A 72,089-nucleotide genomic window follows, 5' to 3' on the forward strand; every position below is an offset into this window, starting at 1 on the left:
AGTTAAGAACTTGAAAAAGTTTTAACTTAGCTAAAACACAATTCAACCCCCCCCTTCTTGTGTTTTCACACCTTCAATTGGTATCAGAGCACCTGGTCTGTTACTTTCACTTAATTTGGAAGTGCAAGGGGACTGGACTACTCTCGTTTTGTGAGAGGAACCAGTATAAACTGCTTGTGTGATTTCTCTCTCTCTCTCTCTTGTTATTATTTGTGTTATTTATCCGCTGCTAACGTAGTTGAGTTAAGAACTTGAAAAAGTTTTAACTTAGCTAAAACACAATTCAACCCCCCCCCCCCTTCTTGTGTTTTCACACCTTCAATTGGTATCAGAGCACCTGGTCTGTTACTTTCACTTAACAGTGAGACAGTAAAGATCTTGTGAGAACACTATGTCTGGAGGAGACGATAGTAGTACTAGAACAACCGGTGAAGCCGGTGAGGCCAGTGGTGCTGGTGGTGGTCCTAGAAATGCTTTTGGTTTTGACTACTTAAGTAATGAATCACATGAACATAGTGGCAACAGAAAAGCCCCTATATTCAATGGTGATGCTTCATTATTTGAGTGGTGGAAAGAAAGATTGTATAGCAATATTACTGCTATTGATCATGAGTTGTGGGATTTGGTTGAGTTGGGAGTAACTTTTGAAAACTTAAATGAACATGGAAGGTTGTCCATTGAGCATAGAAAGTTACTCACACCAGCTAACTTAAAAACCTACACTAAGCATCATAGAGTAAAGGACATTGTTGTTGGTGCTATTAGACATGAAGATTATGTCAGAATAGAGGATAAGTCTACTGCCAAATCTATCTTTGATTCTATGTGTGCTACCTATGATGGTAATGAAAAAGTTCAAGAGGCCAAAGCTAGTCTTCTGATAAGGCAATATGAACTATTCACTATGCAACAAGATGAAAACATTGAGACTATGTTTACAAGGTTTCAAATCCTTGTATCTGGTCTTAAAGCTCTTAAGAGAAGTTATTCCACCTATGACCATGTTCAGAAGATTCTGAGAAGTCTTCCTATTGCTTGGAGACCCAAGGTCACTGCAATAGAGGAAGCTCAAAATCTCAAAACTCTGAGTCTTGAAGCTCTGATAAGCAATCTCAGAAGCCATGAGATGGTTCAGGATGCTGACTCAGAAACTAAGAAGAAGTCCAAGTCAGTGGCTTTACAGTCAACTAGGACTACTTATAAGGCTCTTAAGACTCAGCTTCTTGATATTGAAGAAGAATCTTCTGCTGATGGTCAAGAGGATGAGATGAATGAGGATGAGTTTGCCTTATTCACCAAGTTTCAGCAATGGAACAGATTTAACAAAAGAAATTTCAGAGGTAACAGCTCCAGAAATTTTGTCAGCAAAAAGGATGATCAGAAGAACTGCTTCAACTGTAAGAAGCCAGGACACTTTATTGCTGACTGTCCAGAAATGTCTGCTAAAGACAAAAGCAAAAGATACAGCTCAAAGAAGCAACAATTCAAGAGTAAATTGAGAAAGAGTCTGATGGCTACCTTTGAAGAGCTATCATCTGAGGAAGAAGTTGAGGAAGAAGAAGAAGCAAATCTAGCCCTGATGGCCTCAACTGACTCAGATGTAGACTCAGACGATGAATCAGAATCAGATTCAGAAGTAACTGATGAGGTATTTTCTGACTGCTCTAAATCTCAACTAATAACTGCACTTAACAAGGTCATTGAGAAACATCTCAGAGTGTTAAGTAAACAAAAAGTTTTACAAGAAAAGCTTAACACTCTGACTGAACAAGCAGAACATTTTCAAGGTCTATATCAAGAAACTCTGAATAGAGTAAATGACTTTGAAAAGGGTTGTGCTGTTTGTCACAAACCTATTGATGAGCAGGAAATAACTCTTCAACAGTTTGTGCATCTCAACCTTGGGAAGAGCAAAGCTGCTAATATAATTTATAATGTTTTGAGACATAGAGGAGAAGGACTTGGCTATGAATATGGTAGAACATATTCAAAGCTGAAGACCTTTGCCAAAAAGGTTGGAAAATCTTGGGTTTATTATGTTGTTCCACCAAGTGAAGAGGGAAAGAATCCTGGCATTTGTGAAAATGACATTGATGATCTGAGTGATTTAGAAGCTGACAGCTCAGAGGAACCTAGTTCCTCAGGATCTGGAAAGAAAAGTTCAGAAGATAGAAGTTGTTCAGAACCTGATAACATTAGTTCAGATGTTCTGAAAGCTCCAACATCTGAGACCTCAAATTCTGGATCCAAAGGAACTTCAGTACCTGAAGCTAGTCAATCTAAGAGATCAGATGTTTTTAAAAGAAAAAATTCAAACTCCAAATCTCAGATGAAGTACAAGACTCAGATTATTTATGATTCTAGAGTCAGTAGATATAATCAATCAGAACATAGGATTGATGATAAATACAAACCCTGGAATCACAAACAATCCAAATCTTGGAAAAATAACAGATTTCAAACAAAGAAAAGATTTCAAAAAGGTTATTATTCCAAACCAAGATCTTTCTCTAACACTAGACAACATAGTAAGCATTTGTGGACTAACAAGCGTGGACCCAGAAGATGGGTACCAAAAGCTGAAATTATGTACCATTCAGATTTACCAACTAGGAAAGGATATGTCCTACCTAGAGTGTGGAAACAAGTCTTATGCAAAGGAAGAAGGGCTTATGTCCTAGACCAATGGTTGACAAGTTCTCAAGTTAACAATCAGAACTTGGAAAATGAAGAGGAAGAATACTGGGATGACTTTATCATTAACCTTGATGAAGAGTTCTATCGCAATGATTAAAGTTGTTTCTCATACAGCCTACCACTCAAAGAAGTATCATGAATCACTCATGGTATTTGGATAGTGGATGTTCAAGGCATATGACTGGTGACAAACAACTATTTTCTAAGCTGACTATGAAAGAAGGAGGATCTGTTGGCTTTGGAGGTAATCAAAAAGGAAAGATAATAGGTACAGGTACAGTAGGTAATTCTTCCCTATCTATTCATGATGTTTGGTTAGTTGATGGACTCAAACATAACCTATTGAGCATAAGTCAATTTTGCGACAATGGTTATGTAGTTGTCTTTAATAAGGAATCATGTACTGTGTCTAAACAATCTGATAACTCCATGATATTCAAAGGTCTGAGAAAGAACAATGTTTATAAAATTAATCTTTCTGATTTGAATGAACAAAAAGTGATGTGTCTTTTGACCTTGAGTGAAGAAAAATGGATCTGGCATAAGAGGTTAGGCCATGCTAACTGGAGGTTAATCTCTAAGCTTAGTAAGCTTGACCTTGTCAGAGGTTTACCTAAAATCAAATATCACTCAAACACACTTTGTGGTTCTTGTCAAAAAGGAAAGATTACAAAATCATCTTTTAAACCTAAGAACATTGTCTCTACCTCAAGACCATTGGAACTTCTTCACATTGATCTTTTTGGGCCAGTTCACACTGCCTCTATCAATGGAAAGAAGTATGGATTAGTAATTGTTGATGATTACAGTAGATGGACTTGGGTAAAATTCCTAAGAACAAAAGATGAAGCTTATGATGAGTTTAGAATCTTCTGCAAACAAATTCAAAATGAAAAAGGCTACACTATTTTAAAAGTTAGAAGTGATCATGGTGGAGAATTTGAAAACGAACCTTTTGAAAACTTTTGTGAAAAATATGGCATCCTGCATGAATTCTCTTCTCCTAGAACTCCTCAACAAAATGGGGTTGTTGAAAGGAAGAATAGAACTCTGCAAGAAATGGCCAGAACCATGATGCATGAAACAAATGTAGCAAAGTTTTTATGGGCAGAAGCTGTAAACACAGCATGTTATGTTCAAAATAGAATCTATATCAGATCTAAGTTGAACAAAACTGCTTATGAATTGTTCAAAGGAAGAAAACCTGATATTTCTTATTTTCATCAGTTTGGATGTACGTGTTACATCTTAAATAACAAAGTCCATCTAAAGAAATTTGATGCTAGAGGTTATAAGGGTATTTTTATAGGATACTCTGAACGCTCAAAAGCATACAGACTGTATATTTCTGAAACACATACTGTGGAAGAAACTATGCATGTCAAATTTGATGACAAAGAGCCTGACCAAGTGTCAGAGCTTGTGGAAGGTTTGTCTAGATTTCAGGTATCAGAGGATCAATATTCAGATATTCCAAACTACTCAGAACATCCATTCTCTGAAGAACCTCTGAATACAACAGTTCCTACAGACTCTGAACAACAAAGAACTGAAGCAACTGCTGAACCTGATGTTGATGAGTCTGAAGATGATGAGCCCCCAAGAAATACTTTCAAATACAAATAATCACATCCAGAGGAACTGATATTAGGCAACAAGGATAGTCCAAGGAAGACAAGATCTCAACTGAGAAATGAGGAATCATTAGTTGGTCTTATCTCTATGATGGAACCTTCAAAGATTGATGAAGCTCTGAAAGATGATGCTTGGATTGTAGCAATGCAAGAAGAGCTGAATCAATTTCAAAGGAATGATGTGTGGACTCTAGTGCCTAAGCCTTCACACAAGAACATTATTGGAACAAAATGGGTATTCAGAAACAAGCTGAATGAACAAGGTGAAGTGGTAAGAAACAAGGCTAGATTGGTTGCACAAGGTTATAGTCAACAAGAGGGGATTGACTATACTGAAACCTTTGCACCAGTTGCTAGACTTGAAGCAATCAGGTTACTTCTATCTTATGCTGTTAATCATGGAATAACCTTGTATCAGATGGATGTTAAAAGTGCCTTCTTAAATGGTTTTATTTCTGAAGAAGTGTATGTTAAGCAACCTCCTGGTTTTGAAGATGTCTCAAACCCAGAACATGTTTTTAAATTGAAGAAATCACTGTATGGTCTGAAACAAGCTCCAAGAGCTTGGTATGATAGACTCAGTAATTTCCTTCTTGAAAAGGGTTTTGAAAAAGGAAAGGTTGACTGCACACTCTTTAGAAAAACAACCAAAGAAGACATTTTAATCATTCAAATTTATGTTGATGATATTATTTTTGGTTCAACTAATGCTTCCTTGTGCAAGAACTTTTCTAAGATAATGCAGGATGAATTTGAAATGAGCATGATGGGAGAATTGAAATTCTTTCTTGGAATTCAAATCAATCAGAAGAAGGAAGGAACTTATGTTCATCAATCAAAATATACCAAGGAACTTCTGAAGAAGTTCAATCTAGATGACTGCAAGATAATGAACACTCCCATGCACTCAACTACCAACATGAGCAAGTCAGATGATGAAGGAAAAGTAGATCAAAAAGTCTACAGAGGTATGATTGGTTCCTTACTCTATCTGACAGCCTCTAGACCAGATATTTTATTCAGTGTATGCTTATGTGCAAGATTCCAGTCAGATCCTAGAGAATATCATCTTACAGCTGTAAAGAGAATCTTTAGGTATCTGAAAGGAACAACTAATCTTGGACTTCTCTATAAGAAATCCAATGATTATGTGCTAAATGGATTCTGTGATGCTGACTATGCTGGAGATAAAATTGAAAGAAAATCCACAAGTGGCAATTGTCAATTTGTTGGTGAAAACCTTATCTCCTGGGCTAGTAAGAGACAAACTACTATAGCTTTGTCTACAGCAGAAGCAGAATACATTTCAGCAGCTAAGTGTTGTACACAACTACTCTGGTTAAAATATCAGTTAGAAGATTATCAGGTAAGCAGTAACAATATTCCTTTATATTGTGACAATACTGCAGCCATTCATTTATCTAAAAATCCTATCCTACACTCTAGAGCCAAACATATTGAAATTAAACACCATTTTATCAGAGATTATGTTCAGAGAGGCATTATAGATATTAAGTTTGTTGATACTGAAAATCAATGGGCTGACATATTTACTAAAGCCTTACCTGTTGAAAGATTTGATTTTATAAAGAAACATCTGAACATGTTTTCAATCTCTGAATGAAAATTTTTTTTGGGCCTTTAAAGTGTAAGAAGTTATGTATAGCAGAACTTATGATTCAGATCATCTGAAACACAAGCTCTGAAGTACCTAACTCTGATAGAGAATTTTAAATAACTCAGAGGCTCTGAACTATTTAAGTGGGAAACGTTTAGTATTCACTGCTGAACAGTTGTCCATTAAAATAGCAGTTACCGAGTAAATTTCTGCACGTGGTCTACGTGTGTCAGGTAGTGGGTGGTTAATGATGATTTTCGGTATTCAACTTTCTGTCAATTAGCGTAACTTCCCAAATTTGCTATTTTCATGTTAACTGTACTCATTTAAATAAACTTACACAATACACTTGCACACTATTCACTTTCACAACCTACACTTTCATATTCTCTCTAAACCTCCAACACACTTTCTTTCTCTCTCGTTAGTTTTCCAAACCCTACCCTAATCTCCAACAATGGCCGAACCTTCGTCATCTTCTTCAACAAAGATTCCACCGTTTATGTTCAAGAATCTTCAGATTGTTGGGAACGAGATGGAATTTCCAGAATCTGAACTCTGCTTTCTGTCTGAGAAGATTGTGGACTTTGATAGTCTTTCTGCAAACGGTTTTGAAGTTAAGCAGTACTTTACATCACAAAGATGGGATAAGTACTTCGACATGCTTAACGGTCCTATCTACCCAGACTTGCTTAAGAAATTTTGGATGAAAGCAAGAGTGTTTGATAAACATGAAGCAAAGAAGGAAGAGATTGCTGCTATTGAGAGGAATCCTAGTCTGAAGGGTAAAACTAGGAAGGAAATGGGCTTGCTGGAATTTACAGGTGTTCAGATTAGGTCTAACATCTGTGGGATGAATATGGCTTTCTCACCAATTCATTTCAATGCTCTTCTTGGTCTACCTAACTCTGGGATAGAGTTAGATGCTTTTGAAAAGGATACCAGATATAGAGATGATCTTCTGCATCTCATCTGCACTGACTTCAAGCTGAAAGGGAAAGTCAAAGGATTGACTGACGAGTGCAGAGTTTTGTTCAAGATAATCCTTGCTTCTATCAGTCCAAGAGTTGGAGGGACTGATACAATCTCCTGGACGCATCGTCATTTGTTATATTTCCTTCTGACAAGGAAGAGAGTTAATCTTGGAGATTACTTTTTTGAACGGATTTGTGAAGCAATTTTTGCAAGTAAGTCTCAGAGGAAAACTACTATAGTTTATCCCAGGTTGTTGTCAGATCTTCTATATCAAGGTCACGTGGTTCAGAACTTGCAGAAGTTCCACCCAGAATTGGTTCAGAAGAAGTTTTATCCAGAGATTCTGAATGCTAGTTTTCTGTCCAAGATGCGTCTGATTGCATCTAAGCCTGTTGCTCCTCCACAAGAGTTCTCTGTTAGGCTTGAAGATCGTCTGTACATAGAAGGCTACCCAGTTATATCTGAAGCTGATGCTGAGCATGTAATTCAGGACTACTTAGAAGTGCTCAGAAAAGAGGGTTTTATTGTTGATAGGAGTATGGTTCCAAAGGCTCCTGCAAACCAGTATAACCCTTCTAGGAAGCAAAAGAGAAAGGCTGAAGCTCAAGATGATCTACCTAAGCCAGATCTTTTGGCTCAAAAGAAAGTTAAAGTTGAACGATCTATGGCTGAGCAAAGGACTAAGAGAAAACATGAAGAATCTACTGCCAAGGCTACTGAAGAAGCTTCAAAAGAGCCTGCTGTTGTTGAGGTAGACAGTTCATCTGAAGAATCTGAGTCAGAAGATGAGACTGAATCTGATGAAGAGACTCTGGCTGCACGTTTGAAGAAAAGACCTGCTCCTACCCCTAAAGATAAAGGTAAGTCTACTAAGTACATCTTTAATGAAAATGAGATTGGAATAGGTTACACCAAACCTCTCAGAACTGTTTTACCAACCTCTGGTATTCCAACCTCTGACAACCCTTTGTCTGAACTAGAGAAACATCTTAGTCCAGACCCTCTTAATAATCAAACCTTCACCCAGAAACCTTCATCACCTCCTAAACCTAAATCACCTCAACCTCAACCACAAAAAGAAACACCTATCATATCACCATCTGAACCTGAATCACTTATTCCTAACCCTGAACAAGCTTCAACCACAAAACAACCATCTCCAATTAAACCTGCTGAACCATCATCCCAACTTAAATCTCCTGAACCATCCCCTGAACACATTTATCCTGAATCAACCTCTGACATCTCATCATCTGAATCAACCCCTGAACCTCAACCTCAACCAAGTGCTAAATATGCTTCTCCTGAGCGTATTCATACTTGTGCCCCAAGCCTTCAGAGGCAGAAGTTGTCATTATTGACAATCCTGCTAATGAATCAACCAACTTCTCTACCATTCCCAATCCTTCATCCTCATCATCTAACCCTTTTAGTAATCTATCCACTCAGTTTCATGATGACTTGGTTAGATTATCTATGTTAAAGGACAGGTTTCTAGTTTGTCCTTCTGATGTGGATTTGGAAGTTTCAAGCATTAAGGCAAGGATTTGCAATGCTTTGGATGGTGCTGCTGAGAAGATTAAGGCTGTAGTTGGAAGCAGAGACTTGGATGTGATAAGCTTCATGAGGGAAAGTCTGGTCAGGGCTGAATTGAAAAGGTTAACCATGTTTAATCATGCTGAATCTGAACGTGCTAAGCTGGAAGCACTTGCTGCTGCTGAACAACGTCTGAACGCTTTCAAAGTCATCTGGATAGACTCCAAGATGTTTCAGAGTCTTGAAGCTCAGAGGTCTGAGTCTGAAAGGCTGGAAGAAGCTGCTGCAAGAGTTGCCCAGTTGGCAAATGAGTTGCAACCCGAGGACTTTTCAGAGGATGATGTGCTGGCTTCTCAGAATCAAGAGGATGTGCTGATGATTGACTATCCAGAGGAAGGTGAACCCTCTGATAAAGGCAAGGCACCTTTGGTTGAAGAACAAGTGCCTTTGGTTGAAGATCCAGCTCCTATGGTTATTGATCAGTTGCAGATCTTTCAAGAAGCTCTGAGGGAGCAACAAGAAGGTCTGGAAAGGCAAAGAGCTGCTCACCAAACATTGGAAACCAAGGTGGATGGTTTAGTTTCCAATGTGGGATCCTTGAACGACAAATTTGACCAACTCTTAGCTTTCCTTAAGAAACCCTAGGATTCTATGCACTTATTTTAAGTTGTTTTTTGTTTTAAGATGTGTTTTTTGTTTGTTTTCTTGATTATCCTCTGCACAATTTTCTTTTCGTCTGGTTTATATATTTCATGTTATTGTGTTTATGTTTTGCTTATACTAATTTTTTTTCATAAATAAGAACATAAGAACACACGATGCTTTTAAACGAAAATTTTTATTAATGATCTAACAATGTTGAGTACATTGGTAAAAAGAAAAAGAAAAAGACAACCTAATCCTAATCAGATGGATAAAACTCAGAAGAAATCTCTGATTTCTCCTCAGCATCATCTGATGAAATTTCTATGGGATCTGGGTTTTGCTCTTCTTCTTCTTCTTCTTGTTCTTCTTCTGGAACATAGCCAGCCAAGAACTCAACATAGTCAGCATCATCTTCATTCTCTTCAGCTTCAGAATCTGATGAGATGATTATTATCTCAGCATCTTGTGGTTTCTTGTTTTCTTTATTTTTCTCCTCTTCTTCGCGTTTTTCGTCTTCTTTCCTTCTCTTAAACTCTGCGATGCGTAAACTAAATCTTTTCATTATTCCTAATCTCTCTTGTTTCACTTGTTTATTCTCGTTTTTACGTGAAGCAGGAATGTTAACTCGTTCACCTTTTTATAACCCTTTGAGCGCGTTGGTTTTTGCTTTTGAAATTAATTCACCTTTGTAACAACCACTCTTCTTTTTTGACTGTCTTGGTTATATAAATTTTTTTTACTTTTTGATAATGACAAAAGGGGGAGTAGTTACGCATTAATTGATAAGTGATAAGTTCAAAAACTGAAACCACACTTTTATCTCGCTTTTATCCGTTAAGTTAAAAGTCGTTACTTTTAAGTTGTTTTACGTATTTCAAGGTGGAGACTAAGTTAGTTGAAACCGAAATAAATTTCATAAGTAAGGATAAGTTAAGAGTGCAATTTTAACTTAGCCTTATGAGACTTAGGGGGAGAGCTTGCAAACCTCTCACTCTGAAGAAAAATATGAAATTTGTTTTATTTCAAATTATCTTAATCTTATACTAAATTAAAATATCATGGATATAACCTAAAGTTTTGGCTTTAAGGAGTATCAATCTTAGGGGGAGCTTGCAAACCTCATAAACCTAAGAGAAACATGATAAGTTAATTTAACAACAATTGTCAATTAATACTTATGTTTGTCATCATCAAAAAGGGGGAGATTGTTGGAACAAAATTGATTTAAAAATGTTTGCCCCTAAATCTATAAAGGTTTTGATGATAACAAAGTATTAATAAACAATTGGAAGGACTAAAAATTTATTTTAAGTGCGCAGATATAAGCATCATATAAGCTCTGAGTGAACCTCAGAGGATGTGAATTCAGAAGTTCACAAGCGCTCAGAAGATGTTAGACTTCAGAAGTTACAACGTTCAGAGAATGAAGTCTTCAGAACTTCTTGACTGACTACTAAGCTTCATCAAAGTCTGAAGATCTCTTTGAAAGCTGTGAAGATTCCCTTTGCTAGTCAACTCTTCTACCAATGAAGAAAAGGACCTTTCAAGCCTGATCAGTTCAGCTACTCTCGTTTTGTCTGTTCTAACTTGAGAACGTGGGTTTTCAGCTTTGTTAGCTGAATAAGGAAAGTCCACTCTGCAGTAGTCAAAGTAACTGAAACTCTTTCTTAGTTTTGGATACAACCAAACTGCATCAAGACAGACTGCTTGAAGACAAAAGATTATCAACTCCAACGGCTCCTTTTGCAACGACTCTTTTCTAGTGGTATATATACTAGAAGATTCAGCTACAACAAAAATCTATTTTTTTTTAAGGATTGAACGTACGCTGAACAAACTCTGAACTTTGTGATATACAAGCTCTGAACCGCTGTTAAGTGTTTTTGCACTTTAGTCTAATACTCTTTGTATTGGCTCTCATTAGGTTCTGTTAAGAGCATTTGTATATTGTTATATACTTTACTATTACTTGAGAAACTTAAGCTTGTGTGCTTAAGTGTGAAGTCTTAAGCTTGTGTGCTTGAGCATTGTTGAGAAGTCTCTTGCTTGTGTGCTTGAGCAGGTGTAATCTTGTGTGATTATAGTGAACTCCCTTGGAAGTGCAAGGGGACTGGACTACTCTCGTTTTGTGAGAGGAACCAGTATAAACTGCTTGTGTGATTTCTCTCTCTCTCTCTTGTTATTATTTGTGTTATTTATCCGCTGCTAACGTAGTTGAGTTAAGAACTTGAAAAAGTTTTAACTTAGCTAAAACACAATTCAACCCCCCCCCTTCTTGTGTTTTCACACCTTCAAAAACTTCTTCTTCTTGTACCAAAAAAAAAAAAATATGAAAAAATTATTTTAAAATTTATGCATTTAATATTTTAAATATTTATATTATTAAATACAAAAAATTTATATTTAATTACTTTCAAATATGTCAGGGCCGACCTAAGGGTAAAACAACTCAAGCAGGAATTTTAAGTCTGTGGAAGAAAAAAAATTAGTACTATGAAAAAAAAGTTCCTTATAACATAAGTTTATTAGTTTATAATAGGAAAATACATCGGAGAAAACAAATTATAAAGATGAGACAACAACTTCACAACTCTTCTAAAATTCAAACAACTATTTTTATCTTCACTTTAGACCTCGTTTAGTGCCTGAAATATGTCAATAGGATACATGTTGGAAAGATAATTACTTTAAAAATCTTATAATTACTTAAAAAGTTGAGATGCATGCAAAATCAAGAATCGCAAGACCGGAGATCTTAATCCATGGTTTGCTAGATGGCCAACACTATCTAAAAGTTGGGTCAAATATTGAAGTTCAAATGTCAATTTAATAGCAAGTTGTGTTAATCCAATACATTATCACTTATGGTAGATGGCTTAATTAGTTTTTAAGTTGAAAAATCCAAATTCAATTCCTTTTTAGTAGATAAATTCATTAGACAGGTCAAGGGGAAGTTAAATCCCTATCATTAACAAGCCTAATTAGCAATTAACAAAATAAAGGTGTAACAAAGATCCCGTGAATTGTCTTGGAGCAGTTGATGAAATGACAAAATGGGGTTAGAAAGTCAGAATTTTGAACCCACCCCTTTATTCTTTCTTTTGAAGTGAATAGTAGTATTAGTATTTTAATGACTGTATTGTCTGTATTCAAGTTCAATTTTTCAACTTTGTGAGTTTGTGTTCTATTCAATTTGTGACTCTATATCTTTTAAAATTATTTTACAGATTTGTTTTCTATTAAGAATTTATGATAATACATTAATATTGTTGATAACAAAAAAAAAAATGTGTGTTAAGGATCATTTGCTATTATCACAAGGTTGAGCAATAAATGACAGATATTTGAAAGGATTTGCTCGAAAGATTGAAAGTTGTGATGCCCTCTATGCAGAAATGTGGGGAATGTACATTTGCATATAAAACATTTTTGGCGTGAAGGAAACATATGTGCGCTGATTGGTTGACTAATTTAGTGTAACCATGAGCTCTTTCAATGTTCATGTTATAGAAATTTCTCTTTCAGCACTTCAAAGTTCTATCTTTGATGACATCTTCGAAACTGCATGCCTAGAAGAATTCGTTTAATTTTGTAATTTTTTGTTAGACTTTACCCTCTTTTTTTTTACCAAGAAAAAAATATTGTGTTGCTAATTAACTTCAAAAGAAAAATAAAGATCATGTTGCTAACATTATTTTATAGTTTTTGATAATATACATGAAATAAGCAAATGTTTCCCTCGTGATGGTAGAACGTAAGGGTGCTCAAACTAATATGATTCAAATAAAACTGCAATTAAATAATTTTTTTTCTTTTCTGTATGACGCAGTTACTGCAAATAAATAAATAAATAACTTGCATAAAATTAATAGTTATTGTACGTGTTTGAACGTCTTTTTATGAAAATAGTTTGAATCATTTTTTAACTCTTAATTGTTACCTTAAATTAATTGAGCAATCTAATCCCCCGTCATATTTAAGAATGATTTTTTAAAACTAAAATAAATAGCATACATATATTTTAGGCTTAAATGTAGTTTTGGCCCCCCAAGTTTCATAATTGCTTGATTTTGACCCCCCACGTTTCAATTGCTTGATTTTAACCCCCTAAGTTTCACAATTGCTTGATTTTAGCCCTTCAAGTTTCAATTGCTCGATTTTGGCCCCTCAAATTTACCCCTTTTGCATTTGCTAGCCCCCCGTTGAATATTTTGATTAAAAATTGGTTATGTAGCATTTTAAAATTAAATAAGTATTTAAAAATAAATAAATTACAAATTGTTTTTTAAAACTAAATTAGAAAATATTTTTCTTATTATATGTAGTTTGTAAAATAATTTTGTTATATAAAAAAGTAAAAAAAACATTTTATGAACTATTTTTTTAAAACTTTGTAAACTTTTTTTTAAATAAAAAATAATTATTAAACCTTTTATTAAAAAACAATTTTTAATACATTTTTATAAAAGCAAATATTATTATTTTTTAATTTTTTTAATTAAAACATATTTTTAATTTTTTTTAAAATGTCACATAAGTAATTTTTAGTCAAAAAAGTCAACGGGGGCTAGCAAATGCAAAATGGGGTAAACTTGGGGGGTCAAAATCGAGCAATTGAAACTTGGAGGGCTAAAATCAAGCAATTGTGAAACTTAGAGGGTTAAAATCATGCAATTAAAATGTGGGGGGCCAAAATCAAGCAATTGTGAAACTTAGGGGGCCAAAACTGCATTTAACCCTATATTTTAATACTCTTTTATTTTTTATTAGTATTATATATTATATTATAAGTTATATATGTTTTTTAATACTTTTAATTTTTTAATATTTTTTAATAGTTTAACTTAACCTCCATTTGAATATTGAAAAATAAATCCAAAATAAACCTCCTTAATTTTGACCAAACCAAATCAATTTTTTAAAATTAGTTCTCTAAAACTATTTTTTTTAAAATGTAATATATATTAATAAAGAGAAAAGTGAAATACAAAAGATGAGGTCAAGCCAAACCCTAAAAAACTAACGAAATCTATAACTAGGAAGGCCAAGTCTATTCCTAGTAAGCTACTCTCTAATACAAATAGGAGGTGAAGTCCACCAAGTGTATTCATTCACAGCCAAACCTAAAGAAGAGAGCTTATCCGCGCAGCGATTACCCTCCCTATAAATATGAGATATCAAAAAATTCATCTGGCTAGCTTTAACCAAACAGTTCTTCCATCTGATTTTTAGTTGTCAAGGCACAACGCTAGGCAGGGACGGACCTGTTCAAGGTGAAGTCCGGTCCAAATTTTTCTAAAAATAAAAAATAAAAATTTTATAAATAATTTTAAGTCTTTTTTTATACATATTCGTACAAATATTAATGTAAATATTAGTTTAGAGTTTATTATTGATAACTGTAAGTCTCTCGTATACATATTAGTTTAAGTATTAGTGCAAATATTAGTTCATAGTCTATTATTGATGATTTCAAGTTTTTGATTATACATGAATTATTATTTTAAGTTATATAGTTTAATTTTATAATCATATGTATAAAAAATTGGGTAAAATTGAATTTATAGAATTAGGTAAAAATATAGTGGACCACTAGTTGAATTTATAGAATTGGGTAAAATTAGCAATTGAACTAATTGAATTTATAGAATTGAGTAAAATTAGCAATTGAACTAGCATATAAATATGACATGACATAAAAAAAGTTTAATTAATACTTAATTTTTTCAAATAAGATAATACTGTAAAATTGGAATAAAAATTAAATACAGGTAAAATTGGAATAAAAATTAATAAGATATAAGCTGATTGAATTAAACAAGTGATATGCATTTAACATATCTTTTACTAGTAAAAGGAAGGTTGAGTTGCTCAAAAGCAAGCATTGTGATGATGTGGCATGCTTTAGAAAGCTTCTCATATCTATTTAAAATTTGTCCCATAATTTATTTTGTGTGTCCATTCATCCTCCAAAATAATTATCTATATGTTACAATAATAATGGCTCCCAATAATAATGAAAGAAAAAAAAGAAAAAAAAGATCAAATTACAAAAGAACAATGAATAGATATATGCTCTTTCATATTTTACACTACCAAACATAAAATATAAATCATGCATGCGTAAATATGATTTGCAATTTGTAAAATTTTACTTTAAATAAATAAACCAAATAAAAAAATTACTCCTCAAAAAAATTCCATGCTTGACAAAATAAATAAATAAATTTTATGAAAAAAAAATACTTTAGTTATATTGTTTATTAATTAATTACTATTGTGCTATTATTTAAAAAAAAAATTAACTTTGTCACACCAACTTTTAAACTACCATTCTTTCGTATTCCTTAACTCTTATTCTTTAACTATGACAAATAAATTTATCAAACAATACTTTAAAAGGAAGATTGAATTGTTCACAAGCAAGCATTGTGATGATGTGACACTCTATAAGAAAAGTTTACAATCTCTATTAAAACCTTTTCATATTTTTTCATATAATAGAGTTACTCTAATAATAAATAATAAATAATAATAATATATTAAAAAAAAACTAACACAATTTATTGTTGTTGAATTGAGACAAAAATGAATTGCAAGCAATGAAAGGTGGAATGGTGCATCATGTTATTATTTTAATTGCATTGCAATATATTATTAAAATATATATTGTATGTTACAATTCCCTATTAATGCAATTGAAAACAAAGAATTCTTGGAGACACTAATATTGAATATGTTAATTTAGCTAATTATCAAACACAAGCTCTATATAAAGTTAACCCAAAAGCTAATTATCATCACCACCATATCAGGAAGTCTACCTTCTATGTTTTAACAAAATTTTAATTTATCTATCTCATAGCAAAAACTCTATGGTTTCTTTGTCTAACATCTCCATGAGAAAAAGTTATGCTTCTTCACCTTCCATATGTTAAAGTTACACATTATAGTGTCTTGAATTGATTTAAAAACTATTGTGTGCATATATATAGTTACATCATAAGTATATTGGTTTTTGTCCTTGGTAGGTAATGGTGTCTAACCTCTTAGAGTATCAGGTATGTCTACATTTGATTGATTAAGAAATTGATATACATATATGTGATAGCTGCCTATTAATATGTTTGTAAATTGGAATTTTTCTATTACTCTTAGTTTAGAACATCTCTAATCATTTTTTATATTTCTTTTTTAGGTTGGATATTTTTTTAAATATCAACCGGTGTTTTGTTCGATGATTAATTAAACTTTGAGTTGAATCGATTAATATGAATATGACTATTTTTTCATGTGAAGGAGGAGAACAGGATAAAACATACTTCTATTTTTGCTTACGTTGCATCCTATGAATGTTTGTAAACCTATGAAATGGCACCTCATGTGAGGATGTGTATTTAACTCTGATGGCAGTTTGTAAACCATCATTTTTTTTTAATTGATATAATGTTTGTAATTAGACAACTTTCTTTTTTCATTTATTATTTTATTAGTCTAATATTTTAGCTTATTTGTTTCTTATTTTCTTTTTCATTTATTATTTTATATAAGGTAAAAGATTTGTATAAAAAATTGTTGATTAATGTGAATATAATTAATTTTTTTCATGTGAATAAGTTGAAGAGGATAAAAGAGACTTCTATTTATTGATTTTGAAGTCCCTTAAAATTTATATAGATCGAGGGTATATTGATGTTGGAGGCATTCAATTAAAAGAAGACAATCCAAATAATTTAGAAATATAAATATGTGTCTCATTTTTAAATACTATATTGTCTACAATGTGTAGGTAATCTACTTGATCTCAATCAAGAGAAATATAGAAACAATAACAAAGTAGAAATTAAAATAAGTTTTTTTTTTTTTGTAGTTGATACTCAAGTCATGTGTTTCTTATAATTGTAATACATGCAAGAAGTATATTGATTCAACTTGACTTAGAGGTTGTCCAAATATATAATCTTCATGCATTTATCGTATAACACTTGCCTAAATCTGGATGGTTCAATATGAATATATATGAATTTTAATAGATGGTCCTATTTTAATCTACGCATGACATCTTATTCTTACAACCATAAAATGAATCGATAAAAAGAATTGTGCTAAAAACATGTTAGTTTAGAAATTGTGCTAAATACTTTTTCCTCCCACTTAGAATTGTACTAAAAACTTTCTAAATTAAATTAAAAAAAAGACAAAAATTATTAAATAAAAATTGTTGATGCTCATTTGTCAAAATAAATTTTAGAAATTATTAAAACCGTAGATGTTAAAATATATTTACATATATTTAGAAAATATAATCACACATATATTTAAACATATTTACACACAACTAAAATTCACCAATAATTCAAAAATTATTAATTTAATTTACGTAATAATATAACTTTTTGGATAAATTAATTACATATTCTAAAAGAATGTTTACGTTACGGCTGAAAATAAAATAGTGGAATATTTATAAGAATAAGATGACATTTTTTTAAGCAAATAAGAAAATGACACATGTTAAATCTTAAATTCATCTATAAGACTTTCTTTACCTTAACTAAATAACTAAACCTAAATTCAAATATATAAAATCTTCGTCCAAAGTTATATATTGACAACAACAAATATTCAAGTTTATATAATATAATAAGAAAAATAAAATAAATGTTCAAGAAAATATTAAATAAGAGGGACAAAAACTAACAATAATTTTGAAGAGACACAAATCTAACCAAGAAAAAGAAAAACAAACCAAAAACAAAAGGACCAAGCAAAAAAAAATGTGAACCAAACAATAGACTAAAAAATTGGGACTAATAAAGTTGGAATAAAATTTCAGCAAGTGAATAAGTGAGAATAAACTCCAAGAGAACGAGAGATGAGTAAGTAGATAAGCTATTTGAAACCTTAAATTGCATAAAACGTAGTAAGCAAATACGCTGTTTGAGACATAATTTTCAAAAAATGAGATAACGTGGAACAAATAGTCAAAGCCACCATATATGAATCATATTCTATAATCAAACCTTATTTTAACATTTCTCATGAGCAATATTGTCTACAAGTATAATTAGGTATGCCTCCAACTCTTATTGAAAATAATAAAATAAGGGATACATCAAAAATAAAAAAACAAAGTGACATTTGACTATAAAATTGCAACTCATATAAAGAAAACTAAAATCTTATATGATTACACTAATAAAATAAAAAATAATACATCCTTTCAAACTTATGAAATATTATAAGAGATGTATTACATTAAAATATGAACAAACTACGATATAAATTAATAAAAAATCTAATATTTCTAAACAATTTTTTTTTTTACCCATATACTAATATTAATCATATTTTAAAATAATATCTATTATTTAAATATATGTGATTATAGTTATCACAATTATTATTTTTTATTTATAAAAATATTTTAATTATATATTTTAATCAAACCCGTGCAACGCACGGGGTTACCCCTAGTATTCAATAAATTAGTAGTTCTTTTTTTTTTTCGAATAGAAATTTTGTGGCTTTTTAGATATAGTTTGTTGGTTTATTTTTTTGAATAAATATTTTCCGGTTTTTTTTATATACATGTTGTATTAGTAGTAATTTCACATATTGTTTGTTGTTTAACTGAAATTATTATTGGGATGAAAAAAAATTATAATGCCTAAATTTTTAGCCCCACTAGAAATTTATAGCTGGGTCCGCCCCTAACGCTAGGTGACTTAATAGACAAGGAAACTAACATAGAATCACTCTCAATCCACAACTGATTCCATTGTCTATCAAGGCTCTGTTTGGTAACACAGATAAGCTAGCTTATAGCTTATTATATGAGCTTATAAGCTTGTTTCAAAAAATTAGAGGTGTTTGGTAACAAGCTTTTTGTACTAGCTTATAGCTTTTTTTCAGATGCTATTTCAAGTAGCATTTGAGCTTATAGCTTATAGCTTTTTACACTTTATTCCATTTTTACCCTTTAATTTAATAACTACCCACTCTAAAAAATAAACTACCCACTATCAATTATGTAATTTTATATTTAATAACCACTTTAAAAGCTAATTTTACCAAACACTTTAATTTCAATAAGCTAGCTTTTTAGCTATCAGCTATAAGCTAGCTTTTCAGCTATCAGCTAGCTTATCAGCTATCAGCTAGCTTATCAGCTATCAGCTAGCTTATAGCTTATTTTTACCAAACAGACCCCAAATGCACATTCAATAACAAGAATGACTCATATTAGCTCAACAAAAAGAGCATTGTTGATATCTAAATTCAATGCAAATCAGCCAACGGATTCACCTCTATAGTTTCTAAAAATACCTACACAAGCAGCTGAGTCAGGATTCCCTAAAGATACTCCGCAAAAATTGTATTTTAGATCAGACAAAAATTGATCTAAATTACACCGCAAAAACTCCAATAAGATACAGAAAGTATTAAATATAAATTTTGAAAAGTACAAATACAAATAAAATTAGTTTATTTAGTAAAAAAATATACAAATAAAATTAGTAAAAGGGACATTTTTTCTCCAAAAAAGTTAAAATTGAAAGTGAAATGAGAAAGTAATTACTAGTCATTTGTACTATCCAAACAAGTCTTTGACCATTGACTTCAATGCCATCACCTTCTTCCTTATGTTCAGAGACAAGTCCAAGTCTTTAGTCAAATCTTCACCTTCAACCTTATTCTTCTTCTTATTCCATTCACAAAATTTCTCTTTATCTAGTACCAATTTTTTCTAACCCAATTCACAAACCAAACTCAAATTTTCCTTCTCTTTCTCATTTTCATTTTCACACCTCCCTTTATTCTGCAACACCCTCTTCTCCATTTTCAATTTCCCTTCAAAATTCAGAAACTTTACACTGATTTTTCATCTGGGTTTTCTCCATTCGTGTTTAAATTCAATTGGGGTGTTCTTAAATTTCCATCCAAACCCTAAAGTTTCCATCTTTACAAAAATTCATTTTCACAGGTAACAAGCAAAAAAAAAAAAAAAATCATGGGTGCAACTGCAATATCAGGAACAAGTGATACATTGGGTGAATCTAATGCAATTGAATTAACAGGAAAAATCATGGTGGTAGCTATAATTTTTCTGTTCATGGTTGTTATGTTTGTTCTAATACTTCATCTTTATGCTAAGTGGTTTTGGTGGCGTTTTGAGGAAAGAACTGTTCCTCAACCACAAAACCGCCGCCGTCGTCGACGGCGGTTTGTTTTTGCTCCTGGTCAAGATCCTGTTGTCTATGGAACTCACCAAATTGGTCTTGAAGCTTCAATTCTTAAATCTTTGCCTGTTTTGGTTTTCAAACCTGAAGATTTCAAAGATGGTTTAGAATGTGCTGTTTGTCTTTGTGATATTGTTGAAGGAGAAAAAACAAGACTTTTACCAAAATGCAATCATGGGTTTCATTTAGATTGTATTGATATGTGGTTTCAATCTCATTCTACTTGTCCTCTTTGTAGGAATTTAGTTTCTGTTGAATCCTCAAATGGTGAAGAGAAAGAGATGAATGTGTTAGTTTCATCAGAAAATGGTGAAAATTTGAGTCCTATGAATGGTTTAGAGTCTTCAAATTTTCCTACAAATGTTTTGGTTTGGGGGAATCATCAAACACAAGTTAATTCTTTTAGTGTTTGTTTGGATGAAGGAAGTTCTCAACAACAATCTTATTCAACATCATCATCATCATCATGTTCTTTAGATGGTGAAAATGTTAACAATAGTAGATGTAATGGAAATGGAATGTTGGTGATTGATATACCACAAAATGAGTTTAGTTCTTCCTCTTTGTCATCTTTTGATAGTAGATGTGTTGAAGATGAAATGAAATCACCAATGTCATCAAGGTTGAGATCATTTAAGAGGCTTTTAAGTAGGGACAAAAAGTTAAGTCCTTCAAGTCCTAGTTCTATGGATGTTGAACAAGGCTCGAGCTAGCAGAGACTTCTAAAACCGTTATATTGCAGTCACAATTGCGGGATTTCTAAAACTGTTATATTGCGGTCGCAATTGCAGTTGGGGACTGTAATTTAAGAGTTATGCTACTTTCCTTCCAATACTTGTGCACATAATGATGGTTAAGGATTGATGCTATATATGATGTCTTGTTATTTATTCAATTTAATTTTTTGTTAATATATGTGCTAGCACATTAAGTGAATCATTTGAAGTGATTATATTGTATAAATGACAGGTTATTTAGTTTATTCAGAAGATGAGATTTGTAGTGTTATTGTTAACATTTTGAATTTTACTTGCAATTAGTTTGACTACTTTTATGGATGAAATGGAATGGAATTTTACTTGCAATTAGATTCAATTTTTTTTCCTAGTTTCAGATGGGATCATTATTGATTGTGGCAAGAGATAAAGTTCAGATATGATGTTGATTGTGCTCCTAAAAATGAATAGAATTTGAGAAAGATTAGGCTTTGTTTAGAATTTGAGAAAGCATGCAAAGGCATTACAATAGTCAATAGTGGCTGAAATTTCAATTAGGTTAGCACCACAACCACTAACAATCATCTGTCGTACATCCTAAATCATTTTAAAAGAATAAAAATAAAATATAAAGAAAGTTTGGGGGACTCCAAACTCAAAGATAAAACAAAGGAAGAAACAAAGAGCACTCATTACATGGCCATTACATGGTGTAGAGTGAATATTCATTACATGAGTTTAAATATGTAGTAGTTTTGTCCATAAGTACCTCAAATGGTAGCTACTAGTACCAGAGATATTATTGGAGTGGTCGGGATTCGAATCCCGGATTCCACATTTCTCCATATTAATTGTCTGAGTGTCTAGTCATTAGGCTAGTTGACCAAAAAAAAAATATGTAGTAGTTTTATTTTTATTTTTTTAAGTTTTGGGTTTGATTTAATTCAACCTATAAAATAAAATTGTAAGTGATGATTGGTTCTATTTATAAACTCATATTCAAGCATCATTTTATCTGATATTTTTAAATTTAAATATTTGGTTTAAAAAATTTTGTCATTGAAGAAATTATCGGGTCGAATCGCGGATGAGGTCGCTTCTTTTAAAATGTTTTGTGACACTGTTTAAAATTGTGCAAGATAGACAATCAACCACATCGTCTTTAGGATAAAACAGCTCAGTTCAAACTGATACTAAATAATTACTGCAGTGAAGAAATTGGTAAAGAATTACACCCTCTATGACTAATATGGCCACTCTGATATGGTATCAAACCACTCAAATATGGCACATCGACCACCCTAAAATAATCAGAAAAGAACAAGCACACACAATAAAAATGTATGCACTTATAACATACAGAAAACTTATAATTGAATATTGGGTCTAACTCATCCTTACAAAATCGGCTTGTAAGGTGAGGATTGTCTCTACTTTATAAATACATATGTCATCTTCCAACCGATGTGGAATTTGTTAACATCCCCGCTCACATCCAACGCTATCGGGCTTGAGGCGCGAATATAAATGGTGGATTGTCCGGTCAGTAGTTGACATCAGTCCAGTGGATCGTGGAGAGGCTCTGATACCATCTTATAATTGAGTAAGCACTAATTATTAAAAATAATTGAATTATTTTTTCAATTTCAGATATTAAAAAATTAATACATCAAGAGTTATAACGTTTTTTCCTGTGGAATTTATTGATTTTTTTTTTCTTTCTAAATTCACATTATACACATTAATTTTCAACACTTGTGTTCATTTCTTACTAAATTTCAAACAACTTTCCACCAAATTTCAACCTTGTTCCAACATAATGAATAATGTGATTTTGAATAAACACTTTTTTAGTACATGATACCTTTACCTTAAAACACGGATTAGAAAATAAATGAATAACTTAGTAGCCAATTTCAACATCAATACAGCAGATAAGCTAATGTTTAAGGTAGGAGTTCACCCTCTATTGTTTAGATTCCCCTTTCTCAACTCTCAAACTCAAGGGACCCAAATCCGACAAAAATGTTTTCTTACAAATAATCTTTTATTCTCAAATATAATCTCTCAAAAAATTATATAACTAATATTTATAGCTACCTTGATATCTAGATTCTCTTAATTTATAAAAAAAATATGAGTGGTTAAGTCTCATATAGACAGTAAAAAAAATATTAGATTTATAAAAAAGGTGACTCATTCACCTAAGGTTCCGTTTGGCCCTACTTTTTTTATACTTTTTTTCTTTTTCTCAAAAGTAGTAAACAAGTAAAAAATTGTGTTTGGCCAAACTTCTCCTTATTTTCTACTTCTGTACTTTATTTCTATGATTCTTTTAAGGAGAAATATGATCAAATACAATTCTCTACTTTTCTATTTCTTTCAAGGAGAAGTAGAAAAGTAGAAAATAAGTAGGTCCAAACGGGGCCTAATTTCTTAAGATTTTTTATGAAGATGTGACATCTTCCTCTTGTGATCTTGGAACATTTGACCCGATTTTTCTCTTACCCAACGCATTTACCGGCTTGTTTTAATATATTGATTATTATTTTTTTAAGGGTCATGCTAAACAGTGCCCCCGGGGCACTAGTTAAGCATACTAAAAAAAGAAAGAAAGAATAAAATTAATGATGAGAGATAATAATTTTTTACATCTTTAAGGTATTGAATTCACAATTTCCACGATAAAATTTCCACTTTGATATCCTTAACCAGTGCCCCGGGGGCATTGTTTAGCATTTTTTTTTTTAATAATACTCTCTAATTATATTATTTGCATCCTCATGATTCAATATCTTCAACTTTATATTTTTACGATAAAAGTGAAGAATATTTTAGTAAAGGAGAATGTTAACTTGTGCCCTTAAGACACATGTTAAGAAAACAAAAATAGAAATTATTAAATACTAATTTGTGTATTTTAACTTTTGAAACATTAAATTTCTTGTATCATTAAATGTTGAATTTCTCTTTTAATATATCTTAACATAACGAGACACTTTAGTAAAATAATTTTCTCTCTTAGTTCGGTTTCCTAGACAATGGCAGGCACATGTCCATTTTTTTTGTTAATAATGTTGTCTTTTCTTTTTCACACATCCCTTGGTTATTGACTATTGCTACCCAATATAGTACTACCTTTAGTTTTTTCCTCCTAACCTTGACCCTTTAGGTGATTCACACTGACATTGTGGATCAAAATCATATGGCTTAAATTTTATATCTATCTTTTAAAAAATTACTGTATTTATCATTTTTTTAAAAATTTGGAGAAGGGGAATTTAAAATTGAAGTAATTGACTAATCATTAATTGGTTCAGTGGTGATTGGCGTTGAACTTGGTAGGAATGACTGCGGTTCAATCCCCCGCAACTGCGATCGGGAGAAGGATGAAACTACTTGATGTCATAACTAACCCCTGAATCAGATTCAACTGGTGGTGAAAGCCAAAAAAATAAAATAAAATTGAAGTAATTGGATTTTTTTAATACAAGATTTGAGTCATTAGATTTGCCCCTTCTGTACAAAGTACAGGCAAAACATTATAGTATGTGATTTGCAGGTCACATGTAGTAGACAAGTAAAGCAAATTGGAGTCTCTTGCCTTCATAATGCCTAATTTTTGTCAAAGCCTCAATGCCTTATTGTGTGCTTCCACTTTACCTAAAGTAATCAAAACTTGTAAGATCTTAACCTCTAAGAAACCCCTTTCCATGTAAATTTTACTATATACCTAATGGCGAATAGATTCTGTCTCATGAAAATTTTCTCCATTCGAATTTAGACCATTCATATTTTTTTGTTTGGAGGTTATTCAATGATAAAAAAATTGAAAAGTCGAGATCACAATTGGAGCCCCTCCAGTGGAGTTGACACCAAAGACTGAGACTATTGCAGCAACGTGATAGGAATGACACACGGTTAAAAATTGAAAATTCGAATCAAATATTATAAAAAAAATAAATAAATAAGTCGAACCAAACATATGCTAGATGTTAATTACTTAGTCTGATTTTGTTTTTCCTTAATCAAATACTACCAAATACAAATCATATTCAAAGTAAAAAAAGTACAAAATCATTCTTCTTGCTAGGGTCTTTTCTATTGCATTAGTCAGCAAAAATCTCTCAACACAGCCAATGCACAAGACCCCATTCTTTTAGCCAAAGATTAACCAGAATTTGCACTAACAGACGTGAACTCCGGATATGACACTGACACTAATACGTAGATACTGATAATTTAAGAAAATAAAATGATCGAATGTAACGAAATGTGTCAGTATCTTGTCCGTGTCAGACAATGATACGTGTCGCCTTCAATCTAAAGCGTTCAGTGTTACATAAATAGTGATACAAAGATTCAACTAACCAGATAAAGGGGACCATAGTTTCGAACAGGATGCGAACTATTTTGTTCATCTAGAGTCATATAAGGTATCTCATTCTCTTCTATCTTTGTAGGTTTAAACAAACTTGTCATTAGAGGTCCAGAAAATGGACGCTTCGGCTGTTTTCCATGATCATAACCTTTGTAGGAGTTATGAACTGGACCAGAAACATGACCATGTTTTTTCTCAGAAACTTTTGATTTAGGATTGTTGTTGGACTTAGATGTTTCTTGAACCTTGTTTTTCTTATCAAATTTCAACCATGAAGTCAATAAACTTTTCCATGATTTCTTTCTTTTGGTCTCTTTCTCTGATCCTGGTTTTTTAGATCCTTCTTCAGGGTACACTGATGAATTCTTTAGCTTTGATTCATGTCCATGTTCCTTTGCTTCCTCCAAAAACTAGTGAAAGACAAAACAAAAAAATATATAGTGAGAACTATGTCCATGTTTCGCGCGTGTTTAGATAAGCGGTGAGTTTGACAGAATCACAATGTGCCAAAGTGGATTCCGTCAAAAACTACATTTTATAGCTTCAACAAAATCACAGTGATTTCGCCAAAGTCAGTGGCAATCCAAACTCGCACGAAACTTTCACATTGTAGAATCACACAAAACTAAATACTTATACAAATTACAAACCCTGTAATTCTGACAAACTCACCGTAAATCAAAACATGCATTAACTACGATAAAAACCAACAATTGAAAAAAATTAGTACCATGGAAAAGTCTTGATGCAGATCAAATCCATAATCATCAAAATGGCTTGGTTGTGCTGAAGATTTGTTCATGATTATCAACAAAAACCATAAACTTGAGAAGAATAAAATTTCCAAGCTATGAAGACCTCAAGAGAAACTCTTGTTTGGTATGATATGGTACTTCAACTACACAAAAGAATAATGTCTGATTGTAAAAAACAGCATTAAAATGAGAAATAATAGCTTCTAAACTTTTACAGCAAATTAATACACATGAGATTTGGAATTTACTATGTTGAATGTACAAAAGGGAAACTTCAACAACTCTTCAAAAGATATCAATATCACATGGTGAGATATGGAAATGACAGGAACTATAAAAGGTATTGCAATTTTGAACTTTTCATTCACTTTTTTCTTATGAAAGAAGAAATTGCCTGAATATATGAAGGTGCATTAATACAGTGATGATTTGTCTTATATAACACAGTAGATCAAAATTAAAGATTCTCTGTATCAGATCAAATTACTTGAGTAATATATATTGCCAATAAAAATACTAACAAAATTGAATCATTCGGGAGAACCCGAATTCAATTTATGAGATGAATAATTTATTGGCCAGATTTTACTTATTTTGTAGCCGAACTTCAGATTATCTGCTCCTTACTTAAGAACCAGAGGGTTAACACAGAAAAAATACTAACAAAATGGTAAAAAAAATCCATGAAAATATTGTAAAAATATAAAATCAAATAAGATCAAAACAAAAAAAAATGGCAGATGAAATTCATTTGAGGAGAGTCTAGTCTCATAATAGGTTTAGAGATTCATAAAAGTTTGTAATCACCAATATCTGCGGATAAAATAAACGAGTATTTCTTGTACACGCAACCAGACAGGGTTAAAGTATTTGTACATGTACCCTACTGACTTTTAACAAAAATAACTGTACTGTTTCATTTGTACGTTACCCGTGAGGGCTGGCACATGTAAATTTTTTATCAAACGAGTAGGATAGCCGGCGGAGACTAGTGCCCGTGAATATCCATCGAGATCTCTAGACGTTTAGGGAACTAAGTTAGCCGGCAGAGACTAGTGCCCGTAAATATCCGTCGACATCTCTAGACTTTTAGGGAACTAAGTTATTTGCCAAGTAATTGGAAGAACAAAAGGTGAAGGTGAGTTGAGTCCTGAGACTCACAAGACTAAAGAAATTACTTACATATTACTCACTAACAACGTCTTCCTATCGGCAACAGAAGTTAAACTATAGCTTCTTACGAACTAGACCAACATCGAGCAACTTTTTTTTTTAGTGTATCAAGAACCTTAATTGTAGAATAAATTTTGATCATATCCTATACAAAATATCAGCAAAAACTATTCTAAATGAATGAAGTTACCTCTCAAAGAAGAACTGAAAGTTATTGAATTAATTGGAGTTAGATTATGAAAGTAACGTTTAGCAACAGAAGTGGAGAAACATTATTAATCATTATGGTGTTACAATTTCTTCCCTAATTTGGGACCGTATTTAATCAATCCGTTTTACTTTACCTTTGCTTTCTGACGCAGTTGGAAGCTCGAAGTAATAGCAAGCGCTAATCCTATAATAAAATACAGGTATCGTCACAAAAAATTCTGAAATCCACTAGATTTCTGAAATTCACCCGAATAATTTGGAATTCACCAAACTTAGAAAAATCTCTATAATTTTATTGAATGAAAATGTTGCCTAAAAGATAGTTTAAAAAAATAACACATTTAGCTAAAATAAAAATATAACAAATCTACCTAAAAATAGTAAAAGAAAATAACACATTTAGCTAAAATAAAAATATAACAAATCTAGCTAAAATCAAATCTGCACTATTTTCGTTTATGCACCACTTCATCTTCAATTTCTTTCTTTTTATGACAAAAAAAATTCCTTTTTTTTAGCCAAAAAAAGTCTTTTTTTTTTTGTTTTGATAATTATGAAGGAAAAAACAGTCTTTAGCCAAATAAATTTTTTATTCATTCATGCTCTTTTAAAAAATAATAATCCATCTCATTTAAAAAATAAAAAATTACGGCACTTCTTCTCTTCGTCTTCACATTTTCTTCTCTTCGTCCCATTTTAATGCTATCGTTTAACATTCATCATTTTCCTTCCTTCGTCTCCATCATGAGTTTTGCTTCTAGTAATCCAAAAAATGAACAAGTAAGCCACTCAGAGGGGGCGCCCGACGTGGCCATTTCGAGTATAATCCACCGGAAGAAACTTCAAACAAGTAAGCTAAAACTCCAAATAGGCAAGAAACATCGATTGTGGGTTACTTGTCTATTAATAGGTAAGGTGGCAAAAAAAAATCTCTCTTTGATAATGATCCTACTTGTCCTTGTCTCCGTCAAAGGGATCCGTCAAATTCATAATTGCTTTGAAGTTTCATCCGGACAAACAAGCTTACCTCCTTTCTGAGAAAAGTGAAGCTGCAAAGGAGGCAAAGAAGGATGAACTAGAAACAAATTTCATGGCAATCCAGAAGGCATAGTCTCCTAAATATTCGCAAGCACGAACCTTTGTTCTAGTTGCAAGACACAGCCTTTACTAATAACAGAGACTAAATACATCATATTTTAATCAAATTAAGATTTTAAATCACAGTCGCAATCTTTGATATTATAAAGAATCAGTCAAATACGATTGCTACGACCACACTCACGGTTGCCCACATTTTTGAAAAAACTCTTAATATATATATAATATATCCATTCTAGAGTGTATACTATAATGGAGTCCATAGTCAAACAGTGTTTTAACCAACCAAGACTAGAAGAAGACAAGCCTCAAAAACATTATAAGAGGAACATCATGACATGACAAGTATATCAATACCAAGAAACTGGCAACATAGACACAAAGGAGTAAAATCATATCTTTAACACAGCCTCCATGTCCAATATTTCCTATACAAATCCTGTTAGACATGACAACCTAAGCAGAACATAAAGAACTAGTACCATGAAAACCCTTTACGGATTCTTATACCCGTAAGAGATTCACAGCTGAAGCAGAGGTAATGCCATAACAACTCCAAAGATGGAGAAGAGCAAAAACATCAACCATGTTGGAAATGGTTGTTTTTTGTTTCTCCTCACAGCATTCAATCCTTCTACCTTTTTCATGTCTTCTCCGGCTGAGTCTAAATTCGTTTCTGAAACAGACCTTGAACTTTTATCCTGATGAGACTCTGATGAGGCATGCTGTTCTGAAGCAGCTTGCTCTTGCTGCAGGTTGTAATTATCAACGTACTCGGGGAACATTTTCCTGAATGTTGCACTGTATGGAAACAACAGCATTTAATTGTGGAAGACAAATCACAGAGATATTACTCAATGCTCGATTCCATCATGAATGGCTAGTGCAATATAATGGTTATACTTACTTTTTGCAATTGAAAGCAAGTGAAGATTTTGCTAGACGCTGCTTCTCGGCAGTAGTGGTGGTTACACTGCCAGTGGTTGGACTGGTGTCCATCTGTAAAAGAGAAGTCAGCCATATATATCAAAAGCTCTAAAAATAACATAACACAGCATCTGTCATGAAGTATTATCGATTGCGTAACATTTGCCATTTAAAAAAAAAATGTATTTAATGGACTCTATCAACAACTGCACTACCGTTATCAACACCTACAACTAGGGAGTCCACCAAGTTCTAAGGATGTATGCTTTTGTTTAGCTATAATATAATATGTAGAACAAAGACAAGACTAATATGGCTACTCGATCTTTAACTCCCCTTCCATCCTCACCAACCCACCCAAAAAATCGCCAAATGAGGCAATTTGCAAGAGCGATAATAACTTCTGAGCACACAATTACCATACCAGAGGGTAGAAACTAGAGTTCAATTAGAAATTTAAGAAATATGAAGAAACCATAACATACCATGAATGAAAGAAGCCCGGTAAGTATGCTGCATTCATAAATTGGAAACATCAGTACAAAACTATAAAGTAATCATCAGCACCTACTATTAATCTCAGATACATATCGCGTGAGCAAAAGAATACAAACAAATTTCAAAAGTCAGAATAAATAAAAACACAAAAGGGAGTAAACCACGGAAAAGAACTTCAAAATGTGAGCATTCTGACCTTGATACAGACCACATTGGATTCCAAGATTCAGGATGAACTGCAAAAACAGAAAACCCCGTAGAAAAATTAAACTGTAGCAATATGGGTAACTATGATAAAAATTAGTTTGTCTTCGGATAGTTTAAAGAACTTACAATCACTCATTGATAAACAGATCTTTTTCTGTGTCATGAACCTTCCATTAGGTGTTGTCATGCTACATCATAGAAAGTATGAACTTGGTTATAACAGACCAAATGAATGAAAATTAGAATGATCAAGCATACAGCAGCAAGAAGTCACCTGATTCCAGGAGGTTTATATGGATATTCTGGAGGAAACTTAATTTTTCCATAGTAATATCCACCTAAAAAGCAACCAAAAAACATAAATACAATATAAATTGAGATAGCAATAAATTGGGTGTTGGGACATGCAAAATTAAAGCACGTTATGGCTGAAGCCTAAAAACAAAATGGCATCTGGAATATTCAGCGTTAAACCTGCAAAAGGTGTTCCCTCGCTTCCTTCCAATACATAATCTGAGACATAAACACATAATAAGATCAGCAACAAGTATCAATCACTCCTTGACCAATAAATTAGAATTAAGTTGCTGACAAGACAATACAATATTTTCCTTTCTTACTGACAATATAGAAGCATTAAGGAAAGAGCGCTTAGGAGCAAAAGCAAGGTTGCTGCGTTGTGACCACTGACCAGTTAGCAGTGTTGTCGAATATCTGCCATCGCAGATATCGGTGGCGGAATTTCAACAGGGCGCCGTAGAGAAGTGGTGGTGTGGCGGATTTTGCATGGCGGCCACCACAAGGGTTACAGTCATGGTGGCGTTGCGGAAAAAGAGAAAATAAAGCGGAAAAGGTATTTTTTTCTCACAAAAAACACGGGCTAGGACGTGTAACCCGACCCAACCCAAGCTCAAAATGGGTTTAAATTCTAATAAACCCTAAAAATAGATATTTTACCAGTTTACTCTCTTCTTTCTACGCACTTCGCTTCTTAGCTCTCTGCCCTGCTCTCTTCCTCTACGCCGTGTGCAACTACTTGCGGCCACCACCACCACCCAACTGCGACCACCCGACGACCAAGCTGCAACCAGCAAACCACCACAAAGCTCTATGTTCTCTCTGTTTTCTATTTCTTATTGATGAGTATTCTGTTTCTTCGTTTTTTTCTCATTTATTTCTTTATTTGCTTTTATTTCTTCATTTTCTGGTTTGTTTTGTTTCTTCTATATTTAATTCTTTATTTTCCCTGTTTAAATTTCTTAAGTATTTTTTTTAATTGTTTATTGACACCCAGTTTTTAAATTATTATCTTAAATCAACTGAATTTGGTTCTTAGTTCTGTTTTTCAATTGTTCTTTTATTTATTTCTGTTGTTTTTATGTGCGAATATATATAATACATAAAATAAGTTTTTGTTTGTCCGACGTGCATCAGCCATTTCCCGTTAGGCCTTCCGCTATATGTTTATGGTGGATTTTGGCTCGCCGCCATTAACCACCATCCACCATCGACAACACTTCCAGTTAGTCACGGGGTCAACAACATTCATGAATACATGTACCAAAGATTCAAGATGAACCATATATGAAATGTAACTGTGAAACAAACTTACGCCACTCAAGAATATCACTTGGTGAAGGGCGAGCCACAATATGAGAAACTGGCTCCTGCAAATACAATAATAGAATTAAGCATTGTCTACTTGAAATACTCTTTAAATACCATGATCTAGGCAATTGATACAGACCCAAAAAATCTACCTTAGTAAAATACATGTAGATTGATCAATCATAAAAAACGTATTAAGAAACTATAGACGCATTGTATTAAGAACAAAAATAAATAGTGGCTAGTTAGAAAAACAAAAGATTATGTACTTACTTTACAAAGGGCTCTATACTCCTTCTGAAGACGCTTAACGCATGCTTTCTCCGCCATTCAACTAATTCAGAGCAGTATCAAGAGGCACTACACTATACTCTGTTTCTTTATTCTCAAAAGAAATTTCCTGCTAATCATTGATTAAGAACGTACACATCAATATATTGAAAATATAATTAGGACCTCATGATAAGCAACATTACAAACAAGCACCGTAACAAAAAAAGAATGGAGTAACTAAACCATAAAAGGTGGTGCAGATACACATACATGCACAACACAACGTACATAAACACAATATAAGCTGTTATCAATTCAATATATGATCCACCGCATTTTTTAGTATTCAAGAATTAGTACAAGAGCAAACCTAGAATAAGGTGGTAATAATAAGCAATCTCTGTAAAATATTATAAATCGAAACAAACTGGTACCATAATGACGGTAAAACAGAGTTATTAGAAGTAGAGAAGTAGAGAAATAGAAGGAAAGTCGGAGAGAATTCCAGAGAGTTTGATATGAAATGTTCTTGTACATTCATTCTGATTGTATGATAGTGGAATTGTGTAGTTATAGTACAACTAGATGTAATGTAACTAACTCCTAACTGAAACGCCAGCTGTTTCTAACAGAATTCTGACACACAGAAAGGATACTGTACATTCCCAATAGGAGTAACTTCTAAGTAAAATATGAATATGGTGGAGATATACGTGCACTGCTAACATTACACGAATACACACTTGTACAATATCATCATTTAAATTTTAGGATCAACCTAGGATGTTAATAGCGGCGCTATAGCGTGCTATAGCGCTATAGCATAGCGTTTTACCACCTCTCTGCTATGCTATAAGACTGCTTTCCGCTATTTAGAGAAGCGGAAATAGCGGCCGCTATTTGCAGGAAAATAGTGTTTTGTTAGCGGTGGCGTAGCGTTTTGGTAGCGCTATTTGGCCGCTTTAGCGTTTTGGAGGGAAAAAAAATTGATGAAAATCTTTATTTTGGAAATAAATCATAAGTGAGGGGTATTTTGCACTTTTCTACACATCAAAAAGCTACCAACACATCACAACACGTGATTTACTTTTCTATTTGAGTTGTTTCTTCTTTCTTTTCTCACATCACGCTCTTCTCCCCTTCTCCTTCAACGGACTCCTTCACCAAATCACCTCTTCTCCTTCAACATCTCCTTCACCAAATCGACTCCTCTGTTTCCTTTCTCCAAATCAACTGCTCTTCTCCTCTTCTTACAAGGTTTGTTCCTTTCTCAAACCTTAATGTGGTGGAGCTTAGAAGTGAAGATGAGGCAGAAGCAGATGTGGTCTCAAGGGCTTCAAAAGATTAATGGCTTGTCATTATTTTGTCTACTTTTAGAACTTGCTTATGCTTTATTTTAATGGGATGTCATTTTGAGTACTTCTAGAATTTTAATGGTATGTCATTTTGAGTACTTCTAGAATTTTAATGGGATGTCATTTCGAGTACTTCTAGAACTTCATGGAATGTTATTAGTCTTTATTTAGAACCTATTTTGATGGTAAATGACAATATTTAGTATAATTATTAAGTAAGAAAGTCCTTTTAATTTTGTGTATTTTCCTATTTTAGTATTTATGTATGTTGTTGGAATTTATGTTTAATTTGTACATGACCGCTATACCGCTATAGCGCTACCCGCTATACCGCAATAGCATTTTTGAGGTTCGGCGCTACACGCCGCTATCCGAGATTAACAACATAGGGATCAACATTATTTAGTATGAAGAATTGATACAAGAGAATTCATGAATTATGTGGCATGAAATCAAGGGAGCTGTCCTTTAACTATCTCTAATGACTAAAAGTCAATCTATTAAAACTGGTGATCTCATTTGTAAAAGGACTCAACAAGATAATTCCCTTGTTGTTTAAGATTATAACATTTGGCAACATGACTGAGCTGGTACCAACAGTCAACTCAAATGCAAAAAAGAAGACGCCAACTTAGTCAGAACCAACATAACTGCATCTGCATGTATATCTTCTTTTTTGGTGTGATAATCGTTTGTGAATTTTGAGGAGGATTAGCTATCCAGATGACTTTATAAGACCCTCCAACCAGAAACTAGAAATACCACAGAAGACATACAACAAATGATAGGTTTGTGTATGAATTATGGAATGGAATGGAATGGAAATAGAGTTTGTATTGATGAGAATAAGCAAATACAATATGAAAACAGAATGAAGAAAACAAAGTAACAAACTAGCAGAGAGATTCTACTAGCCCCAAAGCACTAAGTGCCCCAAATCACTATGAAAGTGATCCACACAAACTAACAAAATACGTGAATGAATATTCTCTTTCTACTAAGCACTATATATATAACCAATTCCTCATGCAGCACATGCACTCCTCATGCATTCTTTGCCACCTCATCGTTCCTTTCCCTCTCCTACTATAACAAAAATTATTTTTTAAGTTCATTGAATAACTGATGCATAGGTCAGACACATCAGTTACTCAACGAATCTAAAAAGTAATTTTTTTCTTATAATAGGGACATGAGGGAGTAGATTATAAAACCTAGTTAGAACAACAATCACATCTGAACATCAATAACCAACAAAGTAACAAACCACAGCAATCCAAATCCATTCATCTCTCAATATAAACCTATCTACACCGACAAATTCTTATTGTGCAGAACCTTGCCCAGTCTATACAAACATTTCACCTAAATTATAGAATTCCCTTGAAATATACCTTTCAATGTTATACCTATAACTGAAGCAATTCCACCTAAACACCATGATCCAAACAAAAATTAGGGTAAATAAAAATTGGGGATGGAGGATGGTAAATTAATTCTAGGGTAATAAGCATTTCCCATTATTTCCCACAACGAATCTCAAAATCAACAATGACCCATAAATCAAAAATTAAAAATTTACACAAACAAATAATAAAAATCAAGCCTTGGTCAAATCCCACTATAAAAAAAATCTAAAACAAAAAATCCCAAAATCAAAAAATATAACAAATCAAGCCTTGCGATTCAACGTGAAGCTGGAATTATGAAATTCGATTTCCACGCGAAATGAAAAGAAGAAGAAAGATAGAAATTTACCTGAGATCTGATTTCCCCAATTTAATCAGGTGAAGAAAAAATTGGTGGCAAAATCGTGTAATTGCGCGTAAATTATTTGCCCCTTTCCAAAACGGCGGCGTTGAATAATGAAAGAGAGAGAGAGAGAGAGAGAGAGAGAGAGAGAGAGAGAGAGAGAGAGAGAGAGAGAGAGAGAGAGAGAGAGAGAGAGAGAGAGAGTAGAGATAGAGTGAGTCTATAACTGCGTTTTCATTTTTCGTTTTGTAGAAAAAATAGAATCGATTATAGAGAGAATCGATTTTAGATCGTCGCTGTTATACACCGCCAAACAACCCTCTTTCGCAATCAAAGTGTAACCTGACTTTTTATCTAGTTGACTATTTTAACCCTTAAGTTACTTTGTAGATATTTCGGAACACATAGGAACAGTTGTACTTTTTATTCATGTTGACGTGTTATTTTAGTCATCATGACTTTTTGGTCCATTGTTTGATTTTTTGTTGGGGGCTGACAAATATTTAATTTAAAAAGTAGTAGTACAGTATAAAAAAATTATCTTTCATTTTTATAATTCATTTTTTTGAATTTTAAATATAAGTAAAAAAAACATTTTTTAAATTTATTTGATAATTGATGAATCTGAAATTATTTTTTTTTCAAGTAGCCTAGTGGTTAGATTCGCACATTTAAATACGGAAAAATGTGGAATTTGGGGTTTGAACCCCGGCCACTTCAATAATATCTCTGATAGCTACCAATTGAGCTACAGTTATAGTACAAAAATGACTTATTTCTTATATTGTATTTAAAATTGAAAAGAGAGCAAATGATAATAAGTGCGATAATGAACCATCTTCATAAAGGCATAACTATTTATTACACTCATTTAAATTCTTTAAGGGTCTGTTTGGTGCACAGGATAAGAGACAGGATAGGATAACTGTATCATATTCTGCCGCAATCCAGTGTTTGGTGATACAGCAGGATATGATAAGTTAATCCTGAAGCTTATCCTATCCTGTCTCTCTAGTTATAATTCTTATCCTGAATTTGAGCTGGGTTACCAGCAGGATAGGATAAGAAAAAAAAAATTACTGATTTATTTTATAAAATATATTTTAAAATACATAAAATAAAATTAATAAAATATAAATAATAAAATAATTAATTTTTAAATATATATGTGATTTTCTCATAGGGGTAATTTTGTAATTTATATATTCTAAAAAATTAAAATTTTACTAAAATTACAATATTTTAAAGTAAAATGATTATTAAAAAATTGACAAATAGGGATATTAATTTAAATTTTATAAAAAATTAAATATAATTCTTTTGCAATATTTGTTTTATTATTTACGTATGAGATATATCATATATTTATTTAGCTTATCTAACATGTATATATTATTGAATTATTTATTTGATCATGATTCATATAAAAAATTAAACTTGATTATTTTCTCATGATTTTTATTTAAAATTATATAAAGTTATTTGATTACTTATTTATATTTTTTATTTATAAAATTCAAAGTATTACAAAATAATTTTAAAAAAATAACAATTGTTTTACAAGAGTAATTTTGTCAATTAAATATGTTATATATCTTATCATATTATTATGAGCAAGTATGTATTAAAAACAAAATATAATAGTTATTATGTTTGTTATCCTGTGTGCACCAAACACGGGATATGATAACTGCGTATAACTGTTATCCTGCTGTTATCCTATCCTATTCTTATCCTGTTTTATATCCTATCATGTCACTATGCTATCCTGCGCACCAAACGGGCCCTAAGTGAGTAGTCTCATTCAATTTCTAATATTATTTCATACTTTCCGATTATTTAAACAATTCAACCACATTTTTTAAATATCCATACAACTCATCAAAAACTCTCAAATGAATCTCACCGGATCTACCAAGTTTTTCCACATTTACGTATATTTTACATTAATATTATATTGAGTAAATGTAGTTTAATGTCTTTTTTTTTTTTAATTCTAATTCATTACCATTCATTGCCAGCAAAGCATAAAAGATATGAACGTTGTTTCATTTTTATAAAAAGTAGTAGTACAGTATAAAAAATTTATCTTTCATTTTTATAATTCATTTTTAAAAAAATTTAAATATAAGTAACAAAAACATTTTTTAAAATTTATTGGACAATTGATGAATCTGACAAATGATTTTTTTTGTCAAGTAATCTAGTGGTTAGATTCACACATTTTAATGCGGAGAAATGTATAATCCAGGGTTCGAACTCCGGACACTCCAATAATATCTTTGGTAGCTACCAATTGAGCTACACTTATGGGACAAAAATGGTTTATTTCTTATATTGTAAGTGATTTGGCACATGCTATTAATAATAATAGTAATGAAGTTCAAGACACTACTAGCAAGATGGATGGCGATGATCAAATGGGCCACGCCCATGATATCCAAATGCAAATAAACTGATGTGGTGTGCACACGACAGTTTCTTGTATCCTTTTATTTATTTTTTAATTTTAATGATTGTGATTTCTTGGAATTGTAGGGGTGCTCAAGGATTGAATTTTCGTAGAGCACTCAATAATTTTTGCAGGAAAAACAAAGTGGATGTGGTGGCTTTGCAAGAGACTCGGTGTAGCGGCAATGTAGCTCGTGCGGCAATCAAGAAGCTTGGGTTCAAGAATTACATTGTGTCTGAAGCTCAAGGTTTCTCAGGTGGCATTTGGTTACTTTGGAACAGGCAAGATATTGAGTTTGAGGTAATACATAATAATTTTCATTTTATCCACGTTAAAGTAAAGGAAAAAGATGTTGATTCTTGGCTACTTACGGTGGTTTATGCGAGCCCTCGCGATAATGAAAGAGATACAACTCGACATCAGTTAGTGGAACTTGCAGCTAATATTCGGGTTCCTTGGCTGATGATGGGGGACTTCAATGAGATTGCAAGTCTTGATGAGAAAAAAGGAGGAGTTCAACCCGATCTCAGAAAATGTTTAAACTTTTCCAATTGGATTAATGAGTGTAGATTGATGGAGGTTACTACTATAGGAACTAAATTTACTTGGAGAGGTCCTAAGTGGAACGGGCGTGACAGAGTTTTCAAAAAACTAGATCGTGTTCTCTGCAATGTGGAGTGGAGATTAAAATATCATAAGGGTTTTGCTAAGGTCCTTCCTAGAGTTCAGTCTGATCACCATCCAATTATGGTTCTTTCGGAGGGGGAGCCCTTTAATGGAGGTAATCGTCCTTTTAGGTTTGAGGCAGCCTGGATCACTCATGAGGATTTTCATAGACTTTTGTGTGAAAAATGGGAGAGAGGCTCTGATTTGCTCAATTCTATTTCTAGTCTTACGCCCCACTTAAGAGAATGGAATCTTGAAATTTTTGGAAATATTTTCAAAAGAAAGAAGCAGCTTTTGGCAAGAATAAATGGGATTCAAAATAGTCCAAACTATGGGTATAGTAATTTCCTTGAGAACCTTGAGAAAGAGCTTCAGGAGCATCTTGCTTTAACCCTTTACCAAGAAGAGTGTCATTGGTTTCAAAAGTCTCAGAGCAAGTGGATTACAGATGGAGATCGGAACACTAAATACTATCACACCAAAACAATCATCCGAAGGCGCAAAAATAAAATTTTGTCCCTACAGGATGATTCTGGTGTGTGGGTTAGTGACCCAGATATATTGAAAAACCTTGTGCGTAATTTTTTTATAGACTTATTTAAAGAGGATACAATTATACGTGACTCCGTTGTTTCTTGGACCACTTACCCGAATGTTGTGGATGATCATCATGACAGACTTAGTGCTAATGTCCAAATCAATGAGTGCAAAAGAGCTTTATTTGATATGGGTCTGCATAAGGCTCCTGGCGAAGATGGTTACCCTGCTATCTTTTTTCAAAAGTGTTGGGATACAATAGCAGTTTCCCTGTTTAACTTTGTCAACCAAGTTTGGCTAAACCCTTCTCTTATTTCATTTATTAATAATACCCTTCTTGTGATGATTCCAAAAATTGATAAACCATAATTTGTTTCTCAGTTTAGACCTATTTCCTTATGTAATGTTATTTACAAAATAATTTCTAAAGTGATTGTTAATAGGATTAAACCGTTGCTTGATAGTATTATTTCTCCATATCAGTCTAGTTTTATCCCAGGTCGAAGCATTCACCACAACATTATTGTAGCTCAAGAAATGGTGCACGCCATGTCCAAAATGAAAGGACAAAAGGGTTTTATGTCTATAAAAATTGATCTTGAAAAAGCTTATGATCGTCTTAATTGGAACTTTGTGAAGAATTGTCTGGAGGAGTGTAAATTTCCTCCGCAAGTCATCCAACTCATCCATCATTGCATTTCTTCTCCTTCATACAAAATAATGTGGAACGGTGAAAAAACAGATACATTTTATCCATCTAGAGGAATCAGGCAAGGGGACCCTCTTTCCCCGTACCTATTTGTCATTTGTATGGATAAACTGTCTCACATGATAGCTGATCAGGTAGAAGCTAAGTATTGGATTCCTATGCGTGCAGGCAGGTATGGTCCACAAATCTCTCATTTACTTTTTGCTGATGATCTTCTTCTTTTTGCAGAAGCCTCTGTTGAACAGGCTCATTGTGTTTTGCACTGCCTGGATTTGTTTTGCCAAGCTTCTGGACAAAAGATTAATAAACATAAAACCCATGTGTACTTTTCCAAGAATGTTGATACTCAACATCGCGAGGAAATTTTACATCACACAGGTTTTAATCAGGTCAATAGTTTAGGCAGGTACCTTGGGGCTAACCTTACTCCGGGAAGGAATTCAAGAGGACATTTTAGCCATATTGTTAGCAAAATTCAGAGTAAGTTGAGTGGTTGGAAACAACAATGTTTAAGTTTTGCAGGTAGGATTACTCTATCTAAGTCTATCATCAACACAATTCCTTACTACCATATGCAGTATGGTAAGATCCCCAAAACCATTTGTGACGAGGTCGATAAAATACAGCGTGGCTTCTTATGGGGTGATTCAGAACAAGGAAGAAAAGCCCATTTGATCAGTTGGGATGTTTGTTGTCTTCCTAAAATTGATGGAGGGCTTGGATTACGGCAAACTCATAATATGAATGAAGCTTTTCTCATGAAGATTCTTTGGAACCTGATTAAAAATCCGAACAACCTTTGGTGTAGAGTTCTCCACAGTAAATATGGGCGTAATAAAGACCTCATTGCTAGTATTATTGCGCAACCTTACGACTCTCCTCTTTGGAAAGCCTTGGCAGGTATTTGGGATGATTTTCATCGTCATGTTGTGTGGCAAATTGGAGATGGTCGTAATACTAATTTCTGGTTGGACAAGTGGGCTCCCAATAAAGGTGCACTTATTAATATTAGTAATCAGACCTACACTGATACTACTCTTACAGTTAAGGATGCTCTAAACTCTTCAGGAAATTGGGACCTTGATTTCCTTATGATCAATTTACCAGCTAACGTTGTGAGTCAGGTTCTCGCTCTTCCAGCTCCTACAGATGAGGATGGTCCTGACATTATTGGGTGGAGTGGAACCAATACCCATAACTTCACAGTTCAAAGTGTTTATTCCTTGCAACATCAAAATTGTTCAAAGGTTGAGGGAGACTGGAAGACTCTTTGGAAATGGCCCGGCCCTCATCGCATCCAAACCTTCATTTGGTTGGCTGCGCATGGGCGCATCCTTACTAATTTTCGAAGAAGTAGATGGGGTAGTGGAATATCTCCTACTTGCCCGTGTTGTGGGAATGAAGACGAGACTGTCCTTCATGTGCTTCGTGACTGCATTCACGCAACTCAGGTATGGCTTCATATTGTGCCTTCTAATTTTATAACTAATTTCTTTTCTTTTGATTGTAGGGACTGGATTTTCAATAACATTAATAGGAAAGAGGTTGGGACGAGCATATATAGATGGCAGACCACCTTCATGACAACATGCTGGTATTTATGGAAGTGGAGAAATAAAACTATCTTTGAAGCTGACTTTAGAAGGCCGAATAATCCAACTGTTTTGATCCAGAGATTCATTAAGGATATTGAAGACTCCACAATGAAGTCTCTCTACAAAGGGCCTAAATTGAAGGACACTATCTACATAGGATGGAAGCGACCGGGCGAAGGATGGGTCAAACTCAACAGCGATGGTGCATGCAAGAATAAGGGAGAGGTTGCTGGTTGCGGTGGTCTTTTTCGAGATTCAGATGGTAGATGGATTAAAGGCTACACCAAGAAGATTGGAACTTGTGATGCATTACAAGCCGAGATGTGGGGTTTGTATTTGGGTTTGGACATGGCTTGGAGGGAACAATTTTCTCATCTTATAGTGGAAAGTGACTCAAAGATTTTGATTGACATGATCTCTGGCGATTTCAAGTTTAATGGGAATATCCCAATTTTAGTTCAACGTATCATGAAGCTGCTAAATATGAATTGGCATGTGCGAATCAAACATAACTGGCGCGAAGGAAATCGGAGTGCTGATTGGCTGGCTAACTCTAGCATTATGGTGGATCATTCCAATTTGATCATTTTGGAGTGTGCTCCGAGTGAGCTGCAACAAATTCTCTTTGATGATATTTCTGGAGCTTGCATGCCTAGAAATGTGAAGTTAATAGCGTAGTTTCTTTCTTTCTTGGGCTTTGCCCTCTATTGTACCAAAAAAAAAATTGAAAAGAGAGGGAGAGATAATAAGTGCAACAATGAATCATCTTCATAAGGCATAACTATTCATTGCACCCACTTGAATTCTTTAAGTGGGTAGTCTGATTCAATTTCTAATATTATTTCACAATTTTCAATTATTTAAGCAATTCGACAAAATTTTTTAAATATTCATACAACTTACCAAACACTCTCAAATGAGTCTCACTGGACCCACCAAGTTTTTCCACATTTATATTTTACATTAATATTATATTGAGTAAATGTAGTTTAATTTTATTTTTTTTTAATTCTAATTCATTGCCATTTTGCCACCAAAGCATAAAAGAACGGTGCGTATGCAGATAAACGTTGTTTTTTTATACACGTTCCTTAAATCTCAATTATCAGTTCAACATGACAAAAACACATTGAAAACAGTGTAGGAACTCTTGAAAAGCAGACGATAATGTTGCTCTAAGTGTTTCAATGTAAGTTAGTGCTTAATATTATTCTTTATAAGTAAAAATTCATTAATTTTTTGTCTTTATGGTTAAAACAGTGACATAATTCTTTGAACAACTCGAGGATGTGCATGGATGGGAATAAGCGGAGATGGTGTAGCGTTTGTTTTCTTGAGAGAATGAGATGGTTCTTAAATGTTGTGTTGTTTTGGGAAAAAATATATTTTTGCAGGTAAATGTACCTAATGCTAATAGATGGGTTTGACACATTGATTTCAATGTAAGTTACTCAGTTAAAAGTGCTTATCATTTTTCATTCATATCAATATGTTGAAAGTGGCGGTATTATTTGGAATAAATATGTTCTTTTAAAGGTGTCATTATGTGCATGGAGATTTTTAAATAACACATTATTATCAACTAACCCACAATGGGTTTTTCTTTGGTGGTTTTTGGGTGTTTCCTTAAATGGTGTTGATGAAAATGACGAAAACATTGATAAAAATGACGAGTTTCTGGATTTTAATTTTTTTTACAAATTTTGTAAAAAGAATAATAATGTCAATCCAAGCATAGAAACAATTGGAGGAGGTATCCAACGAACTGCCAACTCCCTTGATGGTTTGAGAGTAGTAGCTTGACACTCAATATCTTAATGAAAATATATTTACCAATGTTATGTACAACTACCAACAAATTATTTTTCATGGATAAATGTACGGATGAATAATGTAATCTTATAATGTGGGTTAGTTAAGATTGAATTGAGTACCCGTGAGCTTAACTCAGTTGGTAGGGACATCGCACTATATGTGCAGGAGCCCGAGTTCGAATCCGGGACACTCCACTTATTCACCTTTAAGGTGAATTTTCTAGCCACTTGACAAAAAAAAAGATTGAATTGAAAATGAACACCAGACACGACACTGACACGTTGACACCGATAATAATTTGAAAAAATAACATAATTTTTTTTTAAGCAAAAAAAATAATATAATTTAATATAATCATAAGTGTAAGTGTTGAACACCGACGCATGTTGAGACACGCCTAATTCGAGAAATATACATGCTTCATAACTAACAAATATTTTATGCATAGATAAATCTTTTCAATATATTGTAAAGAAATTTGGCAAAAATAGATTGAGTTTCACAATGCTCGAAATAATGTTTCATTGTCTTAGTAAGTATAAAAAATTTTTGCTAAGTCAGTCTTCTATTTGTTTACTAGACAAAATTTTGACAACATGGATCAATCTTAGTAACGGACATAAAATGTAAGGATTTTAAAAACTTTTTTAAAAAAAGAAAGATTGAAACTAATGTTGAAAAAACATCTAAATATAGTGACTAAAAATATATTTAACGTCATATAATCATTTTAATAGTAGGATAGGAGTATGATCAATACACCAATTACAAGTAAAAAAAGGGGGAGGGGTATGCCTTGGTTGTACTTCTCCATATACTCGGGGAACATTTTCCTAAATGTTGCACTGCATGGAAACAACAGCAATTAATTGTGGAACAAAAATCACAGAGATATTACTCAATGCTCGATTCCATCACGAATTGCTGGTGCAAATGTGCAATATAACAGTTATACTTACTTTTTGTGATTGAAAGAGAGTGAAGATTTTGCTAAACGCCGTTTCTCGGTAGTAGTGGTGGTTACACTGCCAGTGGTTGGACTGGTTTCCATCTGTAAAAGAGAAGTCTGTCATATATCAAAAGCTCTAAAAATAACATAACAGTACTCCATTCCGTCGTGATGTAGAGTTTAATTAGAAATAATATCTTCTGAGCAAACAATTACCATACAAGTACCAGATGGTATAAACTAGAGTTTAATTGGAAATTGAAGAAATATGTAACCATGACATATATACCATGAATGAAAGAAGTCCAATAAGTATGCTGCATTCATAAATTGGAAACATCGGTACAAAGATATAAAGTAATAATCAACACCTACGATCAATCTCAAATACTTTATAAATATATATTCAAGTCATCTCGCAACCGATGTGAGATTTCTTAACACAAGCCTCTCGCCCAGCCCCGTTGGGCTTAGGGCTCGAATATAAATGGTGGATGGTCCGAACATAAACCTGATAGCAGGCAGCTAGATCGTGGAGGAGGCTCTAATACCATCTTAGAATGGGGAGTTGGCCTAACTCAACCATACAAAATCGGCTTGTAAGGTGAGGATTGCCTCTACTTCTACTTTATTTTGAACAAACCTCTACTTCTACTTTATAAAAGTATATTCAGGCCATCTCGAAACCGATGTGAGACTTCTTAACATATTCCATCCCTTGAGCAAAAGATTACAACCAAATTTCAAACGTCTAAGAATAAATAAAAACACAAAAGGGAATGTGAGCATTCTGACCTTGATACAAACCACATTAGATTCCAACTTTCAGGATGATCTGCAAAAACAGAAAACCCCACAGAAAAATTAAATTGTAGTAATATATGGGTAACTATGATACAAGTTATTTTGTCTTTGGATAGATTTAAGAACTTACAATCACTCATTGATAAAAAGATCTTTTGTTGTGGTATGAACCTCCCATTAGGTGTTGTCATGCTACATCATAGAAAATAAAAAGCATGAACATAAATAGAATGTTATAATGGACCAAATGAATAAGAATTAGAATGGTCAAGTATAGTTCACCAGAAGCCACCTGATCCCAAGAGGTTTATATGGATATTCTGGAGGAAAGTTGATTATTCCATAGTAATATCCACCTAAATACAGTGCAATATAAATTGAGATAGCAATAAATTAGGTGTAATGCAAAATTAGAGAACGTTATGGCTGAAAACCAAATGGCATTTGGAATAGTCATGATGTGTCAAACCTGAAAAAGGTGTTCCCTCGCTTCCTTTCAATACATAATCTGTGGTATAAACACATAATAAGATCAACATCAAGTATCAATCCGAACAGTAAATTAAAATTAAGTTGTTGCAAACACAATACAGTTTCCTTTCTTAGTGGCAACTTAGAAGGCATTAAGGAAAGAGCGCTAGCAAAAGTAAGGTTGCTGGCTTGCTGCATTGTGACCAGTTATAAGTGGTGTCGAATATCGGCCAAGGCATCATCGATGGCAAAATTTCAATAGGTCGCCACAAAAGGCTGGCGTGGCGGATTTCTGGCCATTGTTGCTGCCACAATGAGGGTTATGGTCATGGCCGACACAATTGGTATTTTATTTATTTCTGCCATTTTTATGTATAGAATAAATATTTTTTGCTTGCCCGCCATGCTTCCACTGTTTGCCTTTACCATCCACTATATGTTTTAGGCGGATTTTTGGCTCGCCACCATAAACTGCCATCCCACCATAAACTGCCATCCCAACGACAACACTGCCAGTTAGTCACGGGTTTTACAACATTGATGAATACATGTACCGAAGATTCAACAAGTTTCTTTTTCCCCTTTTGGACATTAGAGCACAACATAAAGCCATATATGAAATGTTCAACATAAATCCATATGTGAAATGTAACAATGTGAAGCAAACTTACGCCACTCAAGAATATTACTCGGTGAAGGAGGAGCCATAACATGGGAAACTAGCTCCTGCAAATACAACAATAAAAGCATTATCTACTTGAAATACTCTTTAAATACCATGGTCTAGGCAATTTATACATACCCAAAAAATCAACCTTTGTAAAGTACACATAGATTAATCAATCATGAAAAACTTATTCAGAAATTATAGACACATTGTGTTAAGAGGAGAAAGGTAAAATATAGAGATAATGTGTTCACTGCTATTCATGCTATTCATGTTTTATCAGCCACAACATCAAATAACCAAGCCTAGATACATGCACAAATACACCCAAAAAAGAGGAGAAAAACCAGTGATCACGGAACAAACATAACTATTTAGATGTAAAACAAAATAATCTAATTAAAAACAAATCAATAAAAAACAGTTTGTAATTTATAAATCGGTTTCAAATAAGTTCCGAACTGAACTGGTTTTAGAACTAAACCATTTTTTATAAAAGTGGTTTTATGAATTGAACCATACCAAACTATTATTATAGTTAAGTTCATTGCAGTTCATGAGCAGTGAACACTTATGTGAATCAAAATAAGTAGTGGTTAGTTAGAAAAACAAAAGACTATGTACTTACTTTACGAACGGATATGGGTTGCTAAGTTGTGTTTATCTGCATCCATTCAGTTGTGCATTTCTCTTATCAGATTTCAAACAAATCAAAATCTGTTAGTGAACTGATAAGCTCCCACAAATTCATCTTTTTCAGTTTCATAGCTCCTTTATAATTTAAGGGATCCATTCAGTTTTCACTTTTCAAATTAAGTACTTCAGCTTGGTTCATATTTGTTCTTCAACTTTGTAATAATAAATTAGGTCATTTTTTAAGGTACTGTTTGGCGCTTAAAAAAGCTTAACAAGATTTATTTATTTGTTAATTCTTCCTATTATAAATGAATGAATATCACTTATGTGCACTATTAAATATTTGAACCCTCCAGATCTGATCCATATCCTAGCTCTACCAGACTACCACTACATGTGAAACTCCAATGCGAAGACAAACGAAACCCTTCTTTTGGATCTCAACAATATAAGTCGAAAGTTCTGTTTTGATGATTTTTTTTTTTAGTAAAACTTAATTTTGTTTCTTAAGAAGATTAAACAAGATTATTATTTATTTTTTGACATAAACCAAATTAACTCATTTCATTCATAACAATATATTCAATACAAGATTACATATGATCATGACAATGAAAACTAGCATATGACAATGACGCTCTAAGAAGATTAAGCAAGATTATAAAAATGCAACATTTAATACACACATATATATATATATATATATATATATATATATATATATATATATATATATATATATATATATATATAATTATTTTTTATAGGGAATGAGTTATATGATTGAAGCATCATCTGTCCAATAACTTAATACCATTATCCAAAAACTTAATATCATTATCGTGTCAACTAATTTTTTAAAAAATCAATCAAGCTATTCAAAAACATTAATTTTTTGTTTTTAACAAATCAACGATGTCAACAAAAAAAATGACTCTCCTATTATGGGCTCATTTGTATTTGACTTATTTTTTAACTTATGAAAATAATTAATGCAAATAAATAAAATTTTATGTTAATTTATAAGTTTCTATTAGTAAAAATTGTTTTTATAAGTTGTTTAAAAAACTTATAATATTACATAAAAGTTTATTTATTTATTTCGCATTAACTCAAAAATAAGTAAATTCAAATGCATTATATATATATATATATATATATATATATATATATATATATATATATATATATATATATCCTTCCTATAAAAAAAAGTGTCCACAAGTATTATTAGAGTCAATACGACTATTTGATAAACTTAAGCTATAAACTAGCTGATAGCTGTAAAACTACGGTAGTTTTTGTAATCATAAAATGACATAAAAGTACATGTATTTATGTGAGTGAGTAGTAATGACAGTCAATTATATGATGTTTTAGTGTATGATTAAAGCTAAGTTAAGAACGATAAATTCTACCTGAAGTTAGGGTGAGGACTAGTTTAGGCACACGTGACAACTTTGCGAAGCAATTGAGCCTTAAGGGTAAGGATACCTAAGTATAAGTTACTACGAAAAAGTGGATCCGACTGGGGTGAGGATACATATAAGCAGTAGAGGTAACCTAAACTAGGCTCTAACAAGTTTTTAATAGAAATAGGCGAAGAGTACTCCTGAACCTATTTTATAAAGACTAATCCTAAGAGAGGGGAACAACAAAAATTAACCACCAAGCAAGAGTAAGGGAGAAATTCGAAAACACTTAACCACCCCGCGTGAACACACACGCACCATTTTACTTTTCTAGTCATTTACTTTAATGCTATTTACTTTTACCCGCACAACTATCTCTAAACAAACAAAGCGAATGCAAAACTATATAATTCCTAAGCGAAACTAGTAATTTTGGCACAATCCCCGTGGAGAACGATAACTTATCACTTTATTACTTGCAGAACCATCATCAAGTAGTTTATTTATTATAAAAATAAAAAAATTAAAATAATAATGTTAAAATTGGAATAAAACGTAAAAAATTATAAGTCAGTAAAAAAAACTTATTACCAAACATCTTTATTTTATAAAACATGCTTATAAACTAGTATAATAAACTATTATAAGCTATGAGTGATATTTGGTAGAAAAAAATAGTCTTGTAAGAAAATTGAAGATAAATAAAATTTTAAGAATATTGCTTCTTCGGTTCTTCCACAGTGGTTGTGTTCTTCGTCCACTTTCACTCAAACGCGTATTTTTCATTTTTTTAATTTCAATTTTCACTTTTACAGTTTTAGTTTCCATCCAAACGCGCCACAACGATACAACCGAACAAGATCGCTTTCAACAACTCCTCATAATCTCCGCTAGATCGGAAAATCGCCACCGTCACCTCAACCACCACCACCACCACCGCACCGTCATGAGAGAACCCAGAGATGCAACCAAAACCGATGTCAAAACCACCAAACCCGCTACATCCACTACTTCTTTCCCTCTCATTCTCGACGTCGATGACTTCAAGGTTCGTTCGTTCATTCAATCACTCTTTCAATTCTTCAATTTCGTTTTCACAAATTTCAAAAATGTTATGCAATGCAATGAAATGGAATTCGATTATGTTAGGGAGATTTCTCGTTCGATGCTTTGTTTGGGAATTTGGTGAACGATCTTCTTCCGTCGTTCAAATTAGAAGACCTTGAAGCGGAAGGTGCTGATTCTCAACCGAATGTGAATAAATTCTCGCAAGCTACCAATCCTTTGTTTCCTGAAGTTGAAAAGCTCTTGTCTTTGTTCAAGGATTCTTCTAAGGAATTGATTGAGCTACGTAAACAGGTTTTTTTTTTGCTTCCTCTTTCAATTATCTAGAAATTTCTGTGTGAAAATTTTAATTTGGTGATTTAGGTTGATGCAATGTTGTTTACTGTAGATTGCAGAGAATAGTCGTTTGTTCAAATTCTGCTATGCTAAGTTGCTATTGTAGTGCTTCTATAGCTGCTACTCCCTCTTGTCCCTATTATAAGTAGGAAAAAAACATTTTTAGGTTCGAATATAGGTTAGATACATCAATTATTCAATAAACCTAAAGGGTGTGTTTGATTCGTAACCGGACAGAACAGTAACAAGATAATACAGGACAGGACAAAACTGTACCGGAGAGATATATGACGATAATATTTTTATATTCGAAAATAAAACGAGTATTTTCGTATTTTTTATAGTTGTACTGTGGACAAAAAGTTGTACCGTGGTTCAGTGAGGACAAAAAATTCCTATAAGAAAAAAAAAAAAATTCATTTTTAGGTTTGAATATGGACCAGATACATAAGTTATTCAATGAACCTAAAGAATGATTTTTCCCCCTTATAATAAGGACTGGAGGGAGTATTTGACAACACTTTGTAATAAATCGCAGGTTGGAGAAGATAGCTGTTTGTTTTGCAAACGCTTTAGGGCTATTTGAGAACATTGGGTTGATGTATTGATTATATTGTGTTAATGTTATTTTTGTTTTTTTGGATGGAAGATTGATGGGAGACTACATAATCTTAAGAAAGATGTTTCTGTTCAAGACACTAAGCATCGGAAGACACTAGCTGAGGTTTGTTTATGAACTATTTTGTTTGTGTTATTATATTGAAATTTGCAAGTGTTTTTGGTTTTAAATGTTATGAAATATAAAAGGAAAGAATTTTGTTACCCTCATGATGTTTGGAAACTTGTTTTCCTTTTATAATACATTGGATTGGATTGGATAGGTCTCCCATTTGAGTTTTGTTTTCTTTCTATTTCTGGGGATGAAAATTGTTAGTAACACACTTTTTATCAGTCTCGTTATTCAGTTTCCTCGTAGTTTGATCACCTTTTGAACGGACCTATAATAGAAACTTTGTTGAAAAGAGTTGTTGCTACAATTCCTCTTTAGAAGAATCGGGGCGTTCTAAAACATGTTATGTAAACAGGGATTGATATTTTGGGATTTTTGAATTGGAATGATTTTTTAAATATATGCTTCTGTTTCCTTTTCAGCTGGAGAAAGGTGTAGATGGGTTGTTTGAAAGCTTTGCGAGGTTGGATTCACGTATTTCAAGTGTTGGTCAGACAGCTGCAAAGATAGGAGATCATCTCCAGGTAGGGATTAGAGTTCTTCCACCCTTCATCTGTGTTTGATAGAGGAACTGTGATCTCACATTTACTTGTATTATGATGCTTTATTGATAAGTTGATTACTCCTTTCCTTTGTGTTTGAAATATAATCTCATTTGCAATTTTATTCTTTCTTGCCAGAGTGCAGATGCTCAGCGAGAAACTGCCAGTCAAACTATTGAGCTGATAAAAGTACAAACCAGCCAACTCATTTGGTTTATACCATCATTCATGTTGGAAAATTTACCTTTATGGTTGATTAATTTCTGCAGTACTTAATGGAGTTCAATAGCAGCCCTGGTGATCTGATGGAGCTTTCTCCTCTTTTTTCTGATGATAGCCGTGTTGCTGAGGCTGCTTCAATTGCCCAAAAATTGCGTAAGTATCAAGAGATCTTTTAAATTTTATAATGCTTTGGCCAAATTATGCCAGTGCTGAGTCAATTCTTTTAATTTCAGGGTCATTTGCTGAAGAAGATATTGGAAGACATGGTATAAATGTCCCATCTGCAGTGGGAAATGCAAATGCTAGCCGGGGATTAGAAGTTGCAGTTGCTAATTTACAGGATTACTGTAATGGTCAGTATTTTACGAAAAATCTTGTACAAATTAACTTTCCATTAAAAATGAAGAAATATAGTCCGCATGAATTTTTTATGTTTATTCAGTCAAACTGAATAATTAAGGGAACAAAGGTTATACATATTTCCTGTTAAAACTGTTATGAACTTATAATGTTGTCCATCCACAAGAATTACATTAATGACAAGGTACATGATTCAGGATCTAAGATTTTTGTGATCCTCCAAAAGATGATCAACTTTGTCAAGGTGAAATTTCATAGACAATTTGACTTATCAATGACGGTGACAGATTTCAGTACTTATTAAGTAGGCTCTTGCTATAGGGAAACTAAATAGGTTTGTTGTTGATCACACATGTATCTCTATGGTCTTTTGCATGCACTGTATTCCATACAACTTACAAAAACAAACAATACAATTTAACTTTACTAAACAACACTGAGGTAATGTTTGAAAATTTTCCCTTAAGGAGTTCATTGAGCTTGTGTTCTGCTTTTATCCATTCTCTGTGTTTTTTTTCTATTGAAATGCAAATATCTAATTTTGACGGACATGTTTGTCTATTGCCTCTGGTCTTTCTTAAATATGGTGTGATCCAAATACAAATAATATTGAGGAATGTGTGATCAAATACAAAGAATATTGAGGAATTGAATTATATAGAAAATTTTATTTACTATCCCTCTCTCTCTCTAGCCTAGATGACATATCAATAGTTAGCTCAATTGCACCTTTCCTTTATACCAAGGCCCACGGTCAGTCTTGTACCTCTCTCTGCTCTTTAAGAACATAAGAATAAATAGATCCTTTTAGAGTAACTGTCCTTTTTACATATTGGTAAGACCAAAATATTTTGCAGCAGTCCATGAATGATAAAGTCTGACTTTTAGGTTTCTCTAGCAATAAAAGTTTCATAACCCTTTAACCATTTCTGCAGAACTGGAGAATAGACTGCTTTCTCGGTTCGATGCAGCGTCGCAGAAAAGAGAATTGACCACAATGGCAGAATGTGCCAAAATTTTATCTCAGGTAATAACATTTGTTATAACTGATTACCCCTCTCCTGCCGCCTGCTACTCCATCCCTAATAATATATGTCCATTGCTTGTTATAATTTTTTTTTGTGAATTTGTCAATATTGCATAGAATTAGTGTTGTATTCATGGTTCTGCATACATATTCAAATCACATTTGTCATGGAGCACTCTTTAAATAGAACCCTGACTTTGGTTTATGATTTGTACAATGTTGTGGTTTGGAATGTCTCTCCTTTGCTTCCCATGCTTGCAGTATATGCTGCTCACTTGCTTATAATAATGGAGATAAAACAAATGCTTTTAAAAATGTATCAAATGTTTAATATTTGATTTGATAAATAAGTGCATCTATTTAACTAAATTGCTGTCTGCAATACAGTTCAACAGGGGCACAAGTGCCATGCAACATTATGTGGCAACACGTCCAATGTTTATTGACGTGGAAGTAATGAATGCAGACACGAGGCTGGTTCTTGGTGACCAGGCTGCACAAACTAGCCCTAATAATGTTGCTCGTGGGCTTTCCTCCTTGTACAAAGAAATCACAGGTTCGAAGGATACTTTCTTCTCTTAGTGAAGCGATTATTTTCGTGAAAGAATCAGCAATGACAGGTAATTTGTTGCAGATACTGTTCGTAAAGAGGCTGCAACAATCACTGCTGTATTCCCTTCACCGAGTGAAGTTATGTCAATTTTAGTTCAGGTACCATAAAATGATCCTCACTGAGTATTGTGACTTTGAATAGGTAGTTTCATTTGGTGCTTTCATAAAAATGAACTTGTAATTTTTTATTGTTATTCTGGATGCAGCGAGTTTTAGAGCAGCGAGTCACCGCCATTTTGGACAAACTATTAGTTAAACCATCTCTTGTAAATTTACCTTCCATGGAGGAAGGTGGGCTCCTATTCGTGAGTATAATTAACCATCTGACTTCATTACTATCATCCAAGTGCTAGTTTAGACCGCAGGCTGATCTCTATGTAATTTGCATTTGGTTTGAGGCTGCAGTATCTTCGAATGCTAGCAGTGGCGTATGAGAAGACCCAAGAACTTGCCAGAGATCTCCGAACTGTAGGATGCGGTGATTTGGATGTTGAGGGTAATGAATTGACTTTGAATGTGCCTGATTTTGATGAACTCATCTCTAAAAGGAATAGTGGTTTAGAACATAGATGCAAATGGTACTAGAAGGAATCATTTATCTTCCCATTAGACGTATTTTATGACAATACTTGAGTATTCAAAAAAGGTTTTGTTTTTGTAGTGATACAATGATTCTGGCTTTTTTTCCTTTTGCATCCTTACAAAAACCAAAAACATGAATTAGAACCAAAGTTTTGAGATAAAAAATAAAAAGCCAAAAAGACCAAGATTATGGACGGAGGGAGTAGTTACTAATATGATTATAAAAACTGATTATCATTTTTAATCTCAGTTTCACACTTAACAGCTTGCTCTGGCAATAAATTTATTTTTATCAAGTATTTTTAATGGTAAAACATAGAAGTTTAATTATTATATTAGCTCAATGGAAAATATTATATTTAATCTGCGGATCCCAAAAGCTCTATTCTTGCCTCATTTTAACTTTTTTAGTTTTATATTCTCTCACCATCTCATAAATTAGCACCGATGTTTGACATGTTTTATTCTGTACATTTCAGGCCTGACAGAGTCCCTGTTTTCAAATCACAAGGATGAATATCCTGAATATGAGCAGGCAGCTCTTAGACAATTATATAAAGTGAAGGTATGCAATTGTGTAAAATTTTCCCTCGTTCCAAATTGGATTTGGTTTCAAAAACCTTTATGTGGATAAGTGCAATGCAGATGGAAGAATTACGTGCTGAAAGTCAGATTTCTGATTCATCTGGTACAGTTGGGCGCACAAAGGGTGCTACAGTAGCTTCTTCTCAGCAGCAAATATCTGTCACTGTTGTAACAGAGTTTGTGCGTTGGAATGAAGAAGCAATCACAAGATGTAATCTCTTTTCTTCCCAGGTAAATTCTTCCACGATTACTTGACCGAAAAAAAATTCTTCTACGATTGGAATTCGGGAAGGCATTTTATCTATGAAGAATCCTTTGCATTATAGTTGTTGCTTTGGGTAACTTCAATAAGCACTTTCTGCTCAGTAGGTTTTGTTTAGTTGGATTAGAAGTGTAACTGCCTTGATGTAAGAAACATGATATATGAAGTTTACTTTATCAGATATAAGCTTCAACAAGTTTTATTTTTCTTCCATCCTCCGTTGTCTCTTTCAATTCAGTTTTAGCTAGTGAACAGATTAATTATATTAAATCCATTTAATGTCAATAAAACATTTATCTAAGTTTGTGTGTTATAGTATCATCAAAATGTATCATAAAGAATTCATCAGTCCTTTATATTCCTATGTGTCTCCGGCACTTACAAACTTTTTGGTAATTAAGATGCTAATATTTTTTCTGAATTTGATAAATTAATCCTTGGTAAGTGCAATTATAATTTAAAACTACTTTTGCTTTACAGGCTGCTACACTGGCTACCCATGTAAAAGCAGTGTTCACTTGCCTCCTAGACCAAGTAAGTACATTTCACATTTTGTCACCATTCAGATATTTGATACATTTAGTGGGCAGGAGCTCATTCTTCTGGGGTCATTCATGATATATTTTACAGGTTAGTCAATATATAGCAGACGGTCTTGAACGGGCTAGAGACGGTTTGACTGAAGCAGCTAATTTGAGGGAAAGATTTGTGCTGGGTACTAGTGTTAGCCGTAGGGTGGCTGCTGCAGCCGCATCTGCTGTAATTACATGACTTTTTTTGCATGTTGTTGTTCAAGTTCTGTGTAGTATGAAATTAAAGGACATTAAGCCAAACATAATGGAGATTTACTTGTTGATATGCAGGCGGAGGCTGCAGCTGCAGCTGGTGAAAGCAGTTTTAGATCTTTCATGGTTGCTGTACAACGTTCGGGAAGCAGTGTAGCTATTATTCAACAAGTATGATGAGTATTAATGATTTTTAATATTTTTTTTGGCCATAAACATAAATAAAACCTCATAACAAATATGAATTCTTCTCTACAGTACTTTGCCAATTCAATATCTAGGCTTTTGCTTCCTGTGGATGGTGCACATGCTGCTGCTTGTGAAGAAATGGCTACAGCAATGTCCAGTGCAGAGGCTGCTGCTTATAAAGGACTACAACAATGTATTGAAACCGTCATGGCTGAGGTCAGTTGGTACTGTAATATGGCGAGTGATATCCAGTGTTCAATTACTTATTGTAAAACTTCTATCATGAGACTACACACTATCCACCCACTCCTAATGGCTACCCTGTGTTTGCATAGCATAATTTATCCGTATAATAAATTTAGTCTGGATATTTCTCATGTACTTTTATATATAAAAGTCTTAGTTCCTAATGTATTCCACAATAAACCCCTTTGCAGGTAGAGCGATTGCTTTCAGCTGAGCAAAAGGCTACAGATTACAAAACAAATGATGATGGAATGGTTCCTGACCACCGGCCAACTACTGCCTGCACAAGGTTGCCGAGACTGGAATAGTTGAAACTAGCATTAAAAATGATGACAATTATGTTTTCTATAATTTATACTACCTCTGGTCCTTTTTATAAGAGACAACTGGGTCAACAAAAGTTGACGTATTTAGGCCAAATACATCAACTTTTGTTGAGCCAGTGTCTCTTATAAAAAGGAGCAGAGGGAGTATATCGCATGGATGTGAACTTAGTTGTTTTTACTTTTGAATATTTAAAATTTTATGATTTCATTCTCGATGTGTATTTTGACATAGCAGTGTTTTTGAAAACTGGGTTGATCTTTGAACCAAGAAAAGGAAAGATCCTATATTTTGTGTGTTCAAAACAACGGAAATATCCAAGAATTGGAGATCAAATTGGTTTTTTTTTTTTGTTTTTGTGTAAACTAAAAAGAAATATATAATAGGTTTCAATCTGTAGAATAAAACACCCAATATATATATATATATATATATAGCTCCGGTTCACTGGTTTCTAAGCTTCTGGTTTTAGATGAATGGCCAGCCTGGATAAAATATCGGCTCCTGATTTTCCTTCTAATCAAGTTTTTAAAGCAGGGCTATATAGATTATCATGAGTACCGATCTCGTTGCTGTTTAAGGACCAAGATTAATCTTATGTATCATATGTGACTTGGGGATGATTTATTTTCATATCAGATGATGCCTTGAAGTGATATTAACATTGTTAAGAGTCTCACATTTGACGAGATAAAGCATGAACATGAGTTTATAAGTAGAGGCAGTCCTCACCTTACAAACTGGTTTTGTAAGGTTGAGTTATGCCCAACCCAAAATTCTAAGATTGTCATTTCTGCTATATCTATTTGATCTTTATAGTATTATTAGTTCCTAACCACTATACTGGGTTTCCTTGTCAGGGTTGTGGCTTATCTTTCGCGGGTGCTGGAGTCTGCATTCACTGCTTTAGAAGGTCTTAACAAACAAGCATTTTTGTCTGAATTGGTATGGTGTTTTATTTCTGATCATTGACTATATATTGTTTGATGTTTTCTTATCAAATCAAATTGTTAAGATTCAAGAAAATTACTGGATCTTGGATTGAGCATATTTGTTTGAAATGTATGAACAAGACACATTGCACCAAAACTATTAAATGAAAATCAACTCAGTTAAGATAGCCTTTTGATTAAGCTAACTGTGCATTGGTTCCAATACATGTTTTACACTTCCATAGTTCCATCAAGTGATCTGACTTGTACTGAATAATCATCATGGTGTACTTTGTTAGTTTTATTACCAGTTTAATGTTAAATTATAGATACTAATCATACGGCATGATTATTTCTTAGGGTTTTGAGATGGTTATGAACTTATGATAAATAGTGCTATTTTCAGTTTGTTATCCTAATTTCTATCATAACATAGTTAATCTGTCATTTCAGGGAAATCGCTTGCACAAGGTTTTGCTAACCCATTGGCAGAAATATACTTTCAATCCAAGGTATTTTCCCTGGTTCTTTCATATTACACACCACAATAATACACTGTGTTGACCTGGAAAAAGTTGTTAACATTCTAGTCGCAAACTAATTTTCCTTTGTGTGTTGTAAGTTGTAACTTGCAAGGGAGGTGTTTTTGTCCTCAAATTTTCAGTTGTTGTGCTGACTGTTGTATGTTTATGAAACCTTTTGTAGTGGTGGATTGCGGCTGAAGCGTGACATTACTGAGTATGGAGAGTTTGTACGCAGTTTCAATGCTCCTTCTGTTGACGAGAAATTTGAATTGTTGGGCATGTAAGCTGAACAACATATTTAAAAACTGAGTTTTAGCCTTTGCCTTCCATTATATACAAACTGATTCTGAACATTTTCTGTAGAATGGCCAATGTATTTATTGTTGCTCCTGAGAGCCTTGCAACTTTGTTTGAGGGCACACCCAGCATTCGGAAAGATGCACAAAGGTATAATTACACTGGACATGAGACTAATCTGCACTCTAATTAAATCTCAGTTAGGATTGTCATTACTCACAAGACAACACTCCCCTGCAAATAAAGAAATAATTGAATGTTGTTGATCTTGTTTGCTGATAAAATGTTCATTCCTATGTGATCTCCAGATTTATTCAACTTCGGGACGACTACAAGAGTGCCAAGCTTGCATCCAAATTGAGTTCCTTGTGGTCTTAAGAAAAGTGGGCTTGTGATCTTAACTGCCTCTCAATCTTGGTAAAGTATACATTCAACTTTTTTCTTTGGGATATGAAACTTGCTCTCAGACCAAACCGACCCATTTGGCCATGTTGGAAGACTGGCGCTGTTAGAAGATATTTTGGTAGTTTCCCCTCTTACAGAACGTATCTGAATGCATGGCTTGGAAAGAAGAACATGTAGAGCTGTATTTTAATATATTCATTGTTTATTTCAAATTCCAAAAGTTTCCCTTTGTGAGAGTATTGTGTTTATATTTTTCATATTTGAGTTGTTGATTTTTAGTGCTAAGTGAACTCTGTTGAGACTGAGTAAATATAGGCTATACTTTACCTTTAATTAATGTGTAACTTTAATTTCCATGTGCTGTTTATGGATTATACGTTGTAATATGGCATCTCTCTTGCTTTCTTTTTTCCATCTCTCTTTCTCACTAAACAGGAACTGTTTTCTTATGAGCTTCTTATTCAATTTTTTCCCCATCTCTTTAGGCCTCATAATCTTATACTAAGCTTATATATAAAAATACTCTTAACATTTTTCGCCTTTGACTATAGAAATCAAATTACTTAAGCGTTTGCTAATAAACACTTGATTAAGCTTTCTATTCAAACATATCCAAAATATTGTAAATGCATGCCATTATGTTAAATATTTATTGGTCATTTCAAATTCCAAAGTTTCCCTTCGGATGCTTAGTATTATGTTTATACTGTATTTTTTATATGTTTTGACACGTTTCACAATTGCTCAATTTTAATCCCATAAATTTCAATTCCCAAGTTTTATAAGTATTGATTTCAAGCCTCCAAGTTTTATAATTGTTTGATTTTGGCCCTTCAAGTTTTAATTGTTTAATTTTGACACTCAAATTTTTCCAATTGACACTCATCTTTTATAGGTTTGTTCATAAAATTTAGTCTCAAATATCTATATGTCATGATTTGATTTGATGCATGTGTAAACTAATTTTACACAATCGGTGTATATAAATTAAATCATATTATCATTTTATTTTCAATTCAAAAATTTAAGAGAAAAAATAATATGTACTGATAGTGTAAAATAATTTTGCACCGTTAACCAATAGTCCTCATGTTTTTCGCCACATCACTCCACTTTCTTAATATGACATGACAAATTAATAGTTTGTCTTGGATGATCAACTAATTTACACTGTCAATACATTTTTTTTTACGATACTGTAAATACATCTCTATTAAACTGAAAATTTAAAATCACATATTTCATAGTATGCATGTGATATGTGTGTGTGTCGGTGTAAATATTTTAAATGCTCTTGAACCGTCATGCCATTTAAAGAGGATCATTTTCCTGTCAACTTTTGTAATAATAGCAAAATGTAGTTACATATAAAGTGGAAGAAAATAATTCTTTTAGCAATAATTTTACCCGCAATAAAATTTCTAAATTATACTAAGGCAAATTCTATGGTACATATGCTAATTTCTAATGTGCGGTACATTGGATAATTAAATTAATAGGTAAATGAATATTTTTTAAAGTAAATTAATTCTCTTATCATTAAAATAATTATAGCAACTAAATATTTTTCATCAAAACTGTCAAAAATATAAAATTCGATATTTTTTGAATTTTTATTCATCATAATAGTCAATATTGAATTTTTTAAAAAACAAATATTAGAAAAATTCGTATAATGCTTATAAACAATAAAATTGTGTTTTTTCTTGTGAAATTATTATTTCTAAAATACAATAATCGGCTAATAATTTTTTAGTTCATAAAAATAATCACTAATTTATCAATTTACCGACCTGATGTACCGGTACATTCAAATTATTCGAATGTACCGTAGAAGCTCCCAATTAATTCACAAAATCTATCAAGGCTAGGAAATGGGGAAATTAGTAACAAAATTAAATAAAATATTGACTCTATAAAATAAAGTTTGTTACCTATAAAAAAACTTCATGATTAGTTTCTCATAAAACACAAATAACCTCATGATTAATTGCTTCATTTACTCAATCAAACAAAACCAAAGTTAATCATCATATATACATATTGATGAACAAGTAATATAGTGGAAGTGTTTTATCTCTTCTTCCCTTTTATTGCATACAGATCCAAAATATGGTATGCTTTCACTATCATATGGATGAGATTAAAGTTAACTTTTTCTCGTCTCCAATATGAAAATATAGTGCACAAAAGTTATGTTTCTACTTTATTTCATTTTTTTCAAATGTATAAAGTCATTGACTTTTTTCACAAATTATAAACTATTGTTCTAGTTATAGGAAAAATGGAGCGACACAAAATTTATGATAGAACCAAGCTAAGTATGATCTAATCTAATTCTAATCACACTTGGTAGTTAGGATAAGAGATTTAAGTAATGAAATAAAACAAAGGAGAGTATGATCTCAACCACCTATAATAACTAACATGAAATTTGGCGTGTTTGTTCAGCAACACGAATTTCCTGCACACTGTAAGAGAGATTGTGATCGTTGGTCAATATTTAATATCGACCAACGATAAATATTAATGGTTTACTTTTCAAACATATTTTGATTTCTTTTAAAAAAAAACGCTATTATTGAACTCAGGATCTCATAAGGTCAGTCACAAATCTCCGACTGCATTGCGTGGAGTTAGTGAGTGCAGACCATCTGCATTCCTTTGTTTAGTATGTATGTCCAATTCATGGAGGGATATGATATGAACAAAAAAAGTTAAACAAACAAATACTTCGTTCTATATTTGTTAATTAGTTGCCACGATTTGTTGCAAACGTTGAATGTTTTTAGTTTGGTTCAGTTAGGATATCCTTCCTCTAATCTTAAGTATTTTTGAGTCAGATACATCAACTTTTTTTTATTAGTTTTACTTAAAATTAAGATTAGAACAAATATTTAATAAAATGTTTAGTAAAATCAATCGAGGGGGTCTTTTCTCTGTTGTAAAGTCCAATTATTTTTACAAAAAGTTTTATTAGTAAAAAAAGAATCCATGCTAAAAGTTTTAGAAAAAATAACATAAATATGTCGCAAAATGAATTAAAAAAAAAAAGATCACACATGGATGATGGATCCGATCACGAAGGAAAATAAGATTTAAATTTGAAAAAAATGACAATGTTAAAGACAAAAGTCACAACAACATATCTAGATTGATTAGTTCTCTCCAAAGACTTTGTGGATGCTAATTTTTGCAATTTTGATTGACTTATAAGGTCCAAATTTTATAATGTAACGTAGCAATTTATTTTTTAAACGATCAATGTTAGTGATTACTCCCTTCGTTCCAAATCTTTAGTCTTTTTACTTTTTTAGTTTTGTTCCAAAACTTTAGTTCTTTTAAGAAATCAATGCACATTTAGTGATATTTTACCATTTGTATCCTTACTAAAGTTAAAACATTAATTAAATATATTTTCTCTTTCTTAATAAAGTAAGGGTAAAAATGATTTTACTAATCATTTTTTATCATTTTTTAATCCTCGTGCAAAACTCCAAAATGACTAAAGTTTTGGGACGGAGGGAGTAATAATTAGTCTCGCTAGTTTTTATGATTTCTTCGGTATTTTCCGCTCATTCTTTTTCTAATGTGTTCGATGAACTTGTCTAGGTTTGTTCTACTAATGATATTTTATATGTGGAATCAATTATATGAGTCTTATTCAGGGATGGATTTGGGCAGGGGCAAGCAGGGACTTGGGCCCCTCCCTCCGTCTTGTTGATTGCCTTTTTAGCCAAACATAATAATAATTAATAATTATGAACATATGGGTAGTCATATTAACCAAAAGGATTATATTTATATATGTACATATATATGAAGTCGAGATTTTCCATTCATGTGTGAAAGGTTCTTAGTTTTGTCTATATATTTTCATAACAAGCAATATGTTTTTTTTTTTTTATGGCTTATAGTATATGATAAATCCATCACTTCCATTAAAAAATGTTAAAGCCACAAAAAAATAATATATATTCCCAATATAATATTTTAATCAAGTGATCGAATTTTGTTAATACTTAATAAGTTCATGTTAGGAAGAATCATTTCGAAGAAATTGAGTTTAATTTTTTGAAGAAACAAGTTTTTGTCAGACTTAACTCATTCTGCTGCCGAATCTAGTATTTTTGGCCCTCTTATCTCATTTGAATCTAAAGGTTAACAAAAAAATATTATTATGTTTTATCTAACATTTCATATTGCATTTTTTGGCCCCCGTCTCATAAATTTCTGGATCCGTTCTTGGTCTTATTCAAGATCATCTTCATTGCAGAAAGGTTGGGGTTGTTCCTTTGGAGTATGACTCGGGAATCTCTTTTAACAAATGAGATTCTCCAAAAACGGTGCTTAAGTTGTGTGGCGTGAAATGATTAATAATTTACATTCTAGCTTCTTCTGAGGCATTCCGAGAAAAAAAATTATAAAGTTAAAGGAACATTCCGAAGCATGCAAGTGCCAGATATGTCATAAAAAAAGAGTCTATGAAGATCTCTAGGAGGAGTCTCCAAAACATGCAAATCAAAAGAGTTTAAAGATAGACTAAAGTTAGCTAGTCAATCAGCTGATTTGTTTCCTTCACGCCAAATATGGTTAATATGAACCTACCAGTTCATATTTTTTAGATCACGAATATGTTGAACCAAGGTAAGAATGTTTACATTAATGGTGCAGTTTCCTGTTACCATATCGACTAACACCTTTGAGTCACTATCAACTTGAGGGTGTGTAATTTCTTGTCTTATAGCCAAATTCATACTAAGATACATGATTGACATTTCTGCATAGAGTGCATCACAAGTTCCAAGTTTGTGGGCATAACTAACTAGACAAACACCACTACTATCTCGGAGAAGAACTCCACAACCTGAAAGGTTAACTGAACTTTTGTGTGTCCCATCACAATCGAGCTTGACTCACTTTAACCATAAATATGTATCCCTCGATTATCAAATCATTTTACTCCCTCCGATTTTAAATATAAACAAAAAAACAACTTTGTAAGTTCATTGAATAAAACATGTATTTGAACCACATGTTTTATTCAATGAACCTAAAACGTTATTTTTTTTTATTTATATGCAAAACCGGAGTAGTATCACTTCTAGTTCAATGTACTTCAAATTATTTATTCCTCATAGATTTATGTAGTTACAATTTTTTTTTTCGTTTTCTGATATACCTTCAAAATTTCCACAAAGTTTATTAAACTTCCTAGTTCCTATAAGTTTACCTTAAATGAATTATTATGAATTAAAAATAATAGTGTATGCCCTATCAATATTCTATGCAAAAATATATTTATATACAAGCAAATAAAGCGGTTGCTACTCTGTCTCATTTATTATTTAACAAAATGTGATATTCTTAGAATACCAAAAAAAAAATTGATATTCTTATCCTAATCCCACAACAAGCACAATCTAATTTAAAATTGTTTGTATTCTTAATGAAGATAGCAATTTTATTCTAGCATGTTACTAGAGGAATTTCATACACACACGGTTGGTGGTTACATATCAAAAGATGAAAAAGTTTCAACAATATTAATTGTTAAAGATGACAATAATTCGTTGATTAATCTCCATTAACGAGCAAAAAAAGGTGAAGATTAAAATAATGCAACTTGAGTTGAATATTATCTTTACACATAAACAAAACTAAAACAAATAATTATGAAAGCCCTCATGCTTTTCTTGACCTTGTTTTGGCCCGTGATTCTACAAACTTTTTCACCGTTTTGCTTTATTTTTCTATAAATAAATACTTTATACTAATTTAAATCAGAGATATATATTCTTACAGCAGTTCAAAAAATTCTTGTCAGTATTATAAACACCATACATAATAATCTCTCTAACCATAGGTGGTTGATGAAGGTTTAAGTTTAGGGATCTGGATTTGCTGCAGTTCATTTTGCACGCAGTTTTGGATCTCGGACGTTAGATTAAAATCAGACGGTCCAGATTATTTATTACTAAAATCAACTGTTTGTAATCTGAACCATTCATTTATGATCAGACGGCTGAGATTCAAAACCGCGTGAAACTGCGTGAAAAGTTTACAACAGGAAATCCTGTTCCTAAGTTTAGAGCAGTGGAGGTTGATCAGTGCGCTTTATCGGGAAGTTAATCAATATGTAGATACATTAATAAATAGTATTGATCCGTGCGTTTTAACTGGAGATATTATTTTTTTTAGTTTTGTTGGAAAATTTGTGAGGCATATATAGAAGGACTAAGGTGGACTGTCTCCACCGATCAAATTTTTTCATACGCAAGAGACAATTATGTTCAAAGTCGTGATATTTATCTCTTATGCATCTTTTTTAATTTTTTCATTCGGTGTTGAATTGTATTTTGAATATTGTTTGCAATAAAATGAAGTGGTTTTGTGAGTGAGTAAAAAAGAAAAGTACACCTATAAGCCCTTTTGTTTGTTTTCTATACGAAAGCTGTAACAGCCCGAACCCCTTTTCTACGTATTTAATAGGTAATCCTGGCTGTCACCTCACGATCTTCTTCATCCCCTCTCTAGTGGAGTTTTTGCCTTCTGTGGGAATCGAACCACGTACCATGGAGTTCAAATACGTGTTAAAATCCATTCCCACTACCAATTGAGAAAAGGGGCCCGAGCTGTTACAAAGGCACTCACCCAAAAGTTGTCCCAATTATGGGTCTGTTTGTTTCAGCTTTAAAAAACGGATTTTTTTGTATTTTTGAAAATGGATTTTCTAAAACCGTTTTTCAAAATATTACAAGTTTTTTTATATTCGTTTTTTCTAAATTCAAACACTAATTTTAACATCATATAACATAAACACACATTATTGAAGATCAAAACATAGTCAAAATCATAATTTTTTGAAAATGATTTATTTCAAAAATGATTTTTATGAAAATCTATTTGAAATAGCTTCAAAATTAAATGAATTTTCGAAATTTTGATATCCAAAAAAAGTTTCAATAAAATGATCAAATACCTAAAATAACATTTTAACAATAACTATTCAAACCAAATTTTCATTTCAAGCTTTTATAAAAAAATTCTTTTCTAAATTTTTGTTACTCAAAATTATTTAACATTTGAAAAAATTTATAACAAACAGACCCTATATTTGGAGAGCAATTTAAATCCAATAATCAAAAGGAGGTTACTGCATTATAGATGAATAGAAAAGTGGTAAGAAAAATTGAAAACAGGAAAGAGACTTTAGTTAATTTAAAATATGAATTCAATCTCCATGATCCAAGGAGAGGTTCCTATTTGCCAACCTTTACTTTGTTCCTTCATTTCAAGGACAGCTAAGTTATCAAAATATTAAAATCCCTTACTCAAAAAATTGTATTAAAATCTCCATCTCCTCTGTATTTTTGTCTTATTTGTTGTTTTCTTAATTCAAAATATCTACCTTATACAAAATTAATAACCAAAAAAGGAAAATTAATATTACAAAAGGTCAAAACAAATATCAATTAAGAAAAAGATACCTCAGAAAAAAAATAAACGGAAATTTTCCGGACTAAAAATTTTCACAGAAGTTTCACACTTAAGTTCTGTTTAGTAAAAAAAATTATAAGTTAAGCGATAGTTGATTGTTGATATTTTATAGCTGAAAAATTAATATAATGAAATTAAAGTGTTTGAAATATTTAACTGTTGGAAATACAAAATGACATAAAATTACATGGTTAGTGAGTAGTTATTATATTTTAAAAAAATAAAGAAATAATAAATAAAAATAATAAGAGTAAAACTGAAATAAAATGTAAAAAACTATAAACTATATGCTCATATGCTACTTGAAATAACATATCAAAAAATGATATAAGGTAATTAAATAAGTTTGTTATCAAACACATAAAGTTTTATTAAACAAACTTATAAATTAGTTCAATAAACTATAAGCTAGTTTATTAGACTTACCGACCAGAGCCTTAGGCAAATCAGTGTTATTATCATAAGATTAGATTTTTTTTGTTACCAATAACATCATGATTTTGTTGTTGGTATGATCCAGATAATATCTACGGTAAAAATTGATCTTTTAAATCAAATGAGACTATATATAGGGACAAAGTTTCCCTTAAATATTAATACAATTGTGGACCATCTTCACAAGTGGTCATCGTGGACAAGTGATATACTGAATATGAATTTTACAAAATTTATTATTGGATTGAAAGTTTATATCGTATAGATCATCCATAAATTTTTTAATTTTTTTTTGAAAATCATTTGACGTGTTATTAAGATCTATCAAGATTTACGTTATTTAATAAACCGTTAATCTTGACGTGTCTCAATAATATATCAAATGATTTTCAATTTTTCTAAATTTTTCTATGGATGATCTATATAATCTAAACTTTCAATCCAACGGTAGATTTTTTAAAATTCGTATTCGTTATAATGTTATTCGTGTCTGGTCCACTATGAACCACTTGATGAAGTGGTCCATATTAAAATTTACCAAATATTTAATGATATTAAATCGACAAAAATCTAAAATATTTCATCCTAACACTATTGAATACGAAAATCATTATCATAAGAAGGATGATACTATATATTTAACTATTTAATCTCAAACCCTCAATTGTCACCGACAATAATTTATGCTATCACTTTCAATTGTAGTTGCACTAACAGGAAATTTAAATCTCACTTGATGTGTTATACTAACTTAATTACTAACTGTTATACTTTTAAGCTTAATTAGATTTTTAGTCCTTTAAATTTCTTTTAAAAATAAATAAATAATAGATTTACAATAACAATCTAAAATTGTTTCATATTGTCATCCAATCTAATTCAATCATGTCAAAAGTAGATTATCTATTTTTTTTTTTTTGACAAGGTTAGATTATCTATTTTTGTTGACAGAAAAAACATAAACCATTTAATTTTAAGAAAAAGCAAACCTCTCATTCTCACACCACTTGCACTGATAGAACTAGCTAGCCTTTTTTAATTATGATTTTTCTAAATCCTCATTATTCACATGTTATTTCTTTTCTTATCATAGTACACATTGCACAGTAAAATGTAAACTTTTTATATATAAAAAAACATTTTCAATTAAAAAGTTATTATAATTAATTAATTGATATCAATGATTAATCTTCGTTGAAAAACTGTGAAATACACTAGGTGAATTTTTTTCTCCTAACCAAATTTTCTCTATACACAATATTGAAATATCGATGCTCTAACCACTTGCTTAAAAATTCATAACCCAAATTACTAATTCATTATTTATATGATTAATTAATATATTAATCAACAACAATAGTACAATTATTATTCTAATTCCAACAATATAAATAACTTGTTCTTCCCCTTTCTTTCTACACCACACCTTTCTCCTTCTCCATCTTCTTCTTCCAATACATTTCCTTACAAACCAAAATGATGAACAAAATAAAACAATCTCTTGCCGGAATCTCGAATTCCGGCAACAAGAAAAAACTCTTCATCTCCCTTTTCACAACTCTTCTCATTGTAGCTTCAATTATTGCCATTGTTGCATCAACAACAAAAAATTCCAACAAAACCAAAAACAACAACATTTCTTCATCTTCTCTTTTACTCTCTCACCATTCACACACCATTATCAAAAAAGCTTGCACAACCACACTCTACCCTGAACTCTGTTTCTCAGCCTTAGCCTCTGAGCCAAACATAACTCACAAAGTCACAAACCACAAAGATGTAATTTCATTGTCTCTTAACATCACAAAAAGAGCCGTTGAACACAATTACTTCACCGTCAAAAAACTTCTATTGCGAAAAACTCTCACAAAAAGAGAGAAAACTGCTCTTCATGATTGTTTAGAAACCATTGATGAAACACTAGATGAACTCAAAGAAGCAGAGGATGATCTTGTACTTTACCCAACTAAAAAGACACTTTATCAACATGCTAATGATCTTAAAACGCTCATAAGCTCCGCCATTACCAACCAGGTAATTTTTTTTTTTTAAACGGCAAAAGTTAGTAGCATAGTCGAATACATTATATTCATTTTGATCGGATAATTTATAATTTATATTCACTAATAAGTGGGCAGATGTTCGAGCGCAAAAGATTAAAATGTAGTATTTAAATTTTAGTCCATAAAACTATAAACACAAAAATATATGTATCTGAGCCAAAAGTATATGAATTTGGGCCAGATACATATATTGTTTTGTTTATATTTTGTTGCAAACGGAATAATACGTGATAAATTGTGTGCGTTTATTTATCTGTTTTCTTTTGGTGTTCTAACACTCGTGTCTTTCCGCCTAAACAAACTAGGTAACTTGCTTGGATGGATTCTCACACGATGGTGCCGATAAGCTTGTAAGGAAGGTTCTAGAAGCAGGAGAAGTCCACGTGGAACACATGTGTAGTAATGCATTAGCCATGATTAAGAACATGACGGACACAGATATAGCTGAATTTGAACAAACCAATACGGTGTTAGGAAGTGGAAAAAACAATAGAAAATTATTGGAAGACGAAAGTGGGGTGCAGTGGCCGGAGTGGATGTCAGTAGGGGACAGGAGGCTACTTCAAGGGGCAGCGGTGAAAGCGGATGTGGTTGTGGCAGCGGACGGAAGTGGGAACTTTAAGACGGTATCGGAGGCTGTGGCTGCTGCTCCTTTAAAGAGTAGTAAGAGATTTGTTATTAAGATAAAAGCTGGGGTGTATAAAGAAAATGTGGATGTGCCAAAGAAAGTAACTAATATAATGTTTTTGGGAGATGGTAGAAGTAATACTATTATTACTGGTAGTAGAAATGTTGTTGATGGAAGCACCACTTTTCACTCAGCTACTGTTGGTAAGTTTTTCTTCACTTCACTTTTATTTTTTTAACTTAAAAAAGTAAATATTTATAACTTATATAGTACATATTTCATACTCATAACGTGGGATCAAGATTTACTACAGTAGATTATCACTATTTTTAATCTTAGTTATTTTATATATCAAACGGTACATATTAATTCTGCTATAAAATCTCTAATCTTGACTGTGCCTGTATTATAGATAATGAGTCATTGTTTAAAGGAATGTCCCTACATGGATACTGAAATGGTCATGTGCATGTGGGGGTGGTGTCCTTGGACTATGCTTTGTTTGTTGGTTTTCACATTTCAATGACACAACTAGGACTTAATTTAGAAATTTCTTGCTAAATACCAAAAACCATGTTTCAATAAAAACCAGAGTGCATGTTCTCAAAATAAACTAATTGTCAATAAATAGATAATTCGTATAAAATAGACTAAATTATAAAATATATTTTTTTTACGATTAAATTATAAATTAGTATTTAAAAGAAAACCATTCATTCAAAGGTGATCTATTTACTTTTATAAAATGAGTTCTTCTTGTGTTGAATAATATACAATTTTTAAAATTTTCGCTTGGAGACATTAGTCACAAGATAAAGTACCAAAAGTCTTAAAGATTACTATATTTAGGATCCGGATTTGCTACGGTAATAAAATCACACAGTTTCAATCTCAGCCATTGCTTCTTGATTGGACGAATCTGATCAAATCAGCTATAAAATCCATCAAAATAATCATAACCATACATAACAGATCGGACGATCCACAATCGTAAAAACTTTATGGAATATTACGGCAGGAAACCTACTTTCCCTATATTTTGTGCAAACTAATAAAAGTGCCCACTATAAAATTGGGATAGCATACAACAAAAATAGGAGTGTGACATCACAAAATAGATATTGAAAAAGTTGTTAAGCTAACCAATTTTGACTCATATGTTGTGATTTGTGATATTAAAATTTTAAATGATTGAAACCATTTTAGGCAAAATTGTAGCCAATAGCTTGAGTTGGCTAATAGCTTCACATGGCTGGACCTAATAGTGATTAAATATGGTTAGACTAATTAACATGTTGAGAAAATCTTTTGCAAACAAAGAAAAACATTTAGAGGAAAATTATGTGTGTTAGGTATTATATAATCACTTTAACACCTATAATTTTGGGATATAATGTGGTCCCAGATGTTTGAACAACAATTCTAGGTTCATCATAATTTTTATTTTGACTAAAAGATTCATTTTAATTGTTATAATTATAAGACAATCTGTTTCTTTCAATCAAATGGGTCAGCATGCACATGTATTGTTGGTTGTTGGTTGTTTCTTGTTCTGATATTTGCTTGCTCAAATATTTGTTTTTTTTTTCTTTCAAATATTCTAATAATTAGAAAATTCACCTTGGTGAATAAACGAAGTGTTTGAAATTTGAACCGACTTTTGTATATATATATGTAATATTTCTGTAAACTGAATTAATCTTATGAGGACAAATATTTGGTCTTTTAGTCACTAAAAATCAGTCACTATTAAGTTTAGTTTTTATCCATTTTTTTTGTTAAGTAGCCTAATGACTAGAAATTCCACCTTATAGGTGAATAAGTGGAGTGTCAGGGTTCGAATCCTGACTCCTGCATATATAGTGTAATGTTCATACTAACCGAGTTAAGCTCACGGGACCATCTTTATCCATTTTTAATCTTCATAGTTTTAATATATTTTAGTTTTTATTTTATCCTCTCATTTTTTTTGAGGTATATTCTCTTAATTAACTAGTTAATTTATTTTTAAAAAATATTACAAATTTAATCTTCAACTATAACTTTGTTGTTAAAAATTACTTTTTTTTTATAAATAAAAGAGTAGCTAGTAGAAAAGAGTATACCTTTATTAAAAAAAGATGTTATATCTGAAAAGGGTTGTAATACAGCTAAGACAAAATATTCATTAAATTTGGCTTTATATATTCGATTATAGTTCTCAATCTCTTTCAACTTTTGTCTTCACAATTAAGTTTGAATTTTCAACCCATGAACATTCCATGATGGTTCCTAATTTCCTTCAATCATGCATGGCTCCCTATCCATTATAGCCACACCCTTGCATGACATTTCTATATTAATTCATTTAATTCTAAAGTTCCCCTCCCTTTCACATTAAAATCTTTAGTCCACCTATGATTATCTTATGTCATATAAAACATCTTAGAAACATATATCATCATTATTCCAAAAAAAAAACAAAACTAATATCATCTCATTGTTTAGTTATTAATTAGTATAACTAAAACCAAAAGTCTAATCTTATATATCTCATTAGTCAAAAAAATCTTATATATCTCATGTCATACATGCATATCTTACTTCTCTAATTGTCCTATATTGTAGATGGTTCTTTCCACTTTATCAAATCTTAGACTAACCAAATAATATATATTTACACATATTTAATTTGTTGAAAAAATTAATTTTAAACTTGAAAAGAATTATTTTTAGGCATGTTAAATTTTTAGTGTCTTTATTTTTTTTATATTTAATTAAAGTGGTATTAGTATTAGAAGCATGTCTTTGAAGTTTCTAACAACAAAAAGAGTATTTAATTTCAATTAATACTTTAATTAATTAATATAGTTTAGAAGATAAGGTCTTCTTTATATCTGTCCAAAAAAAAATCATGTCTATGTCAACAATAATTGACACAAAGTCCTTTTGGTGCTGTAGTTGTACACTTGTACTATGGACTTATCTGATCATCATGTCCTCTCAAGTTTCAACTTGTCCTTAGAAAAAATTTAGTTTATTGATGGCAAATTTAAGAGTCATGCTAGATTTTAAATGTGGAAGTTAATTGCCACCAAAATTTGTGTTCTATTTACTCAAAACTAACCAACTCAACTGTTTTGGTACCTATATTTGAATTCATTTAACCACCATAGTTTAATATATAACATTATTCTTATAGTAGTACGTTATATTAAACATATGGGACATTTCAATCAAGAGATTTCTTACTTATAATTAGTCAATTAATAAAAAATTAAATATGATTTATTAGAGAGGAGTTATAATGTCAACATTTCAAAATGTCTTCTTGTTGGAATGAGCCATTTTAATTTGAAGATGAACATACCTCATCTTTTATCAATCTCTATTACTCTAACTTTGATCAACTACATTTAATTATAGTTGTTCAATTAAAATGAAG

At 32.3% G+C, this 72,089-nt stretch overlaps 7 protein-coding genes across 8 annotated transcripts in view; 4 read left to right on the forward strand and 3 right to left on the reverse strand.

Moving 5' to 3' along the window:
- Window positions 1-19,728: 19,728 nt before the first annotated feature.
- On the forward strand, window positions 19,729-21,427 carry LOC123884671 (RING-H2 finger protein ATL3-like). Its single transcript, XM_045933820.1, has one exon. It carries the CDS (start codon window positions 20,120-20,122, stop codon window positions 21,059-21,061), a length of 942 nt encoding a protein of 313 aa, XP_045789776.1. The 5' UTR covers window positions 19,729-20,119; the 3' UTR covers window positions 21,062-21,427.
- A 3,632-nt stretch (window positions 21,428-25,059) lies between these two features.
- Window positions 25,060-26,647, reverse strand: LOC123885062. Its single transcript, XM_045934285.1, has 3 exons — window positions 26,449-26,647; window positions 26,176-26,343; window positions 25,060-25,855 (listed from the first exon to the last, which is right to left on the reverse strand). Exons 2-3 carry the CDS (start codon window positions 26,245-26,247, stop codon window positions 25,427-25,429), a joined length of 501 nt encoding a protein of 166 aa, XP_045790241.1. The 5' UTR covers window positions 26,248-26,343; window positions 26,449-26,647; the 3' UTR covers window positions 25,060-25,426.
- A 2,229-nt stretch (window positions 26,648-28,876) lies between these two features.
- On the reverse strand, window positions 28,877-35,468 carry LOC123884639 (ubiquitin-conjugating enzyme E2 34-like). Of its 2 annotated transcripts, none has more exons than XM_045933780.1 (10): window positions 35,308-35,468; window positions 32,195-32,321; window positions 31,926-31,980; window positions 30,788-30,826; window positions 30,588-30,651; window positions 30,440-30,501; window positions 30,303-30,342; window positions 30,094-30,121; window positions 29,589-29,680; window positions 28,877-29,482 (listed from the first exon to the last, which is right to left on the reverse strand). In XM_045933780.1, the coding sequence occupies exons 2-10, from the start codon at window positions 32,249-32,251 to the stop codon at window positions 29,203-29,205; spliced, it is 717 nt and encodes a 238-aa protein (XP_045789736.1). In that variant the 5' UTR covers window positions 32,252-32,321; window positions 35,308-35,468; the 3' UTR covers window positions 28,877-29,202. The 2 variants fall into 2 exon arrangements, with proteins under 2 accessions (XP_045789736.1, XP_045789737.1); XM_045933781.1 differs by having other exon boundaries at window positions 32,195-32,324.
- Window positions 35,469-37,813: 2,345 nt separating this feature from the next.
- LOC123886696 lies at window positions 37,814-39,325 on the forward strand. The gene has a single exon (XM_045935988.1). It carries the CDS (start codon window positions 37,814-37,816, stop codon window positions 39,323-39,325), a length of 1,512 nt encoding a protein of 503 aa, XP_045791944.1.
- A 4,480-nt stretch (window positions 39,326-43,805) lies between these two features.
- On the reverse strand, window positions 43,806-46,131 carry LOC123886697 (ubiquitin-conjugating enzyme E2 34-like). Its single transcript, XM_045935989.1, has 9 exons — window positions 46,102-46,131; window positions 45,971-46,025; window positions 45,298-45,336; window positions 45,121-45,184; window positions 44,959-45,020; window positions 44,820-44,859; window positions 44,314-44,341; window positions 44,035-44,126; window positions 43,806-43,920 (listed from the first exon to the last, which is right to left on the reverse strand). The coding sequence occupies exons 1-9, from the start codon at window positions 46,129-46,131 to the stop codon at window positions 43,806-43,808; spliced, it is 525 nt and encodes a 174-aa protein (XP_045791945.1).
- Window positions 46,132-48,683: 2,552 nt separating this feature from the next.
- LOC123883155 (exocyst complex component SEC10b-like) lies at window positions 48,684-58,395 on the forward strand. The gene is made up of 24 exons (XM_045931884.1): window positions 48,684-49,062; window positions 49,164-49,373; window positions 50,065-50,139; window positions 50,568-50,669; window positions 50,826-50,876; window positions 50,957-51,062; window positions 51,143-51,262; window positions 52,205-52,296; window positions 52,684-52,852; window positions 52,931-53,007; window positions 53,115-53,213; window positions 53,314-53,404; window positions 53,970-54,055; window positions 54,136-54,306; window positions 54,818-54,871; window positions 54,968-55,096; window positions 55,201-55,293; window positions 55,381-55,527; window positions 55,749-55,846; window positions 56,742-56,826; window positions 57,267-57,325; window positions 57,519-57,617; window positions 57,701-57,784; window positions 57,943-58,395. Exons 1-24 carry the CDS (start codon window positions 48,961-48,963, stop codon window positions 58,010-58,012), a joined length of 2,469 nt encoding a protein of 822 aa, XP_045787840.1. The 5' UTR covers window positions 48,684-48,960; the 3' UTR covers window positions 58,013-58,395.
- An 8,959-nt stretch (window positions 58,396-67,354) lies between these two features.
- The window catches only part of LOC123884132 (pectinesterase-like), a 6,061-nt gene continuing 1,326 nt past the window's right edge, over window positions 67,355-72,089 (forward strand). The window contains exons 1-2 of the mRNA XM_045933144.1: window positions 67,355-68,008; window positions 68,343-68,868. Of these exons, the coding sequence (XP_045789100.1) occupies window positions 67,451-68,008; window positions 68,343-68,868 (1,084 nt within the window). The 5' untranslated portion in view covers window positions 67,355-67,450. The remainder of the gene's footprint in view (window positions 68,009-68,342; window positions 68,869-72,089) is intronic.

Source organism: Trifolium pratense, linkage group LG5 (assembly GCF_020283565.1).
Source record: "Trifolium pratense cultivar HEN17-A07 linkage group LG5, ARS_RC_1.1, whole genome shotgun sequence".
NCBI classification, from domain to species: domain Eukaryota; kingdom Viridiplantae; phylum Streptophyta; class Magnoliopsida; order Fabales; family Fabaceae; genus Trifolium; species Trifolium pratense.

What these genes read in the sequence shown, in the direction of transcription:
- LOC123884671 (XM_045933820.1), top strand. Translation starts at nt 20,120, where the DNA reads ATGGGTGCAACTGCAATATCAGGAACAAGTGATACATTGGGTGAATCT.
- LOC123883155 (XM_045931884.1), top strand. Translation starts at nt 48,961, where the DNA reads ATGAGAGAACCCAGAGATGCAACCAAAACCGATGTCAAAACCACCAAA. An exon ending in TTTACAGGATTACTGTAATG is followed by an intron (nt 51,263 to 52,204) that starts GTCAGTATTTTA and finishes CCATTTCTGCAG; the next exon opens with AACTGGAGAATAGACTGCTT. An exon ending in GTGTAGCTATTATTCAACAA is followed by an intron (nt 55,294 to 55,380) that starts GTATGATGAGTA and finishes TCTTCTCTACAG; the next exon opens with TACTTTGCCAATTCAATATC.
- LOC123884639 (XM_045933780.1), bottom strand. Translation starts at nt 32,251, where the DNA reads ATGGCGGAGAAAGCATGCGTTAAGCGTCTTCAGAAGGAGTATAGAGCC. An exon ending in TATAAACCTCCTGGAATCAG is followed by an intron (nt 30,502 to 30,587) that starts GTGACTTCTTGC and finishes TCTATGATGTAG; the next exon opens with CATGACAACACCTAATGGAA. An exon ending in CCGGGCTTCTTTCATTCATG is followed by an intron (nt 29,681 to 30,093) that starts GTATGTTATGGT and finishes TCTCTTTTACAG; the next exon opens with ATGGACACCAGTCCAACCAC.
- LOC123886696 (XM_045935988.1), top strand. Translation starts at nt 37,814, where the DNA reads ATGATTGTGATTTCTTGGAATTGTAGGGGTGCTCAAGGATTGAATTTT.
- LOC123886697 (XM_045935989.1), bottom strand. Translation starts at nt 46,131, where the DNA reads ATGTGTACTTTACAAAGGTTGATTTTTTGG. An exon ending in CGAGGGAACACCTTTTTCAG is followed by an intron (nt 45,185 to 45,297) that starts GTTTGACACATC and finishes CACTGTATTTAG; the next exon opens with GTGGATATTACTATGGAATA. An exon ending in TTGGACTTCTTTCATTCATG is followed by an intron (nt 44,127 to 44,313) that starts GTATATATGTCA and finishes TCTCTTTTACAG; the next exon opens with ATGGAAACCAGTCCAACCAC.
- LOC123885062 (XM_045934285.1), bottom strand. Translation starts at nt 26,247, where the DNA reads ATGAACAAATCTTCAGCACAACCAAGCCATTTTGATGATTATGGATTT. An exon ending in TGCATCAAGACTTTTCCATG is followed by an intron (nt 25,856 to 26,175) that starts GTACTAATTTTT and finishes GTCTTTCACTAG; the next exon opens with TTTTTGGAGGAAGCAAAGGA.